Consider the following 71,904-nt stretch of genomic DNA (forward strand, 5'->3'; position numbering starts at 1 on the left):
ATAAATTTAGAGGTTCCTCTAAGAATAAATATGTGACAATTCTTCAAATCTTTAAGTTCAAAAAATTTAAAAAGCTAACTTTAAGTAATAGCTATCTTTTTCTGGTAGCTGTCTAACTGTTGTTGGAGGATTGCTTAGATTACAAAGCCAATTCTATTCATTATATCTTAAAATTTTCTGGCTTGCTCTGACCACTTGCTATTTGAACTTCAAAAGGATTTGAACAAATAAGTAACAAAATACCATGCTTGTTTTGGTGTGAGGAAAAAGTTTAGTTCTATGACTATTACCTGCTAGGAACTAAACCAAATGTTTAATAATAATAATCAGCCCTTTCCTGGGCTCAACAAATTGTTTTGATGTGGTTGGTACCAGCGTCTGATGAGAGTATTAGCCTTCATTTAAAAAATGATCACTGGGGCGCCTGGGTGGCTCAGATGGTTAAGCGTCTGCCTTGGACTCAGGTCATGATCCCAGGGTCCTAGGATTGAGTCCTGTGTTGGGCTCCCTGCTTAGTACAGAGGCTGCTTCTCCTTCTCCCTCTGCCAATCCTTCCACTTGGGCTCTCTGGCTCTCTCTCTCTCTCAAATAAATAAATAAGATTTTAAGAAATAACAAAAATAGGGGCGCCTGGGTGGCTCAGTGGGTTAAAGCCTCTGCCTTTGGCTCAGGTCATGATCCCAGGGTCCTGGGATCCAGCCCCGCATCAGGCTCTCTGCTCAGCAGGGAGCCTGCTTCCTCCTCTCTCTTCTCTGCCTGCCTCTCTGCCTACTTGTGATGTCTGTCAAATAAATAAATAAATAAATTGTAAAAAAAAAAAAAAAACCAATAATAAAATAAATAAAAAATGATCATTAGTTGGAGTTGGTATTACAAACATTACTAAATTGCTAATAATATAATATCCTTCATTACCAGGCAAGAATTGTCCTTTTCAGTCCTCTACATATAATTAACCATCCATGCCAAGAATGTTATGAGAAATTGTAAAGTAGCTTAATCGTTCAGTCTTAAAAGAAGGCAATGAATGCTACAGAAGAAAAAGTTAACAAATAAAATAGAATTATATAGAAATAAGTTAGAAGACGTAAGGAGGGCTTGAGCTCCTCTACTTCTGAAATAGTTTTACTATCTGACACATAGTTATGACCATTAAACGTTTGCTAAATGAATAAAAATGTTCAAGCACTAGGGATAATTCTACAGTGGGGACAACAAATTATAAGAAGGTAGTTGGCTTAACCAGAATATCTTGTAATTTATTTTCAATTTCAATTTCTGTATTTTTTATTTTTTGCTGTATTTTTACTGTATTTTTAATTTCAATATTTTTGAGAACTCAGTATGAGTTCAACATAGCATTATAGTCATTAAAAATACTCAAATAGTTTTGTTTTTTTTTAAGATTTTATTTATTTATTTGACAGAGAGAGACAGAGAGAGGGAGCACAAGCAGGGGGAGTGCGAGAGGGAGAAGAAGGCTTCCCACCAAGCAGGGAGCCAGACGTGGGGCTCCATCCCAGGACCCTAGGATCATGACCGGAACCTAAGGCAGAAGCCTAATGACTGAGCCACCCAGGTGCCCCAAAATACTCAAATAGTTTAAACATTGTGTAATTCAATCTCTTATTATCCAAATTTATATATTATAAATTACTTCTTTCTTTCCCTTTCTTTCTTTCTCTTTCCCTTTCCTTTTCCCTCTCTCCCTTTCTCTCTCCCTCTCTCTTTCTCTTCCTTCCTTCCTTTCTTCCTTCCTTTCTCTCTCTCTCCCCTCCTCCCTCCTCCTTCCTTCCCTCCTTTCCTTCCTTCCTTCCATGAAAAATTCACTTGGGATATTTAGGTAATAGTATTTTAAAGTAGCCCATAAATGAGCTATTGCACCTGAATAGAGACGGCCATACAACATGTTAAAGAAACAGAATAAACAAAAGAACCTTTGGAATGCATCTAGTTGTTCAAAACTAGGAGGGCTTTTTTTATTGTTGTTGTTGTTTGTTTAATGACTCTAAGAAACTCAAATTCCTCTTTAAGGATTTTGTTGCTACCTTTCCTACAAAAATTACCCAGATTACTTCTTGACTTCTACTTTGAAAGCACAGGAAGTCTTGCCGTGCAATATTAGGTAACTCTAGCTCTGAAGCTTACAGGTACTTTTTTATCTGAACAGTATATCCTAAATACTATATGTAATTTCTACATAGCTTGTTCGTTGAACCTATTCCATCCTTGGATTACATTATATATATATTCTTTATATAAACTTCCTAGAGAAAAGGCATTCAAGGCACATTTTTATTTTTATATAATATATAATATGTAGATAGATAGATCCTGTAAGCAATAATTGAAGTTTGAAAAATATTATCACACTTGCAACTTTCATATTTGTAAAAGTATATGTCAATTTGAAATTATTTTTGGAAGATCTGTCATAAACCAAATAAGTACATGAGACAATCCAGGACAACTTATAAAAATTTTCTTCAAAAAGAAGATAGGGGTGCCTGGGTGGCTCAGTGGGTTAAAGCCTCTGCTTTCTGCTCAGGTCATGATCCCAGGGTCCTAGGATCTAGCCCCACATCCGGCTCTCTGCTCAGCAGGGATCCTGCTTCCTCCTCTCTCTCTGCCTGCCTCTCTGCCTACTTGTGATTTCTGTCTGTCAAATAAATAACTAAAATCTTAAAAAAAAAAACCCAAAAAAACAAAAAGAAGGTAGGTGTTTGTTACCATTTGTTACCAATGAAAGTCCAGAAACAGCTAGGAAGCCTACTCCACTCCACTTTATTATGCTAAGAACTGTTTGAGCATCATAGGCATCATATTAATTGAGGTGATCACTATAACTTCCAAACTCATTTTAGATTACATACAAAAATTCTACACTAAAGTAAAGCTGCTGACTTGAGGTAAGTCTTATAAATAACTTTGAAAATGTCCATCAATTTATTATTTTACAAGCAATTTTTCAATTTTTCTGCTATGTACTGTTTTAGGCACTGAAGTACAAAAATGAATACAATATAAAATTCTTGCCCTGAGGGAGTTCACATTTTAGTGAGAGGTGTCTTTTTTTTTCTCATTTTTTGCGGGTATTTAATATGTGGTTTTCATATACAGTTAGGGAAACAGTATGTTAAAGGACCCAAAGAAAAAAAGAAACATTACTTGAAAGAGGTTGGAAGTGGGTTTGTCTTGACTGTACTATGAATTGTTTGTTGAATTAAATTAGTGTTTCAGAAGTATCTATTTAATTCCATATTGTTGACATTACAGTGAAAGCAGTGAAACTTGTCAGCAGATGATTAAGTTTTATGGTTGATGTCCACACTTTTGTAGCTTGGGAACAATATCAAGTTTCTGGGAAAAACATCCTTCCTCTCTCCCCACCCTCCCTCTATCATTTCATCAGGGGCTCAATCTGCTGGTGTTAGGTGTGTTCTCCAAACAAAGGTGTATCACAGTTCTTCTTTTTTCATTTTTTTACTTAACATGAGAAGAGTTACTGCAATTTTTCAGTTGTTTTTTTTTCTTTCCTCCTGGGACAGGAAGCTTTTAAATTGTTGGTTTATTATACATTTCATTAGGGAAAGTCTGCACTTGATGGCTACTTTTTCCATTACCAGGACCACCAGTTAGTGGTATTAGTTCTGGGTGAGTGGAACACCCTTTACAAGCAGCTGGAGGAGGTATGCATGTTTCTAGATTACTGACTTCCACCGACTAGTCGTTTAGGAAAGCTACACTGTTCCCACGGAAGTTAACTATTCAATCAGACAGGCTTGAAATCTTAAGGCCGAAGTGGGGGAAGAATTGGATAGTTATTGGTTGGGTTACTGCTTGAGGAAGGCGGGCGGGAGTTAATGAAGGGATAGTGTCAAAATGGGACTTTATTAAACGACTCATTAAAACTGCACGAAAAACGAAAACGAATCTCTCCTGGTTCCAGAGGGCTAACAAAACAAAACAAAACAAAACAAAAAAACCTTCAAAAACCCAACTCCAAACAAAATTTAGGAAATATAGGAGGGATAAGTCCAGTCTGGTTGTCTGGAAGACCACCTCTCCTGTTGCGCCCAGTCTGAACGTGGGCACAGGTGTGACAATTTTGCAAAAACATCTTCCAAAACTATCTTTCCACGAGAGAAGGTGCGCCCCAAGAACTTCAGGGTGGAAAGCACGTCACGCAGTCGAACGTCCACCCTCCCTCGCTAACCTTTCCGCCTTTCCCACCCCGCCACTCCCTCTCGGCTGCAGCCTCTAGCCAGGGGGCGTTTGTTTACGTGACGTCAGCCGTAGTAAGCAGTCCCCGCCCACGTTTCCCTCTGGCCGCCTCGTTTCCCGCGCCGCGGCGCTTCTCCCCTTAAAAGGACAATAGAGGCCTCGGGAGCGCGCGCGGCCGCCAGGCCTTCTCCCCTCCCAGCCCTCGACGCGCGCGCGCCCGTATGCAAATAAGTTCGATTCAGGAGAATTTTGTACCGGGAGACGCGCGTGCGCAGAGGGAAAGCGGAATCTACACCTTCTCGGCCAGCGGTAGCAACTGCAGAACTGCAGGAGACAATCTTTCTAGACAAGGCAGTTGAGGAGGAGGGAGCGATCGGAAGGGGGGGTTGGCTTGGCGTGCACTCCGCACCTCGAGAACGTTATTGCGCGTGGAACGGCTGCCTTTGGAAGGTGAGTGACTCTGACCATTACTCTGGTGCAAAACTCTCTCACGAGGCTTTGATTTCAGAATGGGTTTTTTTTTTCTCTCTTTTCACCTCCCCCACCTCCCCCGGTCCTTCCACACAAATACGCACACACAGACGCACGCACAGGAAGTTTTGTCTTGGAGATGGCATTGCTGGGAGCAGTGTTCTCGTGATCTTCAAGCCCCGGGCTCTTTTGTATACACATGTTTAGTGTGTCTTTTTTAATTGGGGAGGGTACTGGAGGCAAACCGAAAGTCTTGGGGTGGGGGAAGTGAGTGGAGGCTGCGGACGACTGAGGAGTCGCCGGAGTTGAGGGATCCACGTTGAAGGTGACAATGACTTTTCTCAGCCGTAGTGTTGTGTGGCGGAAAGGAGCTGGTGGCTGGAAGGCCCGAGAGAAAAACGACTTGCTGGCAACTGCGGAGGGGCCCCGGGCTGGTGCATCCGCGTGGGCGCGCGCCCCGGGAGTGGTCGGGCGCCGCGGTTGAACCTCGTGGTTTAGTTTCGTTGCAGCCCCGGGCGCGTGTTTGAGAAGGGTGGACAATAAACGCCGTTCGCTCGGAAACTTAAGTTGCCGTCTGCTTGCGAGCTGGCGGGCGTGAGGGGGTTTAAATCGGCCTTTTGGGTCAGCGCCCGGTGGCCGGAGTGCACGCGGCGTGGCGTTGTTTGCCGAACTCCGGAGGGATGCGGATGCGACAATGAGAGCAACACGCGGCCGCTTGAAGCAGCCCGGCTCCCCAACGCCTCTTCCCCCCGACCGCGCCCAGGCAGCGCGGGGGGCCATGTGTCTGTGGAGCCTCAAGTTTTGTTCGCAATTTATTCACCTGTAGCGTAGATATGGGCGCCACGGCGAGGGCTTTCTGGGGCAGCCGTGTGCGGCTTAAGATGGCTAGTCAGAGCCAAGTTGACTTGGGGATGGAGGCAGCGGCGTTGTGTGCGCCGAAGGAGTGAGGGAACTCCGGAGGGCACTGCTTTTTGTGCTGAATATGACAGACCACGTGCTTGGGGCTGCGACCCCGGTTTTCGCCGGAGGTCGGTGTGAGTGTCCGGCTCCTGGCCGGCAGTGAGATGCGGGTGCTGTTGGGGCCGGCCGGCCGGCAGGACAATGTGATTTGCTGATGATGGCGTCTTGCCAGTTTAAAAAGCAGAGTGAAAGTCGCCAAGTCTCCGCTGGTGCGGGGCGGGTAATCGGGCGTTTCTCATCAAGGGCACTGAAAAACTTTGATTAAATGGGCTTGCTGCTGAGGGGAGGACGGGGGTACAGGCTGCGAGCTCTCGGGGCGCGAGGTCCGGACCCTAACCAGGGGTTATCGTTAAGTGTCTCTCGCCTCTGAGAAACAATCCGACATCCCTGATGCTGCACGTAGGCAGCGCCCGGCTGGACAGAAAACAAAGAGCTGCATGTGCCCGTGCGGGCCCCTCCGGCGCTGGGGCGGCCGCCCGGCGGAGGGCCGTGCGGGCCCGGCCCCCCGAACTTTGGGCGAGTTTCGAGAGGGGCTTTTGTCCCTCAGCTCCTCGCTGGGAAACTTTGGCGGCGCTGCTGGCGTGAGGTGCCATGCTGGTGCGCGGGGAAGCGGCGTGCTCCGCGCTCCGGGCGGGCAGAGAGGCGGCGGTCTCGGGGCCCCGGCGCTTCAGCACGGGCGCCGAGTGCCGCGACGGCCGAGGGGCCGGGAGAGCGTGGCCCCGAGTTCTTGGCCCGTTACCCGTGGCCCGGAGTCTGTGTCTGGGAGGTCTGTGGATTCGCCTTTGAAGTCGAACTGTTGCCATGTTTGAATTACGTCAGGGCAAAGCCATGAGGAGGAACAAGCCCCGGCAGCGCGGCGTGCGGGAGGCGCGGCCTGCGGGAGGCGCCGGGCGGGCGGGCGTGCGTGGGGGCCCGTTGTTCCGGCGCAGGTGAGGGAGGAGGCGGCAGGGGACGCGGGTCACCTCCTGCCGCCCTAGCCCCGGCGAGCAGCTTTCCGCAGGAACTTTCTTCCCGACCCAAGTTGTTCTATTTACCAACAAACCCACCGGGGAGCGTTTCTATTTGCTGCCCCGGTGCCTCTCTCTCGGCCGTCACCGCGTGCCGGAGGGGGAAGCGCGTTTGGAGGGGTGCCGAGGGCCGCAGGAGGACTGGGGAGGCATCTTGCTGCTTTCTGGGAAGCGGGTGCGTGCGGCGAGCACCCCAGCCCCCCGCAGTCGAGTCGTGGCCCGCATGTTGAGGGCGCCCAGCCCCGACGACACCCGAAAAAACCACCGTGGGGAAGTTTCGGGGCTCCCCGTTGTCGTACAAAGGGAAGTGAGGACTGTGGCTGAATTGTGCGTGCCGCTGTTTTCTTTGTGTGTTTACGTGTGGGAGGGGGCTCCGGGAGGGGCGAGGTTTGTTTTGGTTGCGGGTGGGGTTGGTTTCTTGGGGTGGCAGGGCGGTGCAGTTTGTTCTGGTAACTAGACCTAGTAGGTTTCTTTGTTTTTATTTTCTTCGTCTAACCTTGGCTAACTACAGACACTGGGAAGACTAGGAACTACTGATTACGCCAATACTGACCCTGTGTGAGGGAGTTTTACCCTAGCAATACTCCCCCAGTTCCCACGCCTCACATAGTCCTGAGGAAGGTTAAAAAAACTCCTTTATTCTTCTAGTAATTAAAAATATGAATTTGACCTTGTCATTAAAAGTACCTTGAAACACCTGTTTTTGAGCTGGAGTTTGCCAGACTTGGAAAGCCTTTTAATAATGTAGGTCGCAAAACCGTACACGTTTATTTAGGTGGTCAATCTAAATTAAGTTAAAGTCTAGGAGTTTGTTTCTGATGGAATTGGAGAAAAGCCTGATGGCATCTAAAGTATTTATATAACGATTTGGGGAAGGGGGAAAATCTCTCTTAGCCCTAAAGGTATGCGTGGCCCAATGTTTGGTGATTGTTCATTGCGTTATCTTAGGATGACCTTGAAGAAGCTAGCTCCTGGTGAGTTGGGCCTTTCTTGCAGATTTTATGTGGTGGTTGGGGAGGAAGCTGCTAAGGGGGTTGACAGGGTAAAAGGCTATAGCTATCCCTGCTAGCTGCTTCCTAGTTCCCGTGAACTGGGTTTGACCTTTTGGTTACCCCTCTTAGATTTTCTTTTGGAGCCAACTTTTTTTTGTTATGTGGCCCCAGGCATAGCTCAAAAATTATGCTGGTTTGACACATGGATGCTTCTTTGGTATTTGGGGTTTGCCTGCAGTCTAGACAACCGAGAAGCAGCACCGGATCTGCAGCTTCTTTCCTGATTTCTCCCACATTTGGATAATGTTTAAGGGTTAGGATCTAAAAGTGGTTGTTACCAAAAAATAATATCCTTAGATGCCACGCCCAAACAAAAAACCTACAAATTGCTCTTTTCATTGTTCTGATATTAAATAGACCTGTTTCTCCCAGGTTTTGGTTGACCAAAGTACAAATACTTAAGGGCAGCCAATTAAGTAACAATACATTTCTGAAGTGGTTAGAAGGAGCACGTCAAGAATATGAAAAACTTTGTATTTAGTAACTTTATGAGTTTCTTTTGTGCAGTTACTTCTTTGGGCTATTATTAAAATGTGTAAAATGTTTTTTAAGTACACTAAGATTCTTTGATTTGTTTATCTTCATTAGTATTTTATACCTGGGATACAGCCAGAATTTCAGAGTTCTTGGAGATTTCAAGTACAATAGAGCTTAATAGTTTCTGTTTTAAGTATTACATCATATGTGCAGCAGATTTGATTTATCAAGGTGAATGAATGGAGAGTGGGAAAGACTGCTTTCCTTTTTGCATAACTTTTTTCAGGAGTTTGGCAATGAAAAGTACAATAGGTTGTGTGTTCTGGAACTTTGGTGGGCAGCAGACCTTAAAGCTGCTGTCCCACAGTATTCTTAACTGGATGGTCAGTTTATTTTCCTACTTGTAATCAGGGCCTGGAAAAACCTGGCTCTTGGGGCTCAGACTCCTGCAGATTATGTCAGAAAAGCAATTTGAGAATGATTTTCTATGTAAAATCAGTTTTTCACTGGAAAAAGTTAAGCTTATTTGAAATCTAGACCAACTTTGTATGCTGTGATGAGGACAAATTAATTTAACATGCTAACACATAGTAGGTTGCTTTAAAAATGCAACATTTTTTTTCCACTTAAAGGGAATGTAATTGGCTGAGAAAGAAGGGAACCCATTTGTTGAGGCATTAGGTGTGTTTGTTTGGAAGTCTCAGGTTAAAATGCCTAGGTTTCAAAGCTGTGATCGTGTTAAATAAGTCACTTGGTTGTCCAATTTTCTCCTCCGCAAAACAGTAATAATAATGCCTACTACTTCACAAGGCTGTAAATAATTAAGCAAGTGATATGCTTGGTAAATACTGGCTGTTCTCACATATTTGGGAAGTAGACATTTTACAGGAGACAAAACTGAGGCCTGGGGCCAGTTACATTGCTGGAGGAAATAATTCAGTAAATGTTGAGTGGAAAGTATGAGTGTCTTTGGCCCTCTCCCCTACTTTCAAAAACTGGTTCTGGGAAGACACTGTCTTCTACACCAGGTTGCCTGTCCAATTTTGATTGAACCATTTTACAGCAAAATCTTGTGGAAATCGAGAAAACGCCATTCTCTTTCTTCCTGATTTCTCTTGTCCACAAGAGTCTTGGATTTTTCACACTTAGTTTTGACTCTGGGAGGTTACAGATTGAAAACGTTTCATTGTCTTTTGGCTCTTCAGTTTCTCTTTTAATTTGAGTCTGTAACTAAGGTTTTCTGTATTATGGAAATGATCTGGAAATGCATCTAGTCTAAGAGAAGGCAGTTTGTTTTCAAGGAAGGTTTTCTTTTTGCACCAGAAGTATGAGAGTTGCAACTGAACTAAAATAATTCATTTCTAGCTTTATATTGAGTTGTTTCCACCTATTGCATAAGTTCGATTTGTCTTAATGTAATTTTAGTTTGGTTCATGTTACTATATGCTGAGTTTAAATAGCTCTCGTTTTGAGATTTCATTTTGTTCCACATTATTCTCCTAACCTTTCCTTCCTCCCCACATGCCTGCTTCAAATAAGCAAGAAATATTTTTCTGATTATTATGAAAGCATTGAATTATTTTCTATTAGTCTTTTCTAATTAAAGTGATTCACTTGGTTTACATTCCCTGGAAATCTTTGAACCTTTTTTTCTACAAAAGTCTACAGACTAAATGTTAAAAATGACTCCATTCAAAGTATCAGTTTTTCAATATACCTTTTTATTGTGGACCCCTTTCCCATTCTGTGCGCCTAAGTATACTGTTCAGATCTGTTTTGCCTATCCCTTTCTTTAGGTGTTAGCAAATTCTGCATATATCTGTGTATCATGTACAGGTAGCACCTGGTTGTAATATAAGACTGACAGTTCCTGCTCTCCAACAGTTTACTATTGAGAGGAGGAGGTAATAGAGCAAACAAGTGTGTAAAAATCCCGTGTTAGGTATTGCAATACAGGTATAGACAGCTTTTGTTTAAAAAAAAAAAAAAATCATTTCTCGAGTTAAGAGGATAGAGGTAAAACCATCCCAAGACAGAGATAACAACCTGGGTAGAGATGTAGCTGTTATTAAAGTTGGTTTGACACTCCTGGAATATCAGGATTCCAAGTTGGGAGCAGCTGGTAAGCAGGACCAGATCCTGAAAAGCTTTGCATTTCTTGCCAGGGAGTTTAGATATTATCCTGAAGTGCATATTGATACCTTGAAAGAGATGATTATGTTTAAGCTTTAGGAAGGGACCACCTGTTTGAAGGTTCTAAGGAAATCAGTTACAAGGCTCCAGCACCATAATGAGGAACAAATAGGCAGTGAGGACAGAAGGGACATGAACCAGACAAGTGAAGGAAGAAATAGAATCTTTAAGGACTTAATAGTAGAAACATGTTGGGGTCCATGCAGAGCCTGAGAAGGGAGAGCCCGGTTGACTTCCAGACTTTTTATGTGACTATATAGGTGATAACTAAGGTAGGTGAATACCAGAAGAACATGTTTGGAAGAGATTAATAGAATTAGTATAGAGTATTTAAAGGTTAGGGCTTTCCAGCCCTTGGTTGATGCTTTATAGGTACCATTCAGAAATGGAAGGGTCAGAGAGCTCAAAAAATTTTCCCAGGTTTGGGTCAGACCAGATACATGCTACCATATCCCATTTCTTAACATTTTTCATAAGTTTGGAAACACAGCAGCTTCACAGAAAAGAATATGGTTCAATTTCATGACTTAAAATCTCCCTGAAATGACCAGATTCCTCTTTTCCCACAAACCTGGCCTTAAAATAGAACCGTCAGAAATCAGGGTTCTGTCCTCGGTTTAATCTGTTGGATATGTCCTGGGATAAATTGAGTTTATATTTCTATAATATGCAAGTCTTTTTTTTTTTTTTAAGATTTTATTTATTTATTTGACAAAATCACAAGTAGGCAGAGAGGCAGGCAGAGAGAGAGAGAGGAGGAGGAAGCAGGCTCCCTGCTGAGCAGAGAGCCTGATGTGGGGCTCCATCCCAGGACCCTGAGATCATGACCTGAGCTGAAGGCAGAGGCTTTAACCCACTGAGCCTCCCAGGCGCCCCTAATATGCAAGTCTTATAAATTTAAGGAAATAAATGGTATACAGACACTGGTATTTTCATACTCTTGCTTCCCCAGCATCCCTGGAAAGTAGAAAAAAGATTTCAGTCTAATATTGCTGAGGGCAAATGAAGTTAGAAGTGACTTCCCATTCATTTGTAAAGAGAAAAGCAGAAATAGACTCCAACTTGACTATTACAGTGCCTTTTTTTTTTTTTTAGCAGACTCAACGGTAGTTACATTTCTTAAATGATGATAATCACCCCTTAGAAGCAGATAAATCCTATCTCCCTAACCTTTATAATTTTCTCATCCACTGGAGTCAGTCCTAATCTAGAATTGGGATACCCAGTGTTTTTTCACACTGTTAAAAATGGGAGGACCTAGTATTTTTTTTTAATACTGTCTAAAACTCAGAGACCTGGATTTTTGATTTTTATTTTTAACTTAGGCTATTTCAGTTGAAGATTTTATTTCTGAGTTTGACCTCTTTCCTGTAGGATGAGTTCTAGGTTCTTCTGCTAAGTGTGAATTTCACAGGCAACCATAATAAATACTTCACACTACCACATAATTCAGAGACTGGGTACATGTGTGAAGAAGCCATTGGCACAGAAGTGGGGTCCATAAACCTTCCTCAGTTTTTTTTCAGCCAAGTTAAAATTCGTCCCTTAAAAGTGAACAGGTAAAGTAAATTCAAAATTTTTGGTGGTGTTGCCATATGAATTGGTAACAGGGAGATAAGAGGGAATAATGTTCAGTGGCTCCATGGCTTTCCTTAGTCAAGGCTGATGAAACAGGTCTCATTGTGGGGGAACATTGCAACCAAGTGGCCTGGCAGCATGAGAACACAAAACACTCTTAGTCCTGTTTGACTCTGAAGTGTTGCTCCAGTTACGCTGTTAGTGTTTACTGGATCCTGTACTTAGGTGATTAAAGATAGCATACCACTGACTAAAAATGGTGTCGAGGGTGACATTAACAATTAATTACAGCAACTAAAGGTTGCTCGTAACTTTTGATCACGGGTATTTTTTCAGTGTTTATATCTCTTCCTTTCCCATCATCCTGTCATTTTAAAGTTCAACTCTAAAGAAATGCCATCTCCTTCACTTCAAAGTTGTCTCGGTTGCTGGGTTCCCTTTGTCTTTATTCAACACTGCTTCCTTCCCACTTTACAAATCTTTTGCTTGTCTCTTCTCTGCAGCTTCCTTCCCATCCTGCTCCATGTCTGTTCTGTACTCTCTCTGCTGTGGAGTGTATTTCCCAATGTGTATCTCTCCATCTTGTGTCTTTGAGGAAGTTTGTTTAAGCTCTCTGGGCGCTCTCAGATCCCTCTTTAGTTAAGTCAAGGTGTATGATGAGAACTGAGGTTTTGGGGGCGTGGTGCTGGAAAGAGGAAAGTGAAAGTAAGCTTCCTTCATCCTTGCTCCCCTCAGAGGCACTAGTTTTTAGTTTTTAGAAAACGATTTTAAAAAGCCAGTTAAGGTTCCATTTCAAAAACACACAATAGGATTGTACTGTGTAACTGTTACTCAGTTTGTTTATTTTATAGAACAAGGTATCCTGGATAGTTCCACGCTGTACATGTCACAAATCTGCATTCTTTTTAGGGGCTAGAACTGTATCCTGTAGTATGAAGACATCATAATTTAACCAATCTAAGAATCCATGGGCATATAGGATGCTTCTAGTGTCTTGTGTATTTTTTTTTTAAGGTCCGTGTCCATTGGTTTTTAATAAAAGTGGTGATTAGAAGCTGTAGAATTTTGGTCTTTTGGAAATGAAAAACACTTTAGGAATATTTTTTTGGGAGATTGCATTTGTAATTATAATTACATGTTGCAATTGTAATTGTAATCAGAATTTCATCTCCCAAAGTGGCATGGACAAATTGTAACATTAACTATAAAGCTGACTTATCACCTTGGCATACATACTTCTCTTTTAGTTTTCTTCTATCCAGTCCATCCAGTGGCATTTTGTAGTTCTGAAAGGTATTTTTGGAAATTAAAAAAACCCTTTACTTCCTAAAAGGAATCTAGAAAGTGGAATTGGGGAAGTTATATTTAGAGGAACTGTTGGTGTTCTTCAAAGTGTACCAAAAAAAGTGATCCTATTAGATGTTGCATTTATCATAAGAGGATAAATCTCTCTTTTCCTAAATGTTAAATTAATACCCTTGCAAGAGATAAAAGACAAGAATACTCTGTAGAATTAAGTTCTTCACCTCACTGTCTCCAATTCCATATTAAAAAGCATACTAAAAGCTTTGAAATTTGCATTTCACTATTCTTCATACTGTTTCCTGATTAAAGTCAAGTTTAAAATGAGTTTAGTATTGTTAAAAGACCCTCTTTAAGGCTTGAATTATTTATCAGAAAACTTTTTCTTAAATAGCATCTCTTCAGTATTAGCTATTGTTGTAAAGCTTCCTTTTCTTTCCCAGTTATATTATGTTGTACTCAGTGTACTTACCTTCTGCATATTGAATTAAGTATAAAATAGATACCATCCCTGCTCTTTGGCTTTGTAATCTTGTTAGATTAGATTATAATTGGTCCTTTTGATGGGGCTCCAGGCTGACTCAGTCAGTTAGTTGAGTATTGGACTCTTGATCTCCGGGTTGACTTTGGGCCCCATGTAGGACACAGAGATTACTTGATAAATAAATAAAGAATAGAATTGGTCCTTTTGTATCCTTGACATGCAGCATTGACCCCGCCCTTTCCTTGTGTTAACACTAAGGTTACATTCCCCATCTTTAATTAATTTGATCATTAGATTTATTATGAATTGTGCAGCTTTAAAGTGGAAAAAAAAAACCCAGAAATTAATCAGATGTTTAGAATTAATTGTTGCATTTTTAAAAATTCACTTTTTGTTGTCTGTGATATTTTGCCTACATAGTTACACTTATTTCTCTTACGGTTTTTGCTGACTTAACTGTTAACTTTAATCTTTTTAACTTTGGGAGATTGAATTAAGTTGGACAGAACAGTAAAAATTTGTGGCTGTTTGGCTGACAGCAGCTAAAGAAATAATGTTTATGAAAGTGCCTTATAAAACACGAGATGCTGTATAAACAACAACTTTAAAAACAACAACAACAACTTGTTAAAAAAGTTTAATCACATTTATTGAGTACCTATTAAGTGACGGGGATTATTTAATGGCTGAGGTTACAAAGATATACAAAGACAGAATTCCTAACCCAGTCTGTTTTCATTTTTAAAACAAGCTTTTTGAGATATAATTCACACACCGTAAAATTCACTCTTTAAAAGTGAACAAGTCAGTGGTTTTTAGTATGTTTACAGAGTTCTGCAACCATCACCACTGTTCTAATTTTAGAAGACAAATGGCAGCTTTTAATAAGCATTTTAAATCTTTCCTGATTTTTGGCTTTATCTCAAAGCTTAATTTTCTTCTGCTTTCCCCACACACTTAAGAGCAAGATTGTATGGTGTCCACTCTCTTCTGTAATTATTCATCAATTAGGAAGCAGATGGTATTAGCTTCCGTCTGTGAAAACAGTGTGGAATGATGTGACTCCTGTGAGAATAGATGCAAAAGTCACAAATAGTTTAATAGCTTACAGTGTCATTTGAACAAATAAAATAAATTGTTCTGGAGGAATCATTTAATATTGATTGCACAAATGTGGGATTAGGAAAGAATATCCTAGGAAATTTCTAGGAATATTCTAGGAAATAAATACTCTAAAGAACCACGTTTGTTGAAATAACAGAAATTCCAGGTTTAAAATCTAGTTGTGTTACACCTACCTACCACCTTCTCTATAAATACAAAAAATAAGTTGGTTTTAGAGCCATTTTGTGTTCTCTTCCTCCAGACAGTGGATAGGTTTTATAGGGTTGTTTTTTTTTGTTTTGTTCTGTTTTTTTTTTATTTTTTTAATTTATTTTTTATTTTTAAAAATATTTTATTTATTTATTTGACAGAGATCACAAGTAGGCAGAGAGGCAGGCAGAGAGAGAAGAAGGGATGCAGGCTCCCTGCTGAGCAGAGAGCCCGATGTGGGGCTCCATCCCACGACCCTGGGATCATGACCTGAGCTGAAGGCAGGGGCTTTAACCCACTGAGCCACCCAGGCGCCCTGTTTTGTTTTTTAAAACATTAGTGGGTCTCTAGATTCTGTGAAAATGCTTTCATTAATTTCTGGGCTCCCCAAAGCGCAAAATGGTTAAACACCAACCACTGCTTAACTGGGTTGCTGTAAACAAAGCCCAAAATGAAACCCCTGTGTATTTGCTGCAGATTCCAGGTGCCTCCCAAGTGCAGGAATAAGCTCAGAAAAGGTTTAATAGGTTTAAGTAATCCATTAAAAGGTTCATACACCTCTTGTGTGTTGCGGCAGGCGGGTGCTTGCACCTTACTGCATTTAGCGCTGCCCAGAAAAGCAGGGACACCCCTCTCAGACACTGAAGCAGAATTTTATCAGGATGAACAGAAGATCTCAGAGCAGTGTAAAGGATTGTCAGTCAGAAGATATCAGGCTATTTTATTTTCCCCAATTCCTAAAAAAAATATTACTCAGTCTGAAGAATGGGATGTCTTGTGGGGACTGTTGGGTAAGTTTGTGGAGATCCCCACCAACAAAAAAATCATATTGAAGATGAACACTTGATTCACAATAGCTGCTTATAAAATGGAAGGCCTCAGTATTTAGCTAAAACCCTAACATTCCTTAAAAGCTTGCCCATGCAGTAACTGGCACAAACTGTGTTTCTTGGTCAAATCCAGCCTTGGTGAAGGTAGTTGCTATCTTGGAGATGATCCAAATGCTGTATGGTTTTGATGGCATGTTTATTTGTGGAGAGGGAAGGGGATTGTGAGTGGAGAGATAGGAATCTATCTGTTGTAATAGGATTTGGTCTGTGTATTAAGGGAATGAACTGGCCTTTCTTGCTGTACTTCTTTTGTCCTTGCTAAGAAGGGAGGCTGAAGTTTCCTAGAGCTATTGATGAAGCTGGCCACTGTAAGAGGAAGTGTGGACTTTTGACCTTCTTGATGGTAATGGAGAATGTTAGGGGAGTTTGGAGAGCCCCACAGGTTAGTTGTGAGAACTGGAAAGAGTCATGTAACATTTTTGTCTCAGAACCGAGGAATATACCATCATTTTCTTTAGGACATTTTCTTTATTCATTCATTCTTTCTTTTCCTCTCTCTCTCTCTCTCTCTCTTTCTTTCTTTCTTTCTTTTTTTTTTTTTAATTTTAATTAATTTATTTATTTGACAGACAGATCACAAGTAGGCAGAGAGGAGGAAGCAGGCTCCCCGCTGTGCAGAGCCTGATGCGGGACTTGATCCTAGGACCCTGAGATCATGACCTGAGCCGAAGGCAGAGGCTCCAACCCGCTGAGCCACCCACGCGCCCCTCTCTCTTCTTCTTCTTTTTTTTTTTTTTTTAATGTATTTATTTGACAGAGAGAAATCACAAGTAGATGGAGAGGCAGGCAGAGAGAGAGGGAAGCAGGCTCCCTGCTGAGCAGAGAGCCCGATGCAGGACTCGATCCCAGGACCCTGAGATCATGACCTGAGCCGAAGGCAGCGGCCTAACCCACTGAGCCACCCAGGCGCCCCACCCTCTCTCTTCTTTTGACGATTTTATTTATTTGACAGAGAGAGCAAGAGAGCACAAGCATGGGGAGTAAGAGAGGGAGAAAAAGGCTCTCCTCTGAGCTGAGCAGAGCAGAGAGCCCAATGCTGGGCTCAATCCCAGGACCCTGGGAGGTGAAGGCAGAGCCTAACTGACTGAGCCACCCAGACACCCCTCAGGACATTTCTTTTCATTTATCATTTGGGCTTGTTATTTGGAGAAAAATCTGTATCTCATTTCACAGGCCTTACTACATACACCTCTTCCTATTGTGTAGAGTATTTTCCTCTCAAAAAAAATTTCCAAGTGCTTCATTTAACAAAAATAATCAACTAAGAATATTTTGTTTTCTTGTTTTAATAATTCTTAAATTGAAATAACTGTGGTTTTTTTTTTTTTTCAAATATTTATTTGATAGAGATCACAGGTAGGAAGAGAGGCAGGCAGAGAGAGGGGAGGAAAGCAGGCTGTCTGCTGAGCAGAGAGCCCGATGTGGGGCTCGATCCCAGGACCCTGGGATCAGGACCCGAGCTGAAGGCAGAGGCTTTAACCCACTGAGCTACCCAGCCACCCTGAAATAACTCTTCAGGCTTAATTATTGAAGTGCATCAGTGGCCTTCCAAACCTGGCCTCCATCTCCCTTCTTTGCCTGCCTCCCCCACCAACAAAAACATGTAAGAAGAACACTTGATAAATGATAGACCCTTTTTAAAAGGAAAGCTTGAGTGTTTAGTTGTTTGCTAATAAAACTTCTTTTAAAAAAAATCCTAAATCCTCTGTCCATATTTCAGAATCCCTCAATCTCAGACACATAACACAGCTTGGGTATTTGGTTATTTCTGTGAATTGCTTTTGTAACTAACCAGAATTGAGATGGAATGGGGATCAAACAGATCATCCCAAGACATACCAGAGTTTTTGTTTACTCCTATTTATTTCAGTGTATATCTAAAAGAGCTTTAAAAAGGATGGTGTTCTGTGGTTATGACTCCAAAAACTGAGTACCAGTCAGTCTACTTGGTATTAATAATGTTTTTCTTATTGATACTGTTTGTGATACTTTTCTGATGATTTGTAGTTGGATTCTTAACACTTGCCCATTGGGATTTAGTTTCTATATTCATTGACTTTTTAGTCTCTCTCTAATGGGACACCATAAAAGAACACCAGATGTTCTGGTGAAACTGTCTCTTGGTTTGGATATTTTAAATTTCTTCTAAGGTGGGTATTTACTGCCAGCTACATTTTTGCTACATGTAAGCTCTAGAACTGTTGCTTTATTGAGATGTTTTTCATCATGAGAATCACAATTTATCTCACCTGCATTTATTGGGCTTCTGCCTTCTCAGTATTTATTACTGCTCTCAGGGACGGGTCTTCATAGAAGAGCTGTCAGGAAACATGAGCTTGTTTTTAATTAATCTTAATTTATAAAATTATTATTCTTGAATCCTGACCCTGGATTTTTGTGAAATTTACATCTTCTTTGCAGTAGTTTGAATTCAAAGACAACTTGCTGGCTTAGAACTTCCCATTTATCACAGAAGAAATCCCCTTTAACTTCCCATAGGGCAGAGTATTGTGGGTTGATGCATATTGAGCTACTTGTGTTCTTAGTATCAAATAGTGGTCATGGTAAATGCTCAAAACTTCCCCAGCAGGGAATCATATACATGCAAAGGCGCAAAACAGAAGGGCGGGTGCCTTACCTTAAATTTTAGAATGTGTCCTTCATTGTGTAGGATTTCATCATTTTATAGTGGGGAGAGTTTGTTATATTTTCTACTTAAAAGTTGATTTTTAAAAAATGCTTCCCTCCCCTCATTTTTGGAATGAGTGTTGCCAAGAGGGCAAAAGGAGGTGTTGTAGAGGCCTTGTTAAATAACTGAGCTATTTTGTGTGGTGTTTTTTTTTTTTTTCCATTTTCTTTTTTCTAATTAACATATAATGTATTCTATGTGTTTTATACACTTGCCATGCATGCTAGTGCCAAGAATGGAGGTAGATGGAGGAGGTCTTCCCCAGAGCCCTCCTGTCTGGCTTGATCGTGTACTATCAAGTTGTTGGGGTTGGGGCGGAGCAGAGAATTCTGTTTTAATGGTTCCTTGTTACGGCGCTCAACAAAGCTGTGTCAATTCCTTTGGCTTTACAGACTATTGCTGAGAAGAAAAGATGTTTGGTTTTCACAAGCCAAAGATGTACCGAAGTATAGAGGGCTGCTGTATTTGCAGAGCGAAGTCCTCCAGTTCTCGATTCACTGACAGTAAACGCTATGAGAAGGACTTCCAGAGCTGTTTTGGGTAAGATCATCTGATGTTTTTACCATTCTTAAGTTGAAAAAGATCATAGCTTACGAAATATTTCCAAGCAAGGCAGGCAGTTGGAGTAATGTGCTAATAAATTAAATCACTGCATTCTCATCTAGGCTATTTTAAGGTTCTTGCTTTGAAAACGGACCAAACAATACCACTTACGCTTTTCCAGATTATAAGGAACTACCAAATTGGAAGCCCCTTAGTTATACCAAACTAACTCTTGTATTTAACTTCAGTATATATAGAGAGACTTTACTCTTATTTTCTCTTAATAGTGGTTCTCCGAGTTTTCTGTTCTTTGCATTGTTTTTCTAAATTATGGAAATGGATTTTAACTCAGCCTCCTGAGGATAATAACAGGACTTAATGTTCTGCCCTTAAGTCTGTCAGGGTATGTTTCATTTTATGATTCTGTTCTTCATTTATCTTTTTTTTTTTTTTTTTAAGATTTCTTCATTTATTTTGAGGGAGGGTAAGAGAGGATCTCTCTAGGAGACTCCCCACTGAGCGCACGCAGTTGGTGGGACTCCATCCTGCAGCCCTGAGATCATGACAGAGTTGGATTTCAGGGGCGCCTGGATGGCTTAGTCATTAGGTATCTGCCTTCTGCTCAGGTCATGGTCCTGGGGTCCTCGGATTGAGCCCCACATAAGGCTCTCTGCTCAGCATGGAGCCTGCTTCTCCCTCTCCTGTTCCCCCTGACTGTATTCCCTCTCCCTCTCTCACTCCATCAAATAAATAAATAAAATCTTTAAAAAAAAAAAAAGAAGAAGAAGAAGAAGAGTTGGATTTCAACTGACTGAGCCATCGGGGTACCCCTCATTTATCTCTTGAAAATAAACCTCTGGTTAATAAAATGGAATTTACTTTCTGACAAGTGCTTGGATAAAATACTGTTGAACCATTTCCCATGTTAGAAGTTATTTTTACCACTTCTCTTTTTTTATCAAAATACTTGTTGAATTTTTATTTGTTAATCCAGGATTTTGTAATATTTTCAAGGTTGTCAAAGAGTTTCTCCTGACCTTGCCTTTTTAAATTACATTTTTCTCCTAATGTTGCTAACGGTATACAAGATAAACGTTACCGGTATTTTTTGGGTATGTATTTATAATAGTGCACTAAATGAAAGTTGCTCAAAGACAGAATTTAAAAAGAGCTTGGTGGCTAGTCCTATAGATTCTGCCCCCCCCATGCAGATGCAGTCATTTTTGAAAAAATTACAGTGCCTCCAGTTATGTGTCTAAAACTAGAATATCGTGATACATTAGTTTACTTAAAAGGTGGCATTTTACTCCTGGGTATTTACCCCAAAGATACAGATGTCGTGAAAAGAAGGGCCATCTGTACCCCAATGTTTATAGCAGCAATGGCCACAGTCGCCAAACTATGAAAGAACCAAGATGCCCTTCAATGGATGAATGGATAAGGAAGATGTGGTCCATATACACTATGGAGTATATGCCTCCATCAGAAAGGATGAATACCCAACTTTTGTAGCAACATGGACAGGACTGGAAGAGATTATGCTGAGTGAAATAAGTCAAGCAGAGAAAGTCAATTATCATATGGTTTCACTTATTTGTGGAGCATAACAAATAGCATGGAGGACAAGGGGCGTTAGAGAGGAGTAGGGAGTTGGAAGGGGAGGTGAACCATGAGAGACTATGGACTCTGAAAAACAGCCTGAGGGGTTTGAAGTGGGGGTGGGTGGTTGCATGGAGCACTGGGTGTGGTGAAAAAATAATGAATACTGTTTTTCTGAAAATAAATAAATTGGAAAAAAAATATTAAAAAAAATAATTAAATAAAATTAAAAAAAAAAAAGGTGGCATTTTGTTTTTTCTGGAAGTATCTGCACACTTGAAAAAGATTAATTGGACTACATTGTTTGAAGCCATGGTGACCAGGATCTCCTCTAGGTCTTAAATTTTACTATTACTTAACTTTTAAAACATTATTTTAGAATGACCGAATTGCAGTACATAGAATGAATGGTTCCTTGGATCAAGGAGTTAATTATATTTATAAATGTAACAATGGAACTGGATCACCCAGGACATTTAGAAATTACATCTATAAAGTATAATTGGGTGTATTTTTTTCTAAAAGAAGTGTAATTGCATGAATTCTTCCCTCCCTCCCCAACATTTTATTTTATAAGTAATCTCTCTACCCATTGTGGGGCTCGAACTTATAACCTTGAGAGCAAAAGTTCTGTGCTCTACCAACTGAGCCAGCCAGGTGCTCCTGCATGACTTCTTTAATGTAAATGATGAAATTAACAAAGGTTTGGTTGTTTTCTTATCAGGTTGCATGAGACTCGTTCAGGAGACATCTGTAATGCCTGTGTCCTGCTTGTGAAAAGATGGAAGAAATTGCCAGCAGGATCAAAAAAAAACTGGAATCATGTTAGTTCATCTTTTGTCTTTCTCAGTTATATCTTTAAAGTAACATTAGTTTTCCCCCAATTTAGGAAATAGTATGTCCCTCAGATGGAAAGTGGAAAAACTAAAGAAAAACACCAGTTAGTGCTCAGATATAATTACTTAACATTTTGTCATTTTTAGAAGCAGAATAGCTTGGTGTAATATTTCTCTAAGGCTGTATCCAGTATCCTCATTTTGGACATTCATTGTGTAGGTTCTCGTGTTTTAGGTTTAATACATTCCTCCGGTTAATTAGACACAGGTTGTTTTTTAAACTCTTAAGATAACATTTATTCTAACTCACTGTGGTACCATCATGAGCACAGTAGGGTTTAGAATTACTGGATTTGAATCCTGCCATTACCACTTGCTAATTGTGAACTCTGGGCAAGTTACATTTACTTATAAAGTGCAAGGATAATAGCTATCTTATAGCTCTTGTGAGAACTGAATGAGATTATATGTATAAAGTCTAACACATAGTGATTAATTATGGGGATGCTGTTATTCTCTGTACTTAGATCTAGTTGAGATCATACTGGTATGTAAATGTGTGTTGTATTTGCTCATTGTCACTGGTTTTCAATGACCAGAACGACACTGTTAAGTCTTATTTAATCTTTTTTAAAAAAATATTTTATCTATTTATTTGATACAGAGAGAGAAAGATCACAAGTAGGCAGAGAGGTGCAGGCAGTGGGATGGGGAGAAGCAGGCTTCTCGCTGAGCAGAGAGCCTGATGTGGGGCTTCATTCCAGGACCCTGAGACCATGATCTGAGCTGAAGGCAAAGGCTTAACCCACTGAGCCACCCAGGTGCCCCTAATTCTATATGCTAGCTTTCAGAACATTTATGGCATTTATACAAAATCTTTTTTTTAAGCCGGCATTTATTATTTATCTTTTTTCCTGACACTAGCCTTACATTGTTGTTTGGTGACCATGTTACATTATTAGGTTTTTGTGAGTCTTAAAATTTATAAAAAAGTGAGTTTTCTTTAGCTTTATTTAGAGATGATCCAAATTGTGATTTTGAAGGTGATGGCAAACTTTTTAAGGGTAGAAATGTGCAAATAGCAAGTGTGAATCAACTCATGAGAGGTGATACCATGCAGGGCTGAACCAGCAACTGTGCTAGATGGTGTAAGAAAATACCATTGCCAGGGAAATACAAATCAAAACCACAATGAGATATCACCTCACACCAGTCAGAATGGCTAAAATCAACAAGTCAGGAAATGACAGATGCTGGCGAGGATGCGGAGAAAGGGGAACCCTCCTACACTGTTGGTGGGAATGCAACCTGGTGCAACCTCTCTGGAAAACAGCATGGAGGTTCCTCAAAATGTTGAAAATAGAACTGCCCTATGAACTGCCAGCAATTGCACTACTGGGTATTTACCCTAAAGATACAAACATAGTGATCCAAAGGGGCACGTGCACCCGAATGTTTATAGCAGCAATGTCCACAATAGCCGAACTATGGAAAGAACCTAGATGTCCATCAACAGATGGATGGATAAAGAAGATGTATATATACACAATGGAATACTATGCAGCCATCAAAAGAAACGAAATCTTGCCATTTGCGACAACATGGATGGAACTAGAGCGTATCATGCTTAGCGAAATAAGTCAAGCGGAGAAAGAACTATCATATGATCTCCCTGATATGAGGAAGTGGTGATGCAACATGGGGGCTTAAGTGGGTAGGAGAAGAATAAATGAGACAAGATGGGATAGGGAGGGAGATAAACCATAAGTGACTCTTAATCTCACGAAACAAACTGTGGGTTGCTGCGGGGAGGGGGTTGGGAGAAGGGGGATAGGGTTATGGACATTGGGGAGGGTATGTGCTTTTGGGTAAATTGGAAGGGGAGGTGAGCCATGAGAGACTATGGACTCTGAAAAACAATCTGAGGGGTTTGAAGTGGCGGGGGTGTGGGAGGTTGGGGTACCAGGTGGTGGGTATTATAGAGGGCACGGCTTGCATGGAGCACTGGGTGTGGTGAAAAAATAATGAATACTGTTTTTCTGAAAATAAATAAATTGGAAAAACAAACAAACAAAAAATACCATTGCCATCCTATAAGTGACCTCAGGGATTAAAGCATGTAATGGAAAAAAGGATAAAGCATAGGTGTGAAAACCTTGATTTGAGTCTTGTACCCCTCCTTACCCATTTTGTCCCATTTACTTACTAGCTTAGTGAAATAAAGGAAAAGATAATTTCTCTTGTTTTCCTTCACCCGAAATTGGAGTAACAAAAATATTCCCCTTACTACTGTGTAGTGAGGGTAAAATCAAAAGTATATGAAAGTTTTTTTAAACCATAAAACACTGTCTCATAGGAATGTTAGTTGTTACTAGGCTTGATTTTCTTTAACCTCCTGGGTCATTCTTGCTGTATATAAATCTATTTCAATTTTTTGTACATGGTATTTTTTAATACCATGTGATGATTAAAAGTCCATGTGGACTCTCAAATACTCTGAATAGAAAGCTGGTTCTCAATTTTGGCTCCTTCAAATAGGCATTTATCTGAACTGAAGGAATAAAAGAGGTATCATTTTTTTTAAATGGTATTAAATATTCAGTATTTTCTTCCAGGTGGTAGATGCAAGGGCAGGACCCAGTCTGAAGACTACACTGAAACCAAAGAAAGTGAAAACTCTATCTGGAAACAGGATAAAAAGCAACCAGATCAGTAAACTACAGAAGGAATTTAAACGTCACAGTAAGTTTGATACTGAAATATAGGTACTTACGAATCATTGTTTGTTTTTTATTTTTGTCTGGGGGTGGCATATGGTATGTATAGTTTTGTTAAATTTATTTTAAAAACGTGTTTGAGGGTGTTGTGTACTGTAGAGCTATTTCTGTGGACTTGTGGAACTCTGATTTTGATGTCATCAAATTACTTTGACCAGCTACTTCTTCAGAATGTGTGGAGACCCCTATGACCACTCAGATCTCATTATTACTCTCTGAAACTTTCTAGAAGGTGGTTTTTCAAGCTTGTTCGCTTGTTTTTTATGCATAAAGAAATTGAGTTCTGGAGATGTGCAGAAAAGGTATGTAAATAATTAGTGGACGATATGACACGAAGGCCCAGGTTTTAGGAAGGTAACTTCAGAAATCATAACTCACAGATTGCAGTAAAGCTAGCCTTAGGACTTGAGGTTTCTGGGGCAGTGTGTGTTATGTCTGATGGAATAGGAAAGGAATGACAAACTAATACGGGCTCATACACTTTTTTTTTAAAGAGAGAGGAAGACAGCAAGAGAGGGAACACAAGCAGGGAGAGTAGGAGAGGGAGAAGCAGGGTCCCTGCTGAGCAAGAATCTCCATGTGGGACTCTGTCCCAAGGCCCCAGGATCATGACCTCAGCTGAAGACAGACAGATGCTTAACTGACTGAGCCACCCAGGTGCTCCAGTGCTTGTTCTAGAATAATGGTAAAAAATAGTTAAATATACTGATAAGGTAGAGTAAGGAAAGGAGAACTGTCATCTCTTGGACATTTTGGTGTATGTACCAAGCATTTTACATACATAGCCATCTCAATGATTTGTTTTAGAGATTAGAATATGAAGTAGAGTGGTGATTTAACTTTAACCCAGGTCACTTAGTAACAATGATAGAGATGAATTCAACCTCTGGTTTGTCATGACTTCAAAGCCCTGTGCTCTTTGAATAATACCACCTTGCTCTCTCGGGTGGTATAATCAATACTCATAACTTTGAAGACTTTGCAGTTCTTCTGCTGACTCTCTGCTTTTTTTAAGTAGGTGTTACTAGCCTATAGTTACTCTGATGATAGATTTATTTAATCTTCAACTAAAATATTGTAATACTTTGTAGTAAAATATTTAGGTATTATCAGATATGTGTATATTTAAATTATCTGTGTTCTTTTATTTAAAACATTTTTTCCTCTAAGTTTTGACTTAAATTCCAGTTAACATACAGTGTAATATTAGTTTCAGGAGTAGAATTTAGTGATTTATTACTTCCATATGATACATATGTACATATGATAATGAACAATGCTCCGTCTTATACCTGCCCTCCTGAATACCCATCCCCCATTTAGCCCATTCTCCACCCCCCACCCTTAAGTAACGCCTAGTTTGTTACTTAGGTTAAGAGTTAAGAGTCTTAAAAAAAAAAAAAAAGAGTTAAGAGTCTTTTTTCTGGTTTGCCTCACTCCCCCCCTCCATGTTCATCTCTTTTATTTCTTAAGTTCCACATATAAGTGAAATCATATGGTATTTGTCTTTCTCTGACTAACCTATTTTGGTTAGCATAATACTCTATAGCTCTATCCACATGATTGCAAACCTTCTTTTAAAAGTCTCGTTCTTTAGGGTTGTGTAATATTCCTGCACATGTGAGTGCACGCACATACACGCACACACACCCCATCTTTATTCATTTATTTATATAGATGGACACTTGGGTTGCTTCCGTTTCTTGGCCATTGTATATAATGCTACAGTAAACATAGGGATGCGTACATCTTTTCAAATTAGTGTTTTCATTTTCATTTGGTAAATACGCAGTAGTGGAATTACTGGATCACATATTTCTGTTTTTAAATTTTTGAGGGAACCTCCATACTGTTTTCTACAGTGGTTGTACCAGTTTGCATTACCATCAACAGTGCACAAGGGTTCCCTTTTTCTTCACAGCCTTATGAACACTTGTTATTTTTTGTCCTTTTCCTCTTTCTTCGGGAAAAATGTCTATTAAGGTCCTCTGTCCATTTTGTAACTGGATTGTGTGTTTATGTATGTTCCCTTCTTAATCAGCTATCACCTGGGGAAAAGCAAAAGACTGACTCGACCCTCCATTCTTACTAAGTTTTAATGAACATTTGGGAAATAGCTGTTTTCTTCTACGACTTGAAGGTTAAAGGAATTGATTATTCATACCTATATTCTTTTTTTTTTTTAAAGAAATTTTTTTTTTTTTTAAGATTTATTTATCAGGGGTGGGGGGAGGGAGCGAGCACAGGCAGACAGAATGGCAGGCATTGGCAGAGGGAGAAGCAGGCTCCCTGCCGAGCAAGGAGCCCGATGTGGGACTCGATCCTAGGACGCTGGGATCATGACCTGAGCCAAAGGCAGCTGCTTAACCAACTCAGCCACCCAGGTGTCCCTCATATGTATATTCTTAGCTCCTCCCTTTAATTATGGGGAAAGTGATACCTGACTCAGTTTTGCCTTACCTAAGGGAATATGTCCGTTGTAATTTTAGATTTATATTATAAAGCTGTGTTGTGGAGGGAGGGATTGAAGACTGAAAATAAGTCCCTTTGAAAAAGGTGTGTGGGCTTTGTAGGCTTAGACTGAAATGGGGTTTTCCCATGTGCATTGTGAATTGTTAGCACCTGTGTGCAACATCACAGTTTTGAGTTACTTGAATTTATATACATCACCCACTAAATGGTGTTCCCGCCTCTGGTTATATATTGCTTCCATGCATCTTGTATGTGCCTGACCTTTATTTTTCTTTCTGAGATAAGCTTTCTTTTGTGTGGTGTACTGGAAAGGCATTACACCTAGAGCTTGAAGATCTAGCCTTGAGTTACTATTCTTGAAACTTAAGAAGTATGTGACTCTTGTGGTACTTAACATTGAACTATATTGTTCTAATCTGAGAAATGGGGATAATCAAGTTAAAAAGGGTTTTATAAAACAAAACAAATTCCTATATAATTGTTATTCTTTTTTTTTTTTTAAAGATTTTATTTATTTATTTGACAGACAGAGATCACAAGTAGGCAGAGAAGCAGGCAGATAGAGAGGAAGGGAAGCAGGCCCCCTGCTGAGCAGAGAGCCTGATGTGGGACTCGATCCCAGGACCCTGAGATCATGACCCGAGCCCAAGGCAGCGGCTTAACCCACTGAGCCACCCAGGCACCCCCCCCCTTTTTTTTTAATCCTTAAAATCTACAGTGAATTCTGGTTGCTGTGGAATAAAGTTGAAAATCCCTAGTGAGCCTCTTCGAAGTCTTATTTTAGGCAAAGAATATTTGGGCTGAATCAGTTCCCTTTCTGTGCATAGTGTGTTCTGCTTCTCCTACTTTGCTCATCATCCCTATCTACCCCATGCTAACTAATTACTCCTTTGTGCCTTTTCAAATCCCACAATTTTTAAGATTTTAAAAATTGTAATTTCTTTGAAGAATTTCCAGCCCTGCATTCTAGAAGAGAATTTTCTTCCTTACAGCATTTTTATATAGTTAGTTGTATTCTAGTATCCCAAGTGTTAGATTAAACCATATGAAATTGCCATTTTTATGGGTAGAAAATGGTATAATAAACTGCAGCTTCAAATGTTTGTTAGATATTAAGCACTTCCTAGGATGTGAGTTTTCTTCGCCAGCGTTGAGCTGATTGCTGCTGCTAATTGTTTGGGAAGCCTTTTAGAAACATTCCAGGAGACTTATTTCTTAAAGCCTGCTGTTCTTGAGGATTTTGTAGGTAAACTTTTGTTAATACAAAGCACCCTAAGCTCTAGTCATAGGTTTTTTTTCAGTTTGTTTCTTGCTGTGTAGGAAACGACATGGGGTTTGATATGTAATATATACATCCTTAATAAATATTGATTGGGGAGGGAACCTGGGTGGCGCAGTGGGATATGTGTCAGACTCTTGGTTTTTCCTTGGGTTGTGATCTCAGGGTCAGGAGATGGAGGCTCCAGTTGGACTCCACGTTCAACATGGAGTCTGCTTGAGACCCTTTCTCCCTCCCCCCATCCCTCATCCCCCACTTGCATGCTCTCATTCTCTCAAATAAATAAATAAATCTTTAAAAACGATTAATTTGAAATGAAACAAGATGGGATCGGGAGGGAGACAAACCATAAGAGACTCTTAATCTCACAAAACAAACTGAGGGTTGCTGGGGGGAGGGGGGTAGGGAGAGGGTGGTGGGGTTATGGACACTGGGGAGGGTATTTGCTATGGTGAGTGCTGTGAAGTGTATAAACTTGGCAATTCACAGACCTGTACCCCTGGGGCTAATAATACATTATATGTTAATTAAAAAATAAAAAAAATTAAAAAAAAGATTTATTTGGTTCTTTGAATTAGATGAGTGCTCTATCCACATTTACGGGGAGTGGGGAATGTGGTAAGCTCAACCCTTATTTGTGAAATTGTTGTCACTGGAGAATAGCAGTATGAAAGCCTTAGAGCATGGTGACCATCAGTCAAAAGGTTTACTTTCTGGCTTGTAAATTTGACTTGTCTTTTAAGGGCAAAAATAAGTCATGTTTAGCTTGTATCTGATGAATTGCCTTTTGAAATTAAGATCTGTTGTTTTCCTTTATAGGTAAGGTATTTTCCTTTGGTTGCTTTTAAGATTTTTTTCCTCTGTCTTAAGCTTTAAGAAATTAAATTCTTGGGGCACCTGGGTGGCTTAGTGGTTTAAAGCCTCTGCTTTCCGCTCAGGTCATGATCGCAGGGTCCTGGGATCGAGCCCCACATTGGGCTCTCTGCTCCGCAGGGAGCCTGCTTCCTCCTCTCTCTCTCTGCCTGCCTCTCTGCCTACTTGTGATTTCTGTCAAATAAATAAATAAAATCTTAAAAAAAAAAAGAAATTAAATTCTTAGTATTGATTCCTTTGAGTACATCCTGTTTGGAGTTTTTTTCAGCTTCTTGGAATATATCGGTTTATGTCTCTTGCCAAATTTGGCAAATTCTCAGCCTTTATATATCTTTGAGTACATTTTCACCTCCGCCCTCTCTCTCTTTCCAGGACTACAGTGACACAAATGCAGATTTTTGGTTATAGTCCCAGAGGTCTCTAAGTCTCTATTCAGGTTTGTCTGTGTTGTTCAGGTTGGGTAATTTCTGTTGTTCTTTCTTCCAGTTCATTGATTGTTTCCTCTCTCCCCTCCATTCTGCTGTTAAGCACATCCACTGAGCTTTTTATTTCATTTGTTGCCCTTCCACCCCCGGTCAAATTTCAGTTCACTTCGTTCTTCTTTGTAGCTTTGTTTATTTTTTAAACTGAGATCTATTCACAGAGACTCTTTTTTCATTTGTTTCAGTCATGTTCATGATGGCTTACTGAAGCATTTTTGTCAATAGTTAAAATCTTGGTCAGTTAATTCTAACATCTCTGTCATTTTGGTGCTAGTATCTGCTTACCTTTTCTTTAAGTTTGAGATCTTGGTTCTGGATATGGGGGCTTTTAAATTACTAAATTATTTCATTCATTCTTTCTTTTTTCCTTTATTAATTAATTTTTTTTTTAAAGATTTTATTTATTTATTTGAGAGAGAGACAGTGAGAGAGAGCATGAGTGAGGAGAAGGTCAGAGAGCAAAGCAGACTCCCCATGGAGCTGGGAGCCTGATGCGGGACTCGATCCCGGGACTCCAGGATCACGCCCTGAGCCGGAGGCAGTCGTCCAACCAACTGAGCCACCCAGGCGTCCCAATTAATTTTTTTTTTTTAAATTTTTTAAAGTAAACTGTGCCGTGGGTATGGAACTTGGAAGTCATGACCCCAGGATCAAGAATAGAATGCTCTACTAACTAAGCTCTACCATAGGTGCCCCTATAAGGGATTTTTTTTTTTTTTTAAAGATTTTATTTCTTTATTTGAGAGAGAGACAGTGAGAGAGAGAGCATGAGCAAGGAGAAGGTCAGAGGGAGAAGCAGACTGCCCATGGAGCTGGGAGCCCGATGCGGGACTCGATCCCGGGACTCCAGGATCATGACCTGAGCTGAAAGCAGTCGTCCAAACAACTGAGCCTTTTTTTTTTTATTTTTAATTTTTTTTTTAATTTTTTTTTTTAAAGATTTTATTTATTTATTTGAGAGAGAGAGACAGTGAGAGAGAGCATGAGCGAGGAGAAGGTCAGAGAGCGAAGCAGACTCCCCATGGAGCCGGGAGCCCGATGTGGGACTCGATCCCGGGACTCCAGGATCACGCCCTGAGCCGAAGGCAGTCGTCCAACCAACTGAGCCACCCAGGCGTCCCGCCTTTTTTTTTTTTTAAAGATTTATTTATTTGAGAGAGAGAGAGTGCACACAAGCAGGGGAAAGGGCAAAGAGAAAGAGAGAGAAATCCTCAAGTAGACTGCTTGCTGAGCACAAAGCCTGACATGGGGCTTGATCGCAGGACCCTGAAATCATGACCTGAGCTGGAATCAAGAGATACTTCACTGATTGAGCCACCTGATGTCCCTCTTTTTTTCTCCTTCTTTTCTTTTCTTTTCCTTTCCCTTCCTTTCCTTTCTCTCTTTCTTTCTTTCTTTCTCTTTCTTTCTTTCTTTCTCTCTTTCTCTCTTTCTTTCTTTCTCTCTCTCTCTTTCTTTCTTTCTCTCTCTCTCTCTCTTTCTCTCTTTCTCTCTCTCTCTCTTTCTCTCTTTCTTTCTTTCTCTCTCTCTCTTTCTTTCTCTCTTTCTTTCTTTCTCTCTCTCTTTCTCTCTCTCTCTTTCTCTTTCTTTCTCTCTCTCTCTTTCTTTCTCTTTCTCTCTCTCTTTCTTTCTCTCTCTCTCTCTTTCTTTCTCTCTCTTTCTTTCTCTCACTCTCTCTTTCTTTCTTTCTCTCTCTCTCTCTTTCTCTCTTTCTCTTTCAGAGTCTTTAGGTTCTCTCTCTCTCTCTTTCTCTCTCTCTCTCTTTCTCTCTTTCTTTCTTTCTCTCTTTCTTTCTCTCTTTCTCTCTTTCTCTCTCTCTCTCTCTTTCTCTCTTTCTTTCTCTCTCTCTTTCTTTCTTTCTCTCTTTCTCTCTCTTTCTTTCTCTCTCTCTCTTTCTCTCTCTCTCTCTCTCTCTCTCTTTCTCTCTCTCTCTCTCCCTCCCTCTCTCTCTCTCTCTCTCTCTCTCTCTCTTTCTTTCCTTTCCTTTCCTTTCGTAGTTTCCATGCCTGGGATGGAGCCCAAAATGGGATCCAGACCCATGGCCCTGAGATCAAGACCTGAGCGGAAGTCATGGAGTTGGGCACTTAACCAGCACAGCTGCCCAGGCACCCCTGAGACATTTTTTTTAAATTGAAACCTGTGGAATTTAAGAAACAAAGCAGAGAACATAGAGGAAGGAAAGGAAAAATAAAATCAGATGAAAATAGAGAGTGAGGCAAACCATTGATAGACTCTTAACTCTAGGGAACAAACTTGTGGGGGAAGGTGGGGAGGTGGGTGGGAGGATGGGTAACTGGGTGATGGGGCATTAATAAGGAGGGCACTTAAATGAGCACTGGGTGTTATATTCATCTGATAAATCACTGAATTCTACCTCAGAAACTAATAATACAGTATATGTTAATTGAATTTAAATAAAAATAAATTGAAACCTGGACATTTAAAAATTATGTTATGGATCTTCTTATTTAAACTTTTGATTTTACTGGCTTTTTTGGACACCCCTATAGCAGAAGTGTTAAAAGTTACTGCCTAGTGGTGTTAAAAGTCAGCCCCCCCCCCCATCAAGCTCCACTGACACCTGAGGTGGAAGGAGCTCCTCATTGCAATGGGATGGGGGTGGAAGTTAAAGCTCCCACATGGTAGGGGTATTCATTCCTGGTGGGCCATGGTGAAAGTCCTGACTCTTAACATGCTTCCCTTTGACAGTGTGGTAGAGTTGTAGGTTTCATACCAATCTTAATGAAGATAGAAATTTTAGGCTTCCTACTTGGCCTGTGCTGGGGTGGGTGCAATTGGGCCTCTTTTTTCTGTGGTGCTTGAATAGAGTGATTATTGTCTAATAAAAGTTTCCTGTCTTTTTATTAGGCTGCCACTTCCTCCTGGCCTTTTGTTTAAAGAGCAGGGTTTTGTTGGCACTTTTTTTTAAGGGGGGTGGTCTATACCTATTGGCATTCCTGGGTTGCTGGCTTTTCTGTCTTCAAGACTGGGATTTATGAGGCAAAAAGAAAACCCATGAAAACTAGGGAACTCACTACCACATCTTTCCTTGGGTCAAGCTCTCTAACTGTTGTCAGCTTTCAGAGTCTTTAGGTTTGTTTTGTATGTAATATCCAGGGTTTTTAGTTGTTCTTTATTAGTAGGAAGAATGGGGCAAGGTGTCTATTCTTATCTTCCTGGAGGCTTATGTCCTCATTTTCTTTCAAAAACACTTTAGTACAGATGTCTTCAAATACCAGTAGTAAATAGAAAATAAATTCTTTTTTTCTTTTTTCTAATTCATTCACAGTTTTTATGCTGAGCCTTAGTTGCATATAATGAAATTATACTTTTTTTTTTTGTCTTTATTACAGATTCTGATGCTCACAGTACCACCTCAAGTGCCTCCCCAGCTCAGTCTCCTTGCTATAGTAACCAGTCAGATGATGGCTCAGATACAGAGATGGCCTCTGGCTCTAACAGAACGCCAGTTTTTTCCTTTTTAGATCTCACATACTGGAAAAGGTAAAAGCAACAGAAAATATCTCTATAACCAGCATACCTTCTTAATTACAGGCGATGGTTTCCCACTTCCTTAGCAATTAAATAGCATTTGGCAAACAGCTGGTAGCACACATGGTTGGAGGTGGATTAAGCAAGAATTGAGCTGAGAGTTGGGATTTTGTGTGCTTTCCTATTAAAATTGATGTAAAATAAAAATCACATTAGGAAACCTAAATTTCCTATAATGGAATAGACTAGTGTGACTGTTCTCTGACTAGTTCTCTCACTGAAAAAAGTAAAAGCTAGAAACACATGTTTTTTTAAGTCTTTAAAAATAGCATTCATAAGTAAATTAATAGGAATAATCAGAGACCAAACTGCTAAGTGTATGTGGGACCCCCAAATCAAGGAAGAGAGAATAGACCAAGAAATAATAGTCAAAGAGAAAGTGATTAAGGATTTTTCTTTTTCACAGATTTGGGAAGACTAACGAAAGTGAGATAATAAGCATTTATCTCATGATAGAGAAAATTCACCCATAGATGGCTTATTACAGTGAAACTGTGGAACATACAAAACAGATCTTTAAGCAGTAAGGGGAAAAAAGACATTATTTTCAGAGGAACAACAAACATACAAAGCTGAGTTCTCAGCATGAACGAAGGAAGTAAAAAAAAAACAATAGATTAATATCTTTAATGGACCAAGGGTTAGTAACTCTCAACCTAGAATTATATGTATCAAAAGTTTCCTTTGTGTGGGGCACCTAGATGGTTCAGTTGGAAGAGCATGCGACTCTTGATCTTGAGGTTATGAGTTTGAGCCCCAAATGGAGATTTATTTAAAATAAATGAACTTTTTAAAAAACTATCTTTTATGAATAAGAGCTTAAGACTTTTTTTTTTTTTAAAGATTTTATTTATTTATTTGACAGAGATCACAGGTAGAGAGGCAGGCAGGCGGGGGTGGGAAGCAGGCTCCCCACCTAGCAGAGAGCCTGATGTGGGCCAGGACCCTGAGATCATGACCTGAGCTGAAGGGAGAGGTTCAACCCACTGAGTTACCCAGGTGCTCAAAGACTTTTTGACTGGGAAAAAAATTTGAGAATTAGCTGCCAAGTTGACCCTAAACATGGGAGTTCTACAGGTAGAAAAAGATCCAAGATTAAAATTCTGAGGGTAGATAAAGTAGCAAACATTCAAGTAAATTTAAACAAAAACTGACTGCTTGAAATAAGAGTAGTGTGGGAGTGAAAAAAGAGAAAGAATTACAAGACAACTGTATCATTTAAGTCTAGACAATAAAAGTGATAGGAGTTAAGGTATCCTAGCATCCTTTGCAATGTTAAGAATAAATACATTGAATAACTTTGTGACTAGATGAACCATGTCACCACTAAAAGAATAGGTAGAGTGAAAACCTCCACAGTCAAAAAGGGGAGGGCAGAAAGCTTAAAAATTACTGAAATATACCTAACAAAACACGATGAAAGTAGGAAACCTCTATATATTTGTAAATTAAGAAACCATGAGTCCAAAGGAGAAAGTATAATATAAATGAGAAAATTTTTATAAATAAAAAGTAACTGAAAAATAGCACGAATCAGAACATATGGTATGAAGTTTAAAAGAGTTGGAGGGAAAGTTAATGCCTTTATTTATTTATTTTTTTATTTAGGATTTTATTTATTTATTTGACAGAGACCTTGTGTAAGAGAGCACAGAGCACGTGCACAAGCAGGGAGAGCAGGAGGGGGAGAAGGCAGGCCTTCCTCCTGAGCAGGGACCCTGACGTGGGGCTGGATCCCAGGACCCTAGGATCATGACGTGAGCTGAAGATGCTTAGCTGACTGAGCCTCTCAGGCGCCCCAAGTTAATGTCTTTAATGCTTAGAAAAGAAAGACTAAAAATAAATGAAGTGATATGTATCCAGTTTCAAGATTAATGAAGCCCACTACAAAGAAAAATAAAAGCAAGGAGGTCTTGAAGATAAAGAGTAGAAACAGGGAGTAGAAAACCAGTATGCAGTGAATAGGATCAGTAAGGGTAAGAGTTGGGTCTTGAAAAAGACCTGACCAAAAAAAAACTACTAGAGATGAAACACATAAAGAAAAGAAAGATAATACACATAAGCATCTTGGATAACAAAAGGGAGATTAGCTATAAATAAAACAAAAAAAAACTACTAGAGATGAAACACATAAAGAAAAGAAAGATAATACACATAAGCATCTTGGATAACAAAAGGGAGATTAGCTATAAATAAAACAAATTTTAGGGACTCTTGGGTAGTTCAGTCTGTTAAGCATCTGCCTTCAGCTCAGGTCCCAGGGTCGTGGGATCAAGTCCCCACATTGGGCTCCTTGCTCAGCAGGGAGCCTGCTTCTCTCTCCTCCTGCTGTTCCCCCTGCTTGTGTTCTCTCTCTGTTCCTCACTCTGACAAATAAATAAATAAAATCCAAAAAAAAAAAAAAAAGTCTAAAAGTCAGTAGGATATTACAGATATCTGTATGCCATTAAATTGAACATATAGGTGAAGTAGATACATTAATAGAAAAAGTATACCTAAATTGTCCCAAGAAAAAAATAGAAAACCTGTATAGTCTTAAAATAAGTTGATTCATTGGTCAGTCTTCCCTCCATAAACCCCAGGTACATTAGGCAAGTTCTGCCAGACATTCTAGAAACAAATGATTCTGATCTTGCATTGGCTTTTTTAGATTATGAGTAGAAGAGAGCATAGGCTCCAAGCATTCTATGAGGCTGATATAACTTCAAAACCAAAAGAGTATATCATGACCAGAGTAGATTTATTCTAGGGATATAAGATTGGTTTAAACATTAAAAATCAACTGATAGAAATTTGTCACATTGACAGTTTATAAAGGAGGGGGAAATGCTTATCACCTTGGCAGTACTTTGAAGATGCTTGATAAATTTGAATGTTTCTTCAAAGTTTAGAATAAAACCCTAAGTAAATAGGAATACAAGGGAACCACATGGATAGATAATTGCCATATACAGGTCAACATGAACATGTTTCCATTTCTGTATCCCAGTAACATAATATAGAAAACATTTAGGTACGCATTGATGCGGGTAACATGTTTGTAGTAGGGGAAGTTACAGAAAAGCAGAGTGGATAAATAAATTGTATGTTTAACTGGTAGAATACTATACATAAAATACAATAAAAGCTCTAACAATAGGTATGAACCTCAGTGTTGAGCAAAAAAAATTGCGGCATAGAACATGATTCCATATATGTGTTTCTTTTAAATAGGAGATAACCAAGCAATATATGTTGAGATGCAGTTGTGGTAAAACTATGAAGTGTAAAGGAAAAAGGCAGTGATAAGCTTAAAATGAGGGTGGAGAGAATGAGATGGGGTAGGGTGGGATTGGAGAGGGGCATGCAGGGGTATGTCATTATTTTTTTCCATAGATTATGTGATCCATGGATGTTTTGTTGTACTGTCTTTTTTTTTTTTTTTTTTTAAAGATTTTATTTACTTATTTGACAGACAGAGATCACAAGTAGGCAGAGAGGCAGGCAGAGAGAGAGAGGAGAAAGCAGGCTCCCTGTTGAGCAGAGAGCCCGATGTGGGGCTCGATCCCCGGTCCCTGGGATCATGACCTGAGCTGAAGGCGGAGGCTTTAACCCACTGAGCCACCCAGGTGCCCCTGTACTGTCATTTTTTATGCTTTATGTATATTTGATTATATTTGCCAGTTGTATTTTGATTATATTTACCAGTTGTATCCGCCTGTTTATGATGGCTGTTTTTTTTCCCCTCCCAAGAGTCAGTGATTTTTAGAGGAAACAGTTCGTAATGTTAGGAGCAGCTTCTGAACCTGACTGCTGTCTCTAAGAATGACTCCCGACCCCCTTAATATTTGATAAGCTTCCAGTGTGACATTTAAGGGGCCTGGGTAATTCACATAACTTAGCTAATTGGGGGGGGGTCCTCTCTAGGAGCCTTTCAGTTGGAAAGTTTGCTCTCATCCTGTACTTAGTTATAAGGAGGTAGATTTTTTTCCCCTTTGTTTTCTTGTACTAATAGTTTTCTACCTTATTAATCTATTTCTCTCCCATTTTTTTCTTTTAGACAGAAAATATGTTGTGGGATTATCTATAAAGGCCGTTTTGGGGAAGTCCTCATTGACACGCACCTATTCAAGCCTTGCTGCAGCAATAAGAAAACAGCTGCTGAGAAGCCAGAGGAGCAGGGGCCAGAGCCTCTGCCCATCTCCACTCAGGAGTGGTGACTGAGGTTTAGGTAGAAGGGGAACAAAAGTGATTTAAATTTTGCAAAGAAAACAAAGCAACAAAACCCTCCTATTTTTAACTTGGATACCTGCTATTCTGCCAAAAGACAATTTCTAGAGTAGTTTTGAATGGGTTGTTACTTCTCCAGTTTCACAAACTCTGAAGCCAGTGTCTAGCTTACTAAAAGAAAAAAAGTGTACATAATATTTAAGATGCTGAGTATCTCATAGGAAAGCTGAATGCTGCTGTAAAGTGCTCTTTAAGTCTTTTTTTTTTTTTCTTAATCCCCTTCTAATGAATGAAACTAGGGGAATTTCAGGGGACAGAGATGGGATTTGTTGTATGATAAACGTATGTAGTTTTAGTCTTTCTATATTGAGAAGCAGTGGTTGGGGCATTTTTTAAGATGGCTGGCTATACTTGTTTCCTACATGATAATAAATTTGTCATAACTCAGTAACATGGACTTGCCCCTAGAGGTAGTTGTTAATAATTTTGCAATAATAAGGTCTTGCCAAGGTTCTGATGATTCAAACCTGTACTACTGAATATGAAGCAGGACAGACTGAGCTCTCTGGTGCAAATACCTTGAAGGAGTAATTTCTAAATATACAGAGAGGTAACTTGACTGTATAGGTTGCATCCTCTGTCACCTCCCTCCATATTGATATTTGATAAAGATTTTAATCTATACTGAAACTTCTAAAACAGAATCAAAGCTCCTCTGGGGAAATGTCAAGTTTTAGGATGAGCAATCCTAAAGGAAGAGTACCAAAGCATTACCACATGGTAGAGATCACATTCTATTAAAAAGTTTAAATTATCTGAAAAAATGTGCAAGTCTTCAGGATGGCACACACAAATAAACAAAGGTTAATGCTTCTTGGGGCACATTTCTTAGAGGGCTTGCCTAGTGTGTAAATAATTGACTTTTGTTTGTGTTACATGACTGGTGACTTCATTGAAAATCTGCACAATTCAGTTTTAGCTCTGGATTACTTCAGTTGACCTTTGTGAAGGTTTTATCTGTGTAGAGTGGTTGTTTGACTTGTTTTAACCTATTAGGGTTTTGGGTTTCTTTTCACTATATTAAAGTAAAATTCTACTAAAAGAAAAGAGGTGTGTGTTAATGCTGAATGGGTTGGTTTAGGTTTGGCTTCTCGTAGTCAGGCATTGTGAACCTTGAGATACTCGATGATAAATCGTGAACACGGAGCTCTTCAGTTCTAAAGTCTTCTTTTGAAAGCCTTTTATTTGAACCCAAACCAAAGTACTCTCCTTGCCTCTTTTCTAAATGTTCAGGAAGAACATACCACCAGTTCAGACTTTTCATCATAAGGGAGGATCATTTGCCTGCCTTATAGTAACATAACTCAGTGCTTATTTTTAAAACTGGATTTTTAAAATTGGATAGTATAAATAACAGTAAGGAGTGAGCCACTTTTTATGGGCACCCTATAGTTTTATAGTTCTTAATCTAAACTTAAAATTTTATATTTCTTCCTTATGGCAAAAACTACAAGCCACCATATGCACAGACTACACAGTGAGTTGGGTTGGCTCTCCCACAGCCTTTGAGGTGTATTACAAGAGTCCCAGCCATTATCATCTTCCTCCTGTTATTTTGAAATGGTTTTTTTTTTTTTTTTGTACATTTTGGCTACAGTGTTGGTGGTAGAATATACTATAATATGGATCATCTCTACTTCTGTATTTATTTATTTATTACTAGACCTCAACCACAGTCTTCTTTTTCCCCTTCCACCTCTTTGCCTGTAGGATGTACTGTATGTAGTCATGCACTTTGTATTAATATATTAGAAATCTACAAATCTGTTTTGTACTTTTTATACTGTTGGATACTTATAATCAAAACTTTTACTTAGGGTATTGAATAAATCTAGTCTTACTAGAAAATAAAAGAAGCTGTTTTGTGGCTTTGTTCTTAGTTAAGAAAAACTAACGTTTTTGGCCTTCCCAGATACTCAGTTTAACTCTGTAAGTTTTTATAATAAGCCATGAAGAAAAAAACTCCTCTTTACTGAGAGATACTTTAAAATAAAAGACATTGTAACTGACATGATCAATAATTAACTTTAGTAGGTAAGATGATTTTAATAATGAAGAACAAAATTTCTCCAGTGGTTGGTTTATTCCTTTTTTTTCCTTATTTCTTTGTTGCGCTTCTGTTTTGTATTTTATTTTTATTTTGTCTTACTATTTTTTTAAAATGTCTCCAATTTTTTTTTTTTTAAAGATTTTATTTATTTATTTGTCAGAGACAGAGGGAGAGAAAGCGAGCGAGCACAGGCAGACAAAGAGGCAGGCAGAGGCAGAGGGAGAAGCAGGCTCCCCGCTGAGCAAGGAGCCCGATGTGGGACTCGATCCCAGGACCCCGGGATCATGACCTGAGCTGAAGGCAGCTGCTTAACCAACTGAGCCACCCAGGCGTCCCAAAGTGTCTCCAGTGTTTTAATGTCTATGATGTGGTTTTACTGTTACTGTCTGTTGGCATAGTGGGAATCCTCATTGAGACTTTAAAGAAATTATAAAAACTCATTATAGGGGGACGCCTGGGTGGCTCAGTTGGTTAAGCAGCTGCCTTCGGCTCAGGTCATGGTCCCAGCATCCTGGGATCGAGTCCCACATTGGGCTCCTTGCTCAGCGGGGAGCCTGCTTCTCCCTCTGCCTCTGCCTGCCATTCTGTCTGCCTGTGCTCGCTCTCTCTCCCTCTCTCTCTCTGATAAATAAATAAAATCTTTAAAAAAAAAAAAAACAACTCATTATAGGGAAAGGTGGATTTTGGCATTGGAGTCAGATAATGGTCTCTAATTTCTGGCTCTGCCTCTTTATTAGCCATTTGAGTCACTTGGCTTTTGTGAGTCTCCAGACTTCCTGTAAAATAATTTACAGAATTATTTACCTAACAGAATTATGAGGGATCTAAGGGTATGATCCATATCAACTTTTTTTTTTTTTTTAAGATTTTATTTATTTGAGGGGCACCTGGGTGGCTCAGTGGGTTAAGCCTCTGCCTTCAGCTCAGGTCATGATCTCAGGGTCCTTGGATCGAGCCCTGCATCTTGTTTCTGCTCAGCAGAAACGAGCCTGCTTCCTCCTCTCTCTCTGCTTGCCGCTCTGCCTACTTGTGATCTCTCTTTGTCAAATAGATAAATAAAATCTTTTTAAAAATAGATTTTATTTACTTGAGAGAGCAGGAGTATGGCGGGGGTGTAGAGGGAGAGGGGGAAGCAGACTGCTGCTGAGCAGGGAACTCTATGCGGGGGCTCTCCATGGGACCCGATCCAAGGATCCTGAGGTCATGAAGCCGAAGGCAGGTGCTCAACTTACTTGAGCCACTCAGGTGCTGCCATATCAAAGTTTTAAGAACGGGTGATTAGTTGGGAAAGATGAATCCTGTGGGCCAAACTTTCTAAGCTACAGTTAAGGGTTTTTTTTGTTTTGTTTTGAAGATTTTATGTGCTCATTTGAGGGGGGGAGAGAGAGCACGCAGAATGGAGAGGGAGAAACTGACTCCCTGCTGAGCCGGGAGCTCAACTGTGGGGTTTAATTCCAGGACTCTGAGATCACAACCCCAGTGGAAGGCAGATGCCTGACCATCGGAGCCATCTACACACCCCGTACAGTTAAGGTTTAAATTTGGTTTAGAGTGGTCCAGATGATTTGCCAACACCTAATCTAGTACTGTGATGTTACCAAGTTAACCTGAAGTTAAACTCGAGTTGTTGGCAGAAATCATTTCCTGTAACTTCAGGATGGAGAACCCAGATTCCTTAACTGGCTGCAGGGCTTCTGGGTTCCTTGCCACCCAGTTCTTGTGATGTGGCTGCTTGCTGCATGAAGCCCACAGGTCTCCAGAGCCAGTTTGTTAGTGAGTCCAAGTCTCCTCGGGTCCTGCCAACATTCAGATGAAGATGACACAATGAACACCACGAGGTGGGGTGTGGGGCTCGTGTGGGACATCTTAGAAGTGTTTGCCGCGGCACCTCATTTTCTTTTCTGACTGAATCACTTGAAATTAGGCCTCTTTGCCCTACATTACAAGTGCTTTCTGTAGCAAGTTAAAAAAGTTCCCCTACTGTGGGTCAGGCACTTTTAAACATTGTTTAAACAACTTTGCAAAGTTCAACAACGACAAAAACCTGTTCACAGGTGAGTGGAGGTGCCAGGAGGTCTTTTGTAACTTAAAGGAAACCAACTTTGCTGATTCCAAAGTCTTTCCTCACTGAATTGGCCCCGTCCCTGCTATAGCAATGGTATTGTCTTAACCTGTTTTTGGAGGTGGTTAAACTCGAGTAGTTGGCAGAAATAATTTCCTGTGACTTCAGGATGGAGAACCCAGATTCCTTAACTGGCTGCAGGGCTTCTGGGTTCCTTGCCACCCAGTTCTTGTGATGCGGCTGCTTGCTGTCTTGTTCTGTTTTAAAGGCTGAAAATGAGAGGCAAGTGTTACCCTTGCTGAGAGGTTGGCTGATAAAGTCTAAATCAGTTGATCAAGTTTTGTTTCTCAATTGTGGTGTACCTATTAATATACTGTCTTTCTGTGTAGTGAACCAACTGGATATTCTAAAAATAAATGAAGGTAGCAAGAGCCCATGGCTTGCTCTGCAGTGAAGGATGGAAGATGTCCGGGGATCCTCTTGATTCAGTGTTCCTGTAACAGTTTCCTACTGCTCCAGATTTAGCATTGGGGTACTCTGGCAATCATTTCTTTGTGATGTTCAGTGAACTGAGAAGGGAGGAAAATGCCAAATTGGATCAAAGATAATTTCACAGGCTTATATTCTCAAAGAAAGGGATCTGAGGGTTCTAACAATTTCTCGAACTGTAGAGTTTGGTTTGGTTACTCATTGTGATCATGAGAATGCTTTAGGTTTCAGATATCTTACACCCTAGTTAGAAGCTGCTTTTTATTGTATGTCGAGTTAGGGGGTCTTGGACATACTTAGTTGCAGGCTTCAATGTAAAAGAGCTTAATCTTGTAGTTTAGAGAACTGGAAAGATTTTGGCAAAGCCTGTCCTTTGTTTCAGTGCTTGAAAGGGGGGGGGAATAATTTGCTCCATTTCAGAACTTCAATTGTCTATGCTCAGCTTACATTAGCTTTAACATTGCCTGAGGTTTTTGTTTTTGCTTTTTTATAGTTACAAGAAAGAGCAGTTGTTTTAAGTATCAAAAATTAAGACTCAAAATTCTCAAGATTATTCAGCAAGTCATCGATCAGTAGGATTAAAATAGGAACCTGAACAATTATGTCTTCCCCACACATAACCTTTTTAAGGTAACAAGTGTATTCTTTGCCTCCAACAACCTTTACGATCCACCCGGGTGTTGATTCTGTGCCCATCCAGGGACCACTGATAGTTTTCTCATGGGGCATTCCAAAGCCCTCAGTTTTTTCATTCAGCCCCTCAGTTGCACTTGATACAATGGATAGTATCTTCAAATATTCTTGGCTGATAACACTGCAACTTCTAGGTTTTCCTGCCTCAGATACCCTCTGGTCCAGGGTCATCTTCGGCCCTCTTCCTGGGCCATTTCCACTTCCCACCATCCCAGATACTATTAATATGTTGGCATCTCTCAAGTCTGTCTCCAGAGCTTTTTATCAGGGTGCTAGCAGGAAGTAGATGACTTACTGAAAATGTATAATTTTTTTTTTTTAAAGATTTTATTTATTTATTTGAGAGAGAGACAGTGAGAGAGAACATGAGCGAGGAGAAGGTCAGAGAGAAGCAGACTCCCCATGGAGCTGGGAGCCCGATATGGGACTCGATCCCGGGACTCCAGGATCATGACCTGAGCCGAAGGCAGTCGTCCAACCAACTGAACCACCCAGGCGCCCCTGAAAATGTATAATTTGAGGAAAACTTAATAAAGGGACTTAAGCGGTGCACAGGGTGTAGGGAAACCTGAGTAGAATGCAGTTCTCAGGCCCGGTAACACTAGGACTAGTAATCTTGGGGTGCTGTTACCACCTTTAGGTCTGAAAGTTTGAAGGGAGGAAGTGGTTAATGGAACCAGGAGGCCCACTGTAGAAAGGGTGGGAGATTGTGGGAAACAGCAGGAATATACATTCCTGTCACTCTCCAGATTGACCAACTCCATCATTAGTGCCTTAACACATACTGTTTGTCCCCCTGGCCCATTTCCCCACCACCTTCCAGCTAGCCATCACCTACTCTCACTTCAGGTTTCCGCTCAGGCACTACATGGAGAAGCCTTCCAGTTCAGCCACTGTACCACAGCATCACTCATAATTAAATGTTGAGTAGGTTCTGTGAAAGCTGGAACTATGGCTTTTCTCACCACTATCGCTTCCAGAGTCTAGCACAGTGATTACTATTATGTAAATAGCACAATACATATTTATATTATAATTGTGTATTTTCAGAAGTTCATAGGAGAGTTGAATATATGCTAATGGTCTGTATTTAAAAAATATTTTAGGGGTGCCTGGGTGGCTCAGTGGGTTGGGCCTCTGCCTTCAGCTTGTGGCATGATCTTCGGGTCTTGGGAGCGAGCCCTGCATCGGGCTCTCTGCTCAGCGGGGAGCCTCCTTCCTCCTCTCTCTCTGCCTGCCTCTCTGCCTACTTGTGATCTCTCTCTGTGTCAAATAAATAAAATCTTAAAAAAAAAAATTTTATTTTAGACCCTAAGTGGGGAAGGGGGAGGGATAGAAGGTGAGGGAGAAACAGACTGAATAGGGAGGCTGATGCCTGATGCAGGGCTGGATCCTAGCACCTGGAAATCATGACCTGAGTCCAAGGCAGAGGCCCAACCCACTGAGCCACCCAGGTGCTCCTATGCTAATGATCTTGATGAATTTTAAGAATTTAAAATACATTTGGGTGCCTGGGTGGCTCACTGGGTTGGGCCTCTGCCTTTAGCTTCGGTCATGATCCCAGGGTCCGGGGATTGAGTTCCGCATCGGGCTCTCTGCTCTCTCCTCTGCCTGCTTCTCTGCCTACTTGTGATCTCTGTCTGTCAAATAAATAAGTAAAATCTTAAAAAAAAAAAAAAAAGAATTTAAAATACATTTAAAAGTGGAAGGAAAGTACAACGGTGTAACTTTTCCCTAGATCTACCAACTGTTAACGTTTCCCTAGATCTACCAACTGTTAAAGTTTTACCACATGTACTTTGTCTAATTTTTTTTTGGTGAATCATTTGAAAGTCAGTTTTTTAAGATTTTATTTATTTGTCGGAGAGAGAGCATGCTTACGAGGAGGGGGAGAGGAGAGGCAGGCAGAGGAGAAGTAGGCTCCCTGCTGACAGAGGAATCATGACCGGAGCCGAAGGCAGCTGCTTAACCAACTGAGCCACCCAGGCATCCCACCACACATGAGATAATTAATAATAACTCAATAACATCTAATACAATCTGTACGGGAAAATTTGCCCTATTATCCCGAAAGGTCTTTTATTTATTTATTTTTTAAAAAAGATTTTATTTATTTATTTGACAGCAACAGAGAGAGGGGGGGGGGAAATACAGCGGAAGATGGAGGAGCAGGCTTCCCTCTGAGCAGGGAGCTGGATTCGGGGCTTGATCCAGGACCCTGGGATCATGACCTGAGCTGAAGGGAGATGCTTAGCGACTGAGCCACCCAAGCGCCTCCCAAAATGTTTTTAAAAATCTTTTCCTGTGGGCCCCTGAGTGGCTCAGTTGGTTAAGTGTCTGACTCGATTTCAACTCAGTCATGATCCTAGGATCCTCAGATCAAGTCCTGTGTTGGGCTTCGCTCAGTGGGGCATCTGCTTGAGATTTTCTCTCACCCCTCCCTCTGTCCACTATCCCCCCAGGTTTTCTCTCTCTCTCAAATAAAAATCTTTAGAACTTTCTCCTCATCCAGGATGTAATCAAGGTTTTTGCATACATTTTATTCTGGAGTAGTCCTCCCTGCCTATTTTCCCCCCACGATGTTGAGTTTTTTGAAGTGTCCCAGTCAGTTGTACAATGTCCCACATACTGGATTTTTTCTGGTTTTCTTAGTAGATTTGGACTATACTTTTTGGTAAGAATATAACAAGCTATGTGGTTCATCTCTTATTGTATCACATCAAGATGCACACAATGTCAAGTTGCCCCACTGGCTAATGCTAGGATTGATAAGTTGTTTAAGATGCTGGCGGCCAGACCTTTCCATTTTAAAGGACATTTGTTCCTTTTGTAAATGAACAATCTGTGGGATGGTAAGTACTGTGAGACATTTTGAACTTGCAAGTATTCATTGAGCATCTGTGTCCAACACCCTATTACATGTTCTAAATAGTCCCTTACACTTGAGAAATTGTGTCATTGTTGACTCCTTTGAGGATCTTGGCTCACTTAGGGTGTTGTACTTATTATTCTTTGTCCTTTCTTGGCCCTTGACTCATAATGAAGATTTCCGCATTGGGCATCAGAAGTAAGGTGGTTGTGGATAAGGTGTAGGGGTTACGTTTGGCACATGAGCTTGTGAGTAAATATCGCCAGGGCAAAGATGAATAAACAGTGGAATTAAAATCAGAAGATTTTGAGTTCAAATCTTAATTTTGGTACTTTCTGGCTTTATGATCTCTGGTAATTTCTCTGAGCTCATTTCCCCTTCTGTAAATAGGAGGAACTATAGCAGAGGTGTAGTAAGAAGAAAAGGAGGTGCCTGGGTGGCTCCGTCGGTTAAGCATCTGCCTTCGGCTCAGGTCCTGATTCCAGGGTCCTGAGCAGAGAGCTCTCTTCTCTCTCTTCTGCTCCCCATGCCTCTATTCTCTCTCTCTCTCTCTCTGTCAAATAAATAAATAAAATATAAACAGCAAAACAACCCAAAAAGAATAAATGAGAGAATGCATCATAAAGGGCCTGGTCTAAAATAGGTGTGCACTGAAAGGTGTGTGCTGTCATTTGTTGTTCTCGTCTTCATGAGGTCTAAGTGGTTACAATAGGAATGAAAACTTTTATTATCTGTAGTTAGGGTGAACACAGGAAAGGTCTTCAGTATCGCACATCAAGTCACCTATCCCCTCAAAAAAGAGCTCTACAGCTTAAGTTTCTGAGCCTAAAGGAGAAAATGTATTCACTACAAAATGATTGTGCTTTGGCAACACATGAATCCCAGGATTGGGAAAGTGTATAAAGGGCATGAGGCGGTGCCAGATATACTGTAATTAAGCTGCACAAAAGTGTCCTGAAATGCAGGGAGTGGCCAAGATAGGCTCTTGGGATGGTTTTTGAAGGGTAAAATTTGAGTGTGTTGTAACAGTGAATCAATTCATCAAACATGCTGAAATAGTACAGAATACCTTTTAGCCTCCAGGTCCAAATCTCTGAACATTTTAAGCCCAGCCCACTTCCACCAGCCTGGCCTCCTGGAATAGCTCCAAGGGAGCACCGTTCATGGTGTAACCAAAATGCTGCCCCCTTCTCCCTGTTGGGCTGGTGCCAAAGACAGTGACACTGGAGTGCAGAGTTTCAGAGGTGTTTTGGCCCCTGTAGCTTATTCTTAAACTCTCCATTAGACAGATTTCAGTTTTCTTTGTGATGTTATTTTCTTTTCCAAATAAGCCAGGGATGAGGGAGGAGTGCGGTAGGAATAGGTTTGGCTATTTCCAGAGCATCCTGGGTATGTCTGTCTGTCAGGTGTTACGAGGAAGAAATGTCATAGTTATTTTCTTTCTTTCTTTTTTTTTTTCTGAAAAACTAAAACCATTTTGCATGTTCCCAGTGAACTATGAATTATTGAGAAGGCTGCCAGAAAGACCTGAGCGACTGAGACTTTTACTGCTCTTTTAATCAGCAGCTTTTCTACCCTGGCCATTAACTTCCCTTAACATGTATTTCTTTCTTTCTTTTCTTTTTTTTTTAAGATTTTATTCATTTGACAGAGAGAGAGAGAGAGAGATCACAAGTAGGCAGAGAGGCAGGTGGAGGGGGCAGCAGGCTCCCCGCTGAGCAGAGAGCCCCATGTGGTGCTCGATCAAGGACTCTGAGATCATGACCTGAGCTGAAGGCAGAGGCTTAACCCGCTGAGCCACTCAGGCATTTCTAAAGGAATGTCCACGAGGTGGTGCTAGTCACACATCACACTCTTGAGAAGCTTTGGGAATCATCGGTGAGCACGCCCATTTTACAAATGAAATTTACCTAGCTGTTACATAGGTAGGTAGATGTAGAGCTAAAATGAGCTAATCCATTGCTTCATTCATAGCTAAGTAGTCATTTAGCTTAAATTTAAGCCTTGGAAACATTTAAAATGTTTGGAGAGTTTAGTTCCTTTTGGAAAAAAACAGTTTTACTGATACTGCTTCTCGGCCTTTTGGCTAAGATCAAGTGTGGAAAAAACAGTTTTACTCTTTAAAAACTAAAAACCAGCCCTTAACTATTTTCTGGGATTAACTTTAAATTATTACAAAGGAGAAGGAAGGTGTTCTCCTCTAAATGGCCTTATCCCAGAAGACTGCCATTTCTGTTTATTTTTTTCTCATTCTTTTTTCTCCTTTTTTATTGAGGTATAATTGACATGTAATATATTCAGGTATACAACACAGTGATTTGATATCTGTATATATTGCAAAGTGATCACCACAGTAAGTCTGGGTTGACATCTTTCCTCATACATAGTTCCAGAAATTTTATCTTATGATACATTTTAAGATCTTCTTACGCATTATTTTATGTTTTATAGTGTATATAATATAAGCACAGTGCTATAATTGCATAATATGTAAAAAAATGGGTACATACCCATTTTTTTCTTCATGAAAAGTAGAGAAGGGCACCTAGGTGGCTCAATTGGTTAAGTGTCTGCCTTTGTCTCGGGTCATGATCCCAGGGTCCTGGGATAGAGCCCCACATCGGGCTCCCTGCCCAGTGGAGAGCCTGCTTCTCCCTCTCCCTCTGACATTCACTCTGCTTGTGCTCACTGGCTCTCTCTGTCAAATAAATAAAATGTTAAAAAAAATAAAGTAAGGAGAGATCAGAAAGGTTTGGAGAGTTTTGTACCTCTCTTGTGTGTGTATGACATGTCAATAAGATGAAAAGTATTTGAAGGAAACCATAGAGCCATGGAAGGCTGGGGGTGGGGGCTGTCTAATTTCAAGCCTAAGAGATGATTTTGATGAAAGTAGGTTTATGAACCTCCTAGATTTGAGGGAGAAGGAGTGACAGCAGCCAGAACTGTTTTATATTATATGTTTACCAAGCAGTTGTTTCCTCTCCCTTGCCTTGATCACATAGTGTGCTTTTCGGAATGGGATATCCTCCTTCAGGAGTAAAGTTATTAAGCATGTCATGTCATCCGTGGAAAGCAAACAAAAACCTGGCTTTAGCTGGGGATTTCTGGTTTCTTCCTTTACCTCCCATTCAGTTGGATAACCACAGTTCTTAGCCCCAGATTATTTTCTCTTAATCATATTGAAATGTTGTAGAAATTATAACATTTGGAATGGCCAAACCAGTTTATTTATCAAAAATAAGTCTGTACATTTGGCCCAGAGCAGAAAAATTATGACTTGAAAGGCTTTTTAAAGAAGGTTGCGTAGGGGGTAGAAATGAAGTTATTTAGATTTAGCAGTTGTAAAAATGAAGTTCAACAGCTGCCCTAACAAGACAGGTAATGAAGAATATGAGGGGAGGGTAGAAAGGATATTTGGGGGGAAATTATTAGTGGATGAAAGAAACCAAGAAAACTTGTTTCAGGGAAAATGAATGCAATTACATAATTTAGCAATAAAATATACTGCAAACTTACTTATTCAGTCATCTACTTAATAAATACCAAGTTCTTTTTTTTTTTTCAAAGATTTTATTTATTTATTTGACAGACGGAGATCACAAGCAGGCAGAGAGGCAGGCAGAGAGAGAGGAGGAAGCAGGCTCCCTGCTGAGCAGAGAGCCCGATGCGGGGCTCTATCCCAGGACTCTGAGATCATGACCTGAGCCGAAGGCAGTGGCTTAACCCACTGAGCCACCCAGGCACCCCGTAAATACCAAGTTCTTATTCTATGCCGGATGCTGAACTAGACTCTGGGAATATTGTTTTTTAAAAAGATTTTATTTATTTATTTGACAGAGAGAGATCACAAGTAGGCAGAGAGGCAGGCAGAGAGAGAGGAGGAAGCAGGCTCCCTGTTGAGCAGAGAGCCCGATGCGGGACTCGATCCCAGGACCCCGAGATCATGACCTGAGCCGAAGGCAGCGGCTTAACCCACTGAGCCACCTAGGCGCCCCAGACTCTGGGAATATTGTATACCTCACACTATCTCAGCTGTCCAGTGCCTTCACAGTCTTGAAAAATCGTCAGTAAGAAATGCTAGGACAGGGGTTAGTGCATAATGCTATATGAGCCACATGGGAAGTCCCATAGGTTTAGAGAAAAGCATTAAATTATCAGTGAACATTTGTGCCAAGCAACGTGCTAAGCACTTTAAAAAGCACTTTAAAAAATTTTTTTATTTCCTTTTTTAAGTTTACTTACCCGTTTTAGTAATCTCTACATACAACATGGGGTACGAGTTTACAACCCCAGGATCCAGTGTTGCATCTTCTGGCTGAGTCAGCCAGGAACCCCTAAAAATCACACTGACTTTTAAATTCTACTGTTGTCCTCATTTCACAGTTGAGAAAACAGAGGTTCAGAAAGGCCAACTGGTAAGAAACAATTTTAAGTAGAAATCTGAAAAACTAAATAATTTGAAAAGTATTTGCAGATAAGAGAAATATTTAGCCACTAAAAATTTAAGCTTCCCTGGGTACATTTATTTTCAAACTTTTCATCAAAGTGTAAAACATAAATAGAAGGACATTATCGGGGCTCTTGGCTGGCTCCATCAGTAAAGCATGTGACTCTTGATCTCCGGATCATAAGTTCAAGCCTCACACTGGGTGTGGAGCCTACTTGAAAAAAAAAAAAAAAAAAAAGAAGGACATTATCATAAATGTATAGCTCAATGACTTTTGCTAACAGCATGCCCATGTAACTTGCATCCAGTTCAAGAAATGCAACATCGGGACGCCTGGGTGGCTCAGTTGGTTAAGTGGCTGCCTTCGGCTCAGGTCATGATCTCAGCCTCCTGGGATCGAGTCCTATATTGGGCTCTTTGCTCCCTCTGCCTCTGCCTGCCACTCTGTCTGCCTGTGCCTGCTCTCTCGCTCTTGCTCTCTCTCTCTGACAAATAAATAAATGAAATCTAAAAAAAAAAAAAAAAAAAGAAATGCAACATTACTAGTTTTTTTCAGAAGCCCCCCCCACCCATGTTCCTTTCCAGTCACTACCTTTTCCCTGACTTCAATAATGTAGATTAATTTTGCCTGTGTTTATACTTTATATAAATGGAATTGGATAGCATGTATTCTTTTCTATCCTTTTTTTTTTTTTTTGCTATACCATGTTTTAAGATTCATCTGTATTATTGTACATGGTTCTAGAGCACTCCTTTTCCTTACAATATAATTTTCATCATTTGAGTGTCCATAATTTTTTCATAGATACTTTGGTGGCTTTGATGAACCTTATAGTACATGTCTTCTGGTGAACATATGGGTACATTTCTGTTGGGTATATATAGTAGGGGTAAAATTATTGTATCATAGAATATTGCATATGTTCACTTTTTAGAGATATTGGCAAATGATTTTCCTAAGTGTTCGTACCACTTTGTACTCTACCGGCAGTGTATGAGAGTTCCATTTGTTCCATATCCTTGCCAATAATTGGTATTCAGGATTTTTTCATTTTAGTCATTCTGGTCACATTTTTAGCTTTAATCCACATATCCTTAATGACTGATAAGTTGAGCACGTTTTCTGGTGCTTATTGGCTGTTCATATAGCCTTTTGTGAAATGTCTGGAGTCTTGTATTTTCCTACTTGACTCTCTTTTTTTTTCTTACCGATTCATAAGCGTTTTATACGTATTCTGGATATGAATCCTTTGAGGGCTGTGAGTGTGTGTATGTGTGTGCATAATGTATGTGTACATAAATGTATTGCAAATATCTATTCCCACCCTGTAGGTTACCTTTTAGATCTCTCTTTTTTTTTTTGCCTCTCTTAGTGTGATCTTTCAAATGTTCTTAATTTAATTTAATTTGTGTAGGGAGGTGTGCCTGGTGTGTTCAATTTCAGGTTTGAAGGAATATTTGATAATATTTAGTAATTTATTATTAAATAATAATTATTGCGTATTTAATCATATTAAGTAAACAAATATTTAAAATATAAATACATGAAATATAAATAATAATAAAATCCAAATACTTTAAAATAGATAATTATTGGGTTTTTTTTCCCAGCTTTGAGGTATAATTGACAAGTAACATTGTAAGATATTTATAGCAAACAATGTTATTTTATATTTATACACACACATACTGGAAGTATTTCCCAGTCAATTAATTAACATAAATGCTCTTCATTTTAATACAGACTGATTTATCATCTTTTTCTTTCTTTATTTTTTTTTTTAAAGATTTTATTTACTTAGGGGTTCCTGGATCGCTTAATGGGTTAAGCATCTACCTTTGGCTCAGGTCTTGGTCCCAAGGTCCTGGGATCAAGCCCCGAGTTGGGCTCCCTGCTCCTCCTCTCCCTCTGCTGCTCCCCCTGCTTGTGTTCTCTCTCTCTCTCTCTCTCTCTGTCAAATAAATAAATAAATAAGATATTTTATTTTATTTTATTTTATTTTAGAGTTTATTTGAGAGAGAGTGAGAGAATGAGAGAGAGTGAGCATGAGAGGAGGAAGGGCAGAGGGAGAAGCAGACCCCCTGCTGAGCCAGGACCTGATGCAGGACTTCAGGTTTATGACCCCAGGGGAAGGCAGTCACTCAACCAACTGAGCCCACCCAGGCACCCTGTTTTATTCTATTTTTTTTTTTAAGATTATTTATTTATTTGACAGAGAGACACAGTGAGAGAGAGAACATAAGCAGGGGGAGTGGGAGAGGGAGAAGCAGGCTCCCTGGGAGCAGGGATCCCCATGTGGGGCTCGATTCCAGTGAGATTGTGACCCTAGCTGAAGGCAGACACTCAATGAGTGAGCCACCCAGGTGCCCCAAGATATTTTATTTATTTATTTGAGTGAGAGGGAGAGAGAGAAGCAGGGAGGAGCAGAGGGAGAGGGACAAACAGACTCCAGGCTGAGTGCGGAGCGCGGAGCCCTATATGGAGCTCCACTTCACTACATGGAGACCCATGACCTGAGGCCTGATGGAGATGTGGAAGCTTAACTGACTGAGCCACCAGGTGCCCGCATGGTTATGTTTTTATATCTTCTCTAAGAAATCTTTACTGCAAGGTATCTAGTGAAATGGACATTGTAGGAAATGGAAAAGGAGACAATGTTGATAGGAAGCATGGGAAAAACAGCATTGTATGGAAGGGTCTCTCTCCAATCAAAGGAGCTCAGAAAACAGCATTGCTGGGGATTTAAGTATGAAGTAAACTGCACAGTGTGCTCTGTGCAGAAAATACCACCAACTTGAGCTTATTGTGGTGCATATTCCTTGAATCAGCTATGCCAGACATCTTAGAGGACCAAGCTGCCAGATTCTTTACTCACCTGAAGGAGAGAACTTTTAGACCTTAACTATGTTTAAAGCCCACATTTTAGTTATTTTTTCACATTGTGAGAGAACTCACTACTTGGCTCAATAAGGATTCTTCTTTTTCTGATTAAAATATATATATATACACACACACATACATACATTAGGGGAGCAAGTTCACGCAGTTTTCCTTGGCTGCAGATCCCTCGTGTTACGTAGGGTGTAATGGGCACATTAAACATGGTCCTCTGCGTCAGAACAATAACCATAGCCATGAAGCCAAGCTATCTGGCTTTAGAAAAATGTATTCTCATTGTAAAGATAATGGAGCAACATTTAAAAAAAAAAAAGATTTTATTTATTTATTTGCCAGAAAGAGAGAGAGAGTGCACAAGCCAGGGAGTGGCAGTTACAGGCAGAAGCAGGCTCCTAGGAGCCTGATGCAGGACTTGATCCCAGAACCCTAGGATCATGATCTGAGCCAAAGGCAGATGCTTAACCAACAGAGCTACCCAGGCACCCAATGGAACAACATTTTTAAGAACAAAGCAAAAAAATCACTTGTAAATCCAAGTTTCCTTTCCCAACCCCCAATGTACTAATAGCCTTGTCTTTGTCCTTGGCTGTGGAGCTCACTCTCTAGCCCTGCTCTTTCCCAGGGGCTATTCCTGTGCCTCTGCCATATAAGTAGGTTTCCACATCAGCATATGGCCGAAGAGTCACAGAGATGGTTCCCTAGTTGTTTCTGTTTTTAAGAATTTTATTCATTTAGGGACGCCTGGGTGGCTCAGTTGGTTGGACGACTGCCTTCGGCTCAGGTCATGATCCCGGAGTCCCGGGATCGAGTCCCGCATCAGGCTCCCAGCTCCATGGGGAGTCTGCTTCTCCCTCTGACCTTCTCCTCGCTCATGCTCTCTCTCACTGTCTCTCTCTCAAATAAATAAATAAAATCTTTAAAAAAAAAGAATTTTATTCATTTATTTGAGAGAGAGTTGGAGACAGTGCATACAAGCTGGGAAAGGGGCAAAGGGAGAGGGTGAAGCAGACTCTTCGTTGAGTAAGGAATTAGAGTAAAGAATCCCCCCCCCACTGCGGAATTGATCCCAGCACCCCGAAACCATGACCTGAGCAGAAGGTAGACGCTTAACTGACTGAGCCACCCAGGCTCCCGTTTCCCTAGTTTTGTCAGCACAACTCAAACATCAGCCAAATATTCAGCCGTTAAAAGGAATGAGGCACTGATTCCTATGGCACCAAAGTGCCACAACATGGATGAATCTTGAAACATGTTAAGTGAAAGAAGCCAGGTATAAAAGGCTAGACATAGTATCCTTCTATTCGTATGAAACATCCAGAAGAGGTAAACCCATAGGCCAGAAAGTAGATGAGTGGTTGCCAGGGGGTCGAGAAGAGGGAACTTGGGTGTGATTGCTAATAGTATGGGGAGTCTTTTGAGGGTGATGGAAATGCTCTGGAGCTAGATGGCAGTGATGGTTGCCCAATCTTGTGACAATATAAGCAACTTCTGAATTGTACATTTTAACACTGTTAAAATGGTAAATTTTGTTTTGTGAATTTTATTTTAAAAACTTACAAAAAGGGCGCCTGGGTGGCTCAGTGGGTTAAGCTGCTGCCTTCGGCTCAGGTCATGATCCCAGAGTTCTGGGATCGAGTTCCGCATCGGGCTCTCTGCTCGGCAGGGAGCCTGCTTCCTCCTCTCTCTCTCTGCCTGCCTCTCTGCCTACTTGTGATCTCTCTCTGTCAAATGGATAAATAAAATCTTTAAAAAAAAAAAAAACTTACAAAAATATTTGGCTTACAAGGATGTTCACTTTTTTTTTTTTTTTTTTACTTTTTAAAAAGGATTATTTTGAGAGAGAGAGCACACTCGTATGTGAGATAGAGTACACATGACTGGGGGGAGGAGTGGAGGGGAGAGAATCTTTCACATATAGACTCCCTGCTGAGCACAGGCCCAAGGTGGAGCTCAGTCTCACAACCCTGAGATTATGATCTGAGCTGAAACCCAAAAGTCGGTCGCTTAATTGATGAAGCCACCCAGATGCCCCTAATGGTTATTTTTAATTTAAAAAAAGAAGAAAAAGAAAAAATTTTACATGTTCCATGATGAGATAGTCTTTGAATACATTGTGTTACAGACATGTACAAATTTATAGAAATTAATTTACTGACATAAAAAGAAGTTCATGATGGGTAAAGAAGAACTGGTTACAAAATAATAGTTAAGGAGTAACAACAAAATAACACCAGAGTGAGAGACTGAAAGGATATGCACCAACCTGTCAGGGAGCTCTGGGTGGCGATTTTCTTCCTTTCTTCCTATCCCCTTTTTTCCTCCCTCCCTCCCTCCTTCCCTCTCTTCCTTCTTTCCTTCCTTTCCTCTCTCCTTCCTTCTGGTGCTTCATTTCCTTCCCTCCCTCCCTCCCTCCCTCTTTCTTTCCTTCTTTCTCTCTCCTCTCTCATTGTTCTACAATAAACTTAGGCTGTGTTCTTCAAAAGTTATGTTAAAAACAAAGCTAAAGGAGCATCTGGGTGACTCAGTGGGTTAAAGCCTCTGCCTTTGGCTCAGGTCATGATCCCAGGGTCCTGGGCCCTCTGCTCAGCAGGGAGCCTGCTTCTCCGTCTCTCTCTGCCTGCCTGCCTCTCTGCCTACTTGTGCTCTTCGTCAAATAAATAAATAAAATCTTAAAAAAAACAAAAACAAAAACAAAGCTAAAGAGCCAGAAGAATTATATTTCATGCAAAGGTGATCCCAACTCTGGCTCTAAAATTTTCTCCCCTGGGTTTCCCTCTGCTTGTTTCCCTTGACAGATTATGGTGAAAGAATTAGCAAGAATGGAGGAGTCTAGAATTCTTAAGGCCTATGCCACCTGGGCTCTCAGGCTTGCCCAAAGCAGTGTTTTCCTCAGAGTCAGGAAAACATGACAATTGAAGAGGAAGGAGAAGGAGAAGGGTCTCTAGGTAATAAAGAAATCGATTTAGAAAATGTCATTAGGCAAATGGTGTCTCTAACCGCTGGACTGCCTGCCGCTTGACGGTTTCCTCTGGCCCTTCATACCTCCCTAGTGTAGGAGGTAAAAGAGAGCAGTGTGTTGGCAATAAAATTGTTATAGCAACACCTGGGAGTGCTCCTGTAATTATGGGTCTCTGAGCACTTTCCTGCGATTCCAGTTTTCAGATGTTTAGAACTACGGTTGTAAACTCTTCATCCGCCTTGAAACCTAGCACCTTTGACTGAAACCCAGAGATTTAATTGTTAAAAACAACACCACCTTTTGCCTGGAAGGAAAAGAAAAGTAGGACTGAACATTGCTGGAGCTTGGAATAGATTCTCCCACATCATTTTGCTTTTCGAAAATGAAAACTTTCACACAGTCGTCTTTAATTATTTGTTTGTTTTTTGGCATGGTTGTCTTTTTGTATGCTTGGCAGATTTAAAAAGAACATGAACAGTTGCTGTTTTAAAAAAGGCATTTTTAAATGACTTATTGATAAACGTTGAGCATTTCTAAAAACTCCAATAAATTATAGAATAACTTTTACTATCGACCACAAGGAACAGAGGAGACATTTATTAGCTCTTTACTGGCTGTGTAACGTCAGGAAATTTACATAACCTCTGTGCTTCATTTTATTTTCTGAAAAACCGGGATCATCATAAAACCTTTTTCACTGTGGCGGCCATAAGGTATACCGTGCAGAGCTCCCTGCAGGAAGGAATTACTACCTCTTTGGCTCTGAGGAGTGCTTTTGCTCTTAGGACCTTCAGGAGTCACCCCAGATTTTGAGGCGAGATCATGATCCTCCTAGATAGCCCCCCAGCTAGTGACTGAGCTCAGGTGGGTGTGGGCATAGTCATTTCAGCCCAAGACGACACTCCTCCATGGGCAAATGTTGCTCCAGTGTTCCTGATGGCCAAGGCTTTGTCGGACAGCAGTGAGGTCTCAGTGAGACTCTCCCCGTCCAACCTGACATTTAATCAATGTCAAACCTTCAGTGTGTTCTGAAGACATCCTGCCCAATCCTACTTTTTCCACCCTTTTATCTTTCACAGGCATTGCCCCCCAGGAAAGCTCCATCTGCTTCCCAGAGGATCCAGCTGACACAGTCAGATTGGTTGTAAACAGTGGGATTGTATATGACAAATGGTAGATGGTGTCTGGCACATAGTAAGCCCTCTCAATAAACGTTTAATATTACTGGCACTGTGTGATTGATTTTAAAAATGGGTTTTTATTTTTAGTCACTACTGTTTTCTCATTCCTGATTTGGTTTTCACCATCCTTTTCTACTAGTATATAAATGTGATTACATATACATTGATTATGATTTTTTTAAAAAAAATTTAATTGTAGTTTTAAAAAAATCTTTTTTACTTATTTATTTGAGAGAGAGAGACAGATAGACACATGGAGAGCACAGAGGGAGAAGCACATTCCCCACCAAGCAGAGCCTATTGCGGGACTTGATGACAGGACCCCGAGATGACCTGAGAGTGGAACGCAGATGCTCAACTTACTGAGCCACCCAGCCTCACCCTTGTTGTTGTTGCTGCTGTTTTAAAATAATAGTTCTTTGTGGTTTCCTTCTATGAAGAAAGAATTTAAATACTGGCTACCATTTGGCAAAGAAGTTAAAGACAATAGAACAAAGAGGAGAATAAATTGTGCATGAAGTGAATATAATAGATTCTGTGAGGGCAAAACATTTTATTTGATATTTTAAAAATGTTACATGTTGTATTCTCTCAACCACTCACTTGCTTCCTCCGCTCTCTCCATAAGAATTCTTCATCAGTGTTTAAAAGTTCTGCTTATAGGAAGGTTCTTGGGTCCGTAGCTTAAATCTATCACCATCTTTTGCTAAGCTAGGCATTTTTATTTCCCAAAAGATTTTCCAGAACTATTGCCTTCATTAGTTTGTCCAATTCAAATTTAGCCTTCTTCAGCTTTTTTATCTTTTTCTAGTAGATTTAGATCAGTAAGATTTTTCTATGTCATTCCCAAGGTTATTGAGCATTAATTTGAAGTCATTTTAAAAATATCTTCTAACATGATTTCCATCATTTTCCGTATTGGAAACACCTACTGGATACTGATGAATGCAGCTGGCCATCAGAGATTTTAGAAATCTTGTGTGGTTTTTGGTAAACCCAATATACAAATCCAACACCTAAAGAAGGTAAATACCAACTGCTTGTTTAACATGAATGTGTGCATCAGAGTTTGTCCCTTTTTTTTAAAATAATTTTTTTAAAAAGATTTCATTTATTTATTTGACAGAGATCACAAGTAGGCAGAGAGGCAGGCAGAGAGAAGAGGAAGCAGGCTTCCCACCGAGCAGAGAGCCCGATGTGGGGCTCGATCCCAGGACCCTGAGATCATGACCTGAGCCGAAGGCACAAGCTCCAACCCACTGAGCCACCCAGGCGCCCTGAGTTTGTCCCTTTCAATGGTAGTACACACTTTATGAATAAGATCTACCATATAAGTTGGTCAGGCAGGTTTTTGCCCTGAACGTCCTTGGTAATTCTTTGGAACATCAGTAATGTAACTTTGTCAGAAATAGTCTCTCCAAAAATATAACTGTAAAGGCCATCAGATAGAATTTTGTCTCCTTGAGCTTTTGTGACCAATATTAAACGTGGCTAGCATTTCCACATTATTTGTCAATCTAAACAGAGTGTTGACTGTTTTATTGTTGGCTCTTTTTTAAAAAAAAAGATTTATTTGAGAGAGAGGGAGAGAGCATATATGCATGTGGGGGTGCTCTAGCAGGGAGAGAGGGAGAGAGAGAGAATCTCAAGCAGACTCCCTACTGACCATGGAGCCCATTGTGAGACTTGATCCCACAGCCCGAGATCACCACCTGAGCCAAAATCAAGAGTTGAGTGTTCAACCAACTGAGCCACCAAGTACCCCTCTATGATCTTAAACATAGTAAACTCCTGGCTCTTTTGGTATTATGTGGTTCGTAATTTTTATGAAATCTCCAGTCTTGTTAACCAAGTGTTTTCCAAGCTATTAGAATGTTGCCTTTGGCAACTAGCATCATTAAAGATGGCACCATTTGCCTTACAGAGAAGTGAACACCCATTCCTTCGGGGTACTCAGAGACTGGTCAGGGATATAACAGTAGGAATAGATGGCCGCTCAATAAACTGTATTCTGGGGAACACATTCCTATCCTTGCAGCATTCAAGTCAAAACCAATTGACCATTTATTAGAATCCTGAAGAGGTGATTAGTATATGAGAATAGGACTGGAGGAAAAGACTGCTAAGATTCCTGTATTAAAGAGAACTGTTGGGGCGCCTGGGTGGCTCAGTGGGTTAAGCCGCTGCCTTCTGCTCAGGTCATGATCTCAGGGTCCTGGGATCGAGTCCCGCATCGGGCTTTCTGCTCAGCAGGGAGCCTGCTTCCCTTCCTCTTCCTCTCTCTCTGCTTGCCTCTTTGCTTACTTGTGATCTCTCTCTGTCAAATGAATAAATAAAATCTTTAAAAAAAAAAAAAAAAGAGAACTGTATTGGATGCCTGGGTGGCTCAGTCATTAATCATCTGCCTTGGGTTCAGGTCATGATCATAGGGTCCTGGAATCGAGCCCCACATTGGGCTCCCTGCTCCGCAGGAAGCCCGCTTCTCTCTCTCCCACTCCCCCTGCTTGTGTTCCCTCTCTCAACTGTGTCTCTCTCTCTCTGTCAAATAAATAAATAAAATCTTTAAAGAAATAAATAAAAAATTAAAAGTACTGTATTTGAGAATTGGATTCATAAAATTGATAATGCTTAATGATTCATCGAGGGCATTCTTTTCTTTTTTTGTTTTTAAGATTTTATTTATTATTTGCTAGGGAGAGAGAGTGAGGGAGCACAAGCAGGGGAAGCAGTAGGCAGTGGGAGCCTGATGTGGGGCTTGATCCCAGGACCCTGAGATCATGATATGAGCCGAAGGCAGATGCTTAGCTGACTGAGCCACTTAGGCGTCCCTGTCAAGGGCATTCTTGAGTGAAATGGACTTTTTGCTCTGGCAACCGCCTAGCAGTGAAAAATGCAATGGTTCTTGGTACAGTTTGGTGTCACTGCCATGACTTGGGCTTAAATGCCAGCAGTTTTCCCTGTAACACTGCCTTTTCCACCATCAGTGCAAGTGTGAACAGAGTGAAAAAGGGATATAATGTCTTAATTTTGTTATAAAAACAGAATCCTTTTTTAACCCGGTCTGACAACCATTCTCTTTTAGTCTGTTTACAATTAATGTAATTACTAATATATTTGGACTTAAAAAAAATCTTACAGTTTGTTTTCTATTTTATCCAATGTGTCCTGTGTTTTTTACCCCTCACTTCTTGCTTCCTTTGGCATAATTATCTTTTATTCTTTCATTGCTGCCCACTTCTTTTCCCATTAGCTTATTAGTTATTTTTTACTTCTCTTTTTAGTGGTTACCCAAAACATTATGCCATGACTCCTTGGTTAATTAAATATAATTAATTTTTTAAAAAAAGATTTAATTTATTTATTTGAGAGTGTGAGTGTGAGTGGGAGGAGGGGCAGAGGGAGAAAAAATATATATATTTATTTATTTATTTGAGAGACAGTAAGTGAGAGAGAGAGCACATGAACAGGGGCAGAGAGAGAGGAAGAGAAAGAAGCAGACTCCCCTGCTGAGTAGGAAACCCAGTGCAGAACTCAATCCTAGGACTCCAGAGCCGTGATCTGAGCCGAAAGCAGTTTCTTAACCGATTGAGCCACCGAGGCGCCCCAAGAGGGAGGAAGAATCTTAAGCAGACTGCACAGAGCACAGAACCCAATTGGGGGCTTGATGTTAGCAACCTAGAGATATGAACTGAGTGAAACCAAGAACTGGGCGCTTAACCTACTGAGCCATCAGGTACGCATGAACTTCTATTTTTTATTATTTTTTAAAGATTTTATTTATTTATTTGTCAGAGAAAGAGAGAACAAGTAGGGAGAGCAGCAGGCAGAGGGAGAAGCAGACTCCCCACTGAGCGAGGAGCCCCGGATGGGACTCAATCCTGGGACCCTGAGGTGAAGACATATGCCAAACCGACTGAGCCACCCAGGTGTCCCTCCCCTTAACTTTTAATATAAATATGTGCTTTTACCACTGCCTGGACAGTGTGAGGGCTTTGAGCACTTTTACTCCACTTACCGTCCTCCTGTCTTTTCATTCTGAAAAAATTTTACACCTCAAAAAGTTACAATAACAGTGCTGAAAACTTCACAGAGATTCACCAATCGTTGACATTTCTCTTTCTATCCCTAATCCCACCCTCCTCTCTTCTAGCTTTGCTCTTAAGGCCTGTCACCTGATTGTGGGAGGCTCACCCACATTCTCAGGATAATCTCTTTAACTTAAAATCTATGTAGATGTTAACCGTGTCTAAAGAACGCCTTCACCTAGACTGGTGTTTAGTTGAATAACTGCGGTACTATGGCCAGGCTAATTTGACACATAAAACCAACCGGCACAAAGCACATCAAATTTCTTTCTTGCTGTAGGTCAGGAAATATAACAGCCATTTCTCCTTTCCGTTTGTTTGTTCATTCATTTGTTTATTCAGGAATTATATCTTTTTTTTTCTTTTCAAATTTTTATTTAGATTCTAGTTAATGCGCAGTACAATATTGGCTTCAGGAGTAGAATTCAGTGATTTGGCATTTACATACAACACCCAGTGCTCCTCATAACAAGTGCCTCCTTAATACCCATCACTCATCACAACCGTCCCCCAGCCACCTCCCTCCATCAGCCCTGAGTTTGTCAAGAACTGTATCTTGATCCCTAGCCATTTACCAAACGCTGTCATAGATGCTTGGTTACATATATATTTTTTTTTTTAGATTTTATTTATTTATTTGACAGACAGAGATCACAAGTAGAGATGCAGGCAGAGAGAGAGAGGAGGAAGTGGGCTCCCTGCCGAAGCAGAGAGCCTGATGCGGGACTCGATCCCAGCACCCCGGGATCATGACCTGAGCTGAAAGCAGAGGCCTTAACCCACTGAGCCACCCAGGCACCCCTTGGTTACGTATTCAAAGATTCAGACCACTGACTTATAAATGACTGTTAGAATAGGACCTATGTGTTAGTTGGGACCATATTGTATATTTTGAGGGCTATTGCCTTATTTCTTTTCCAGTTACTTTATTTCCCTCTAGGACATAGGAATGTATTCATTTTCATAACTTTCATAAATCTTGCATAGTTTCTTGTCAAGTAAATAGAAATATGTGTTAACGCAAACAAAATTTTTTATTTTTATTTTTATTTATTTTTTTTTAAAGATTTTATTTATTTATTTGACAGAGAGAGATCACAAGTAGGCAGAGAGGCAGGCAGAGAGAGAGAGAGAGGAGGAAGCAGGCTCCCTGCTGAGCAGAGAGCCCGATGTGGGACTCGATCCCAGGACCCTGAGATCATGACCTGAGCTGAAGGCAGCGGCTTAACCCACTGAGCCACCCAGGCGCCCTTATTTTTATTTTTAAAAAACTTTATTTATTTATTTGACAGAGCGAGCACAAGTAGGGGGAGCAGCAGGCAGAGGGAGAGGGAGAAGCATCCGGGATCTTGACCTGAGCCAAAGGCAGATGCTTAACGACTGAGCCATCCAGGTACCCCCAAAATAACATTTAGATTGAACCAATTGTTTTATCAAAATGGTTGAGTTTAATGGTTATTGAAAAAGAAGAAAGGGTACCTGGGTGGAGCAGTTGAGTGGTCGCCCACAGGGGACATGGCTGAGCGTTGGATTCTTGGTTTTGGCTCAGGCTGTGATCTCAGGGTCCTGGGATCCAGCCTTGTGTAGGGCTCCCTGCTCAGCACAGAGTGCTCAAGACTGTCTCTCCCTCTCTCTTTTCCCCTCTCCCACATGCTCATGCATGCAGTCTCTCTCTCTCTCTAAAATGGGTGAATAAGTCTTTAAAAAAAAAAAAAGAAAAGAAAAAGAAGAGAAATCTCAACCTAATTTAGCAGCTTATTTAAAAAAACAGAAAGGACCCGCCTTGTTGCATAAATAGTTAAAAAAAATTATTTATTTGAGAGAGAGACAGGGAGAGTGAGAGGGAGAAGCAGAGTCCAATGCAAGGCTCCATTACAGGACCCTGAGATCATGACCTAAGCCAAAGGCAGATGCTTAACTGACTGAGCCACCCAGGTGCCCCGTAAATGCTTTTCAAGCCACTTCTTGCCTCACAGTTGCTAATGTCCCATCATTTCCCAAAGTCAGTCACAAGCCAGTCCAGTTGCAAGAGGTGGGGAAATAAAATCAACATTTTTATAGAAGTTGCTGCAAGGAATTTGTCATTATTATTTTTTTTTCTCATACACTACACAGTTTTGGCCATAATATGCAGCATATGACAGTTTGCAGCTGGTCAGAAGATCACACCAGTGGAAGCCAACTGGACATATTCTGGGTTATACGGGCATTCCCTGCCATTCTGTGATATCTGGTCACTTTTAAACATAAATGAACAAGCTGGGGATTATGTAGTGCTTTATCCCTATGCACATAACCATTCCCCTAACTATGGAAAATACCCAAATGTCCTTTTCTTTGATTATACACCCTCTAAAAGATTGCTTTATCATTTAGATTCAGAATAAAATATTCTACTCACCTGGCAATACCTTTTTATGTTTTCTTACATAAGAAACTGGAAGATATATATAAGTGCTACAGTCGTTGTTCCCCCGCACCCCCCTGCCCCATGGAGAATTGCTTAGTTCCTGCAATAAAACATGCATGCTTAAAAATTTGGCTAGAAATAATGAAAATATACCCTTCCACAAAATTCTGCTGGGGACACCCGAGGAGCAGTGGTGAAGATACTTAGCTATGAAAATTCAACCATTAACTTTCTAATTCAACTGTGCACATCTTGCAATGTGACCCTACTGACCTGAAAGAATGAGTGATGAGTGCATCTTTAAAGAATGAGATTACTTGCTTTCCATCAGCAGACTTAAAAGCTCAGTATTTTCATGGCTGTATAATAAAGCTTTCAAAGGAGCACAGTTAAAGTAACCGTTTAGCCAGAGGAGGAAAAATTCAACTCAAACATGCTTCAGTTCTCTTGAACGAATTCAGCCTGCAGTGTGCACACATACAGTTGCTTGCTTTCCTCAGTGAAGGTTGTACAACCACGTGTCCTAGAACAATCTGGCTGTGTTCAGTTCTGATGAACAAAGGGCATTTTTCAAACACCTCAGGAGTGGTCTAAGCTGTTGGGAAGGGTGTTAATTGCAGAAGTAAGCTGGCTTATCAAGTGAAGATGTAAATGAGCTTTGTAAACCTCACAAAACGCTCTAAAAATATCTGTGGTCATTCTTTCTGTATTTGTGTACACAATACACGCACATAGGCTAATACGATCCACCTTCCACAAAATGATTTTGCAGTTTGTTGGGCTGAAAATGAAATCGTTTTGGTAACGCTCTTCCAAAATCAATGAGTTTTTAAAAATTGTGCTTTCTTGCTTCTAGAATCTAGGCACAGTGTCCCAGCAGTATTTGTAGGTCCTTGGAAGTGTTTTTTCTGGTAATCTGTGTAGTAGACACACATGTTAGAAAATTTTGAAAATGGGGGTGCCTGGGTGGCTCAGTGGGTTAAAGCCTCTGCCTTCGGCTCGGGTCATGATCCCGGAGTCCTGGGATCGAGCCCCACATGGGGACCCTGCTTCCTCTTCTCTCTCTGCCTGCTTCTCTGTCTACTTGTGATCTCCATCTGTCAAGTAAATAAATAAAATCTTTAAAAAAATATATTTTTTAAAATGATGGGGAGCCTGGGTGGCTCAGTGGGTTAAAGCCTCCACCTTTGGCTCAGGTCATGATCCCAGGGTCCTGGGATCCAGCCCCACATCAGGCTCTCTGCTCAGCAGGGAGCCTGCTTCCCCCTCTCTCTCTGCCTGCCTCTCTGCCTACTTGTGATCTCTGTCTGTCAAATAAATAAATAAAATCTTAAAAAAAAAAAAGAAAATTTTGAAAATGAAGTACAAAAGATAAAGTAAATAATCACTCACAATCCCATCATCCAGAGGTAGTAATCATTAATATTTTGGGGTGTTTTCTTCTTGTCCTTTTGCTATACAAATAAGTATATACAGAAATATGAAAATGAGGAGCGCCTGGGTGGCTCAGTGGGTTAAGCCGCTGCCTTCGGCTCAGGTCATGATCTCAGGGTCCTGGGATCGAGTCCCGTATCGGGCTCTCTGCTCAGCAGGGAGCCTGCTTCCCTCTCTCTCTCTCTGCCTGCCTCTCCATCTACTTGTGATTTCTCTCTGTCAAATAAATAAATAAAATCTTAAAAAAAAAAAGAAATATGAAAATGATATATTTTATATGATACTATGATACTTTATATAAGCTAATATAGTACAGTGGTTAACAGTGTCAGATAACTTAGGTTTGAATTCTGGCTTTTCCACTTTCTACTTATGGTAATCTGGGCAATTTACTTACTATCAGTGGTAACTCAGTTTCCTTAGCTATAATATGGAATGAGGTAGTGATCTACTTTGTAGAGCTATAGTGAGGATTAAGTTAATACATGTTAACACTGTTCTTAGCACATCATAAACACTCAGTATTATATGTAAGGTTTAAATAATTTTTGCCACAGGGGCGCTTGGATGGCTCAGTGGGTTAAAGCCTCTGCCTTCACTCAGGTCATGATCCCAGGGTCCTGGGATCAAGCCCCGCATCTCTGCTAAGCAGAGAGCCTGCTTCCTCCTCTCTCTCTCTCTGTCTGCCTAACTCTCTGCCTACTTGTGCTCTCTGTCAAATAAATAAATAAAATATTTTAAAAAAATTTAAAAAATTAAAAAAATAAAATAAAATAAATAATTTTTGCCACAAAACACCAGAGCGTAGCATTTTCCAAAACAATTTAAAACCTTTATTTAATGAATGTATGACCAAATATAATATTCCATTGGATAACTATGCCATAATTTACTTGAACATCTCTGTTGCTGGATATTGTGATTCCAAATTGTTACTATGATCAATATTATTTTGATGACTTTTGTTTTAGATTTTATTTATTTATTTGACAGAGAGAGAGAGAGAGATCACAAGTAGGCAGAGAGGCAGACAGTGAGAGAGGGGGAAGCAGGCTAGGGAGCCCAGCAGAGAGCCCAATGTGGGGTTCAATTCCAGGATTATGACCTGAGCCAAAGGCAGAGGCTTAATGCACTGAGCCACCCAGGTGCCCCTATTTTGATGACTACCTTAATGCCTAAAGTCTTCTCTGCATTTTAGATTATTTGATTAAAGTAGATTAAGTAGATTCTTGCAAGTAGACTGTGGTGATGAGCGTCCAGTACGGCTCCCAATGATCCCCTTCTTCTGGTATTCTTGCCCTTGTCTAAGTCTCCCTACCTCCAACCCACACTAAATAGAGTTTCTTTGTTTAACCAATAGGATATTGGTTAAGGGTGAAGGGTGACTTCTGAGGCTAGGTCATGAAAGTCATTGTGGCCTGTTTTTTCTCTCTGTGGGATCACTCACACTGGCAGCAGAAAGCTGACGTGTTGTGAAGACGCTTGAGCATCTCTATGAGGGGCCCTTGTGGTAAAGAACTGAGGCACCTGCCAACTGCTATGTGAATGAAACATCCCGGGAGCAGATCATTTGGCCTCAGTCAGGCCTTCAGATAATTGCAGACCTGGCCAACAGCTTGAAAAATCCTGGCCAGAACCATCTAGCTCAAACTTCTCCCAGATTCCTGACCTGTGGAAACTGTGTAAGATAAATGTTATTGTCTATAGTGAATATAGACAACAATATTGTATTATAATCCTCAAACCTGTAAGAGACTAGAATTTAGTTATTCCAACCACTAAAAAGAAATGATGATTATGGAACGTGATACAGGAGCTAATTATCACCGCAATGGTAATCACATTACAATGTATAAATGTCAAATTTACATGTTGAACACCTTAGATTTACGTAATATTATATGTTAAATATATCTCAATAGAAAATGTGCTATAATTATGATGCTAAATTTGGGAGTACTTTGTTATTCACAGTAGATTAGTAATAGATAGACAAACTGGATTAAAAGGTGGAACATTTAAACATGGTTGATAGTGTTAAATGACTTATAAGAAATGTTAGATTGATATATTCTCATCAGAAGTATGAGTGAGTGCTTATATTATTATAACTTCATCACTAGTGACTGTTCAATTTTGTAATCTTTGTTAATTTCATAGAAAAAAGTGAGCATTTTGCCACTTAAAATTTTAGCTTTTATTTGATCTCTAGTGAGGTTAATATTTTTTTCTTATAGTCTTTCTTTAGCCTTCTTTTTTAAAAAAGATTTTCTTTATTTATTTGACAGAGAGAGATCACAAGTAGGCAGAGAGGCAGGCAGAGAGGAAGGGAAGCAGGCTCCCCCTGAGCAGAGAGCCCAATGCTGGGCTGGATCGCAGGACCCTGAGATCATGACCTGAGCTGAAGGCAGAGGCTTAACCCGCTGAGCCACCCAGGCACCCCAATTTGCTGTTTGGTTTTATGTTTAATGACACCCTGAGGTTTAAAATTTTTATGCAGTCAAATGGAATGTGATGTTTTCTTTTGTGTGTAAGTTTAGAAAGTCCTTTCCTATTCAAGGTAAAGGTAAATATTCATGTTATAGTATAGTTTTTGTTTTTATTATGCTTGGATATCCAAATCATTGAAATTTATAATTTTTTGTATCACCAAATAGCTAGCTATCTTTACGACACTATTACACTATTTATGCAATAAATAGAACAATTTCCCCATGTTTCCCGTTGATAGTGATTTTTACATATTAAGTTCTGTTAAAGTCTAGTGCCTGTTTCTGTGCTCTCTATTTTGTTTCAGTGAAAAACTCTTCTTGTATCAGTATCACTCTGCTTTAATTATTGTGGTTTAGAATGTTTTAGTAAATGGAGGGACTAGTCAGTAGAATGTCTTTAAGAAGTATGACCTCATGGTCTCACAAAGCTGCAGAGCTTTCCAGAATGCTATCAGATGCCATTCAAAAATGTTGAAGAGTTGGGTGGCCCTTCACCTGAGAGTATGAAAGAAGCCAAAATTTCCTAAGGATCAGAGGTCTGTGGACCTGGCCAGAAAAAACATTTTAACATTCTGAGAGCCACAGAAATGAAAAGTGCAATCAAGTGTTTTAGCAGCCTGGGTGAGAGTCGCGGACATCCATGAGTAAATGGAAGAAAGAAGTCATGATATTCAAACCCAGAGATGTAGATGAGTTCTGCTGCATAAACAAAGTTTGGCCAATAAATTAGTTTTCATATTTTTGTGCCTGTTTGTCAAACTGTGGAAAGTAAAAGTCCACTGCAAAACTAACTGAGCTTGGAAAGCTTCTGTGGACATTCCTTGGATAACTTAAACAATATTTCTGTTATAAGTTTCAGGTATTCAACTTTTGAGTTAATTCTGGCCCATCACAATTTTTCCATTAATCATTCAATGGGTGTTCTGTCAATACTGAGATTTCTGTTTATCTCCGTATACTGATGTTCATCATTTTGTAATAAAACATTCCTAGTATATTGCCCATTTCTTATTTTATTTATGTTTTTCTCTCCTTTGTGTGTGCCTATCAAATTTGACAGGAAATGTTTATTTTGTTTGTTTTCTTTTTCCCCCCAAAACACCTGTTGGATATATTTGTTTTATTGGTTACATTTTCTTTTGATTTAATTCTATTTTCTTTCTTAATATATTAACTACTCTAATTTTGTGAGTTGAATAGTTTGAATTTTTAAAAAATATTTTATTTATTTATTGATTTGAGAGAGAATGAATGAGAGAGAGTACAAGAGAGCTGGACAGGCAAAGGGAGAGAGAATCAAACTCCTTGCTGAGCAGGGAACCCTGAGATCATGACCATACCCAAAGGCAAATGCTTAACCACCGAGCCACCTAGGCAACCCCCAATTTTTTTTTTTTTAAGAAAGAAAGCATTTCAAGTTTAAGGTCATTTACCACTCAGTACAGATTGGTTACATCTCCTAAACTAAGTCTTCTATATATTATTCTCATTTTCATTATTTTGCAAATAGTTTAATATTATATTTGTTTTTCTCTTTGCCTCAATATTATTTTACTAAAAAAATGAAGCCCTGACTAAGCAAATCACTTCTCTCTCTTTACATTCTTTAAAAGTGGAACAACTCTTTTCATTCCATTCTTCTCTAAAAATAGTTTCTCAAAATTATGCCAGAGAAGAATGTTGGAAAAACCAGTAGATGTCATTGCATTTGAGTCATTTCGTTCCCTTATTTGATGCTATTTCCATATGTCGCAGATTAAAACAACTGATTTTGAGGATATACATTTTATAATGTTTAATGTTGAACAAGAGTATAAAGTAAAAGACTCAGGAAAAAGGATATTTTTGACACCAGCTAATTTGTGCCATAGCTTATGTCTTGGTTCCATGATTCCAAGGCAGAAATGTGACTAAAACAGCAGTTTCATTTGCCCAGAGCACACAGATGATAGAAAGATGCAGGTGAAGGTGATGGAATGCCCACCCGTGGGAAGGAGGAGCCACGTGATTATCACCACCTGGAGAGAAGCCGCTCTGACCCAGTCGCTGGACCCTCAGGCCTTCCCCTTGGCCATCCTGGGGCATGAACACCCCTTCTTGCTGCCCAGGGCTTTTCCTCCTGATGACAACAACTAGTCACTGTAGCAACCTGGGAGAGTCTCGGGGGATCACAGGAGCTTGGGGCCCCTTGAGATTGAGGCATAGCCTAAAGCTTTCGTGGGTGCTCTGTTGCTTTTTCTGAATGACTGGGAGAGATTACAGCCCTATTAAGGGAAAACCGAGCAAACACAACAAAACATCTCCGCGCTTAAGTACTTCGCCCTTGTATCCTGGCCTCTGAGCCCCATCGGGATCCCACTGAGTCCTTGATACAAATCCAAAGGAAGATGAGCGCCAAAGAAATCACCATGGAAAAAGAGTGGTAGGCTAGCCTCGTGAGAGCTTCTCAAGTCTTTGCAGTTTCCAGGGAAAGTCCCACCCTCCTCTGGCGATCTGTGTATTCCTGAGCCCTAGCCTGGTGCCCTCTTCATCGAGGTCTGGGTCATGGACTCAAAGCCCCTGACAAAGCAGTGGAACAAGGAGCCAGGAAGCCTCAGATCTATCACTGGCTGTCTCTTGGACAGATTATGGTGAGAAGTTTTTTTGGTTTTTTGTTTTTTTGAACAAGCCCTTGTCAGTTTTACTGAAGAAGAATTCTGTGTGATTTCACCAGTCTGTTCTGGCATGTTTCTAATGATATCAGACTCTCTTGGATCAATGATTGCCCATATGCATACTCTGTAGTGTTTCCCACCTGCTGTGCCCAGTTCAGTGTTACTGCCACTGTACTGGTGGACGCCAGTCTGGGCCAACATGGCGTAGTATTCTATTTCAGGTTTCCTCAAGGCTGGGCAGTGGTTGGCAAGGGTGACCGGTTTCACTTTGCCCTGTCCGGACATTTTCAGAGTTTATATGGACCCTAGCAAGTACTTTCCACTTTTTATAGAGTTGGAGCCTATGGTCAATTGACTCCAGAGACTTTCTACAAAGCAAACATTTAACATGGACCTGAAGCCCTTTTTTTTAACCATCTCAAACCCAGATCCAGCTTTCTGGAAGCTGAACCCTTTAGTAATAAAACCTTAGAAGTCTAGGGTCTGAGTCACTGAGAGGACCTCTCAGTTTCCTCTGCCGCCCCTCTGTGCCCATGGGCATGCTGTGTCTCCTGTTGTGAGTACTTTTGAAAACCACATTGCCTCTCTGGTCCTGGTTTGCATCATTTAAAAAGAAAAAAAGACTATTGGGATGGCTGATCTCTGAGGTCTCTTCCTGATCCCTAGTCCCTGGCTTGATTTTCAGGAGTTTGGTTGAAGAACACATCCTGGGATCCTGTCATGCCCACGCCCCTATAATTGTCTTTCTATTACAATGGCCAACACGTACCAAAAGCCTTTTTCCCTTGTGAGGCACTATGTGGACTGCTTAGTACGCTCACATGTACTGAAGGTTTACAAGAATCTTATGCTGTCTCCCTTTGACACAGGAGAACCGGGAAGCTACCAGAGGTTATGGAATTTATCCAGCGCATACAGCTAACAAGCAGTGCAACTGAGTTCAGATTCTGGTTGATCTGACTTTAGAGCCAAAGTCGTTGTCTTTGCAACACATTACAATGGACTCTATTTCCTACTTCCTTCTGGATTATTTTGTCCTAGTCTTTACAAGACAAGAAACTAAAATGAGAAAGAGTAGAAAATGTTCAGATTTTAGAAGTCAATGAAGTTTTTAAAAAATAGATTATTTATTTATTTGACAGAGAGAGCACAAACAGGGTTAGTGGCAGGAAGAGGCAGAGGGAGAAGCAGACTCCCCACTGAACAGGAAGCCTGACGTGGAGCTCGATCCCGGGACCCTGAGATCATGACCTGAACTGAAGACAGACACTTAACTGAGTCACCCAAGCGTCCCAAGACGTCAATGAAGTTTTTAAAAAGGAGGAGGAGGAAAAGGAGCAGAAATTCAACACTTGTAACTCTGTTTCGGATAGTTCAGAAAAACAGCAATAATTGAGAATTCCAGATGGCAAATTTTGGATATTTCTCTCCTACCCAACCCCTCATTCCCAATTTCTTTTTTAAGCAAGGGCTTTCTATAGTTAATGACACTTTAGAGGGAACTGAATCAATGGGATAAATCATGTTTAAACATGGTGTAGGTAAAGTGTTTTCTATTCTCAAGTTATTGCTTTGCTTTAATAAATGAAATCAAATCAACACATGATAAATTTCATATAGTTCATTGTGCTGTAGCTCCATTCATTACAAAAACATTTAAAAGTAACTCTAATGTATTTCTAAATATTGCCTCTATAAATCATGCCTCGAGGTCAAAGAAGATTGAAATTGGAGGGAAATTTCCAGATCATAGAGCTGATATTCTCTCCTTAAATACAAATGTGACATTGTATCTATGAATGCTTTGGAATTACTGCACATACATTTCAATTGTTCTAAAATGTTTTAGAGTGCCTG

The 71,904-nt window shown here is 40.3% G+C and overlaps 1 protein-coding gene across 3 annotated transcripts; it reads left to right on the forward strand.

Annotated features, from left to right (window-relative positions):
- Nucleotides 1-4,483: 4,483 nt before the first annotated feature.
- On the forward strand, nucleotides 4,484-39,176 carry SINHCAF (SIN3-HDAC complex associated factor). Of its 3 annotated transcripts, none has more exons than XM_044226467.1 (6): nucleotides 4,484-4,674; nucleotides 19,034-19,181; nucleotides 21,508-21,607; nucleotides 24,235-24,361; nucleotides 32,856-33,006; nucleotides 37,094-39,176. In XM_044226467.1, exons 2-6 carry the CDS (start codon nucleotides 19,054-19,056, stop codon nucleotides 37,251-37,253), a joined length of 666 nt encoding a protein of 221 aa, XP_044082402.1. In that variant the 5' UTR covers nucleotides 4,484-4,674; nucleotides 19,034-19,053; the 3' UTR covers nucleotides 37,254-39,176. The 3 variants fall into 3 exon arrangements, with proteins under 3 accessions (XP_044082402.1, XP_044082403.1, XP_044082404.1); XM_044226468.1 differs by lacking the exon at nucleotides 4,484-4,674 and adding an exon at nucleotides 4,832-5,020; XM_044226469.1 differs by lacking the exon at nucleotides 4,484-4,674 and adding an exon at nucleotides 6,855-6,989.
- Nucleotides 39,177-71,904: the final 32,728 nt, after the last annotated feature.

Source organism: Neovison vison, chromosome 12 (assembly GCF_020171115.1).
Source record: "Neovison vison isolate M4711 chromosome 12, ASM_NN_V1, whole genome shotgun sequence".
In the NCBI taxonomy this organism is placed as follows: Eukaryota; Metazoa; Chordata; class Mammalia; order Carnivora; family Mustelidae; genus Neogale; species Neogale vison.

Excerpts from the sequence above, each read along its gene's own strand:
- SINHCAF (XM_044226467.1), top strand. The coding sequence starts at position 19,054 with ATGTTTGGTTTTCACAAGCCAAAGATGTACCGAAGTATAGAGGGCTGC. Across the intron at positions 19,182-21,507 it reads GACTTCCAGAGCTGTTTTGG|GTTGCATGAGACTCGTTCAG; the intron begins GTAAGATCATCT and ends TTTTCTTATCAG. Across the intron at positions 21,608-24,234 it reads CAAAAAAAAACTGGAATCAT|GTGGTAGATGCAAGGGCAGG; the intron begins GTTAGTTCATCT and ends ATTTTCTTCCAG.